Genomic DNA, 72,089 nt, shown 5'->3' with positions numbered 1-72,089 from the left:
ATGGACAATATTAGCCCTTGCTATTCAATCACTTAACTGCAAATATCGATTATTCATCAACAGTGCTAAGTCCATAAAGCCATATATCCATAACATCCATCATAATGTTTAAAATGAACTACAATAGCTCTTGCTATTACTAAATATTAATTGCCACAACAGAGGAGCAAAACTATGAATCAGGCTAGGATCAATTCAATGGTCATGCGGCCATCATCTGGATGTTCAATAAGACACCATAGGGTAAATATTTGTATTCAATAATGTTATTGGTCCCACCAATGTAAATATACCTCCTGCCAGGGATGTTTCCTATAGTATAGTTGTGTCAAATGATTCACCTTGTTATCAAATAGTCACATTTCCATCGGCCGGGTTAATGTCAAAAGAAAGTCCCTATAGGCACAAATCCATGTGGTCCAAAACTTTTTTTTAACCCAATTGGTTCCTAGAGGTGTAAAAAAATCACCTTAGATATCACACATCCAGAGGTCAGGTTAATGTCTTGAAAGAACCCTAATAAGGTACACTGTCATAATGTCCAAAGGTGTAACCCAAATCAATGTATAGAAACTATAGTTAGTATATATCCCTAAACATTCTCTTCTTGTGCCTCATATAAAATTAACACCAAACTCTTCCTGTTTGGAATCAGAAAAGGTAATACATACCACACAAAAAAAGAGAGGAATAACTGTCTAAATGATGCAAAACATAACCACCCTCATGACAAAGATTCAAAAATTCACGGTTCCAAGACGCAAAGAAATCCTCCCTACTGTCCACCTTTGTGGTGTTTCCTACCATATTGTCCTCTAGTATATATGATTCTGCCTAAACTAATACAATAAATCATAGACTCATTATGCATGGCAACTGCAAATATGTTATAAATCTTGCCCTAAACAATTAGGCACACTTGGTTGTCCAGTATGCATAACACCATTAGAACCCAACCTGTAGGGCTAACCCGAATGTGCTCCTGTGATCAAAAGTATGAAATTCCAACCAACATTCAAACTTGTCCACATTAATTACATATATCAATAATGTCAAGTTTCATGCACACAAAGTTTAGAAAACATATAAAAAATGGCCCAGAGCATAGATGACATGTAGTTATCTCAAAATCAAAAATAAAAAAGTATAATTATAGTCCAACTAGATGTCCAAAGCAATATTTATCAGTCATGCATAAAGTATAATTATAGTCCAACTAGATGTCCAAAGCAATATTTATCAGTCATGCATGAACGGCCTAAAAAAACAGATATATATACTCTTTGAAATGTGAATCTAGACCAAATTTGGTGTTTAGCAAGAATATTCTGCTGATTCCATTGTTAAATGACCATCAGATTAGTATCCAATACTCGTCCTGTTGTTAGGAACGAACTATATCCAGATCCAACAAAATGTGACCATTGTTCCACTTAATAGTCACAGTTAATACAGTTGCATATCACAGGGATAAAGCAAAATCAATTCCCCAGTGTTAATGGACTCAAAATATTTGGTACACTCAAAGCTGTTTAAATCATGCACACAATATGTAGTAGTTCCAAGGGCTGCACAATGGTATCAAGCACATGCTCTGTTATTAAAAATGAACAAAAAACAGTTCGAAAGAAGATGATGCCCAGTGTTCCCAGAGTGTAAACCCAATTATAACATCTCAAAGAACCAAACTAAGATCAAAATGGATTCCCCTAATGTTAGTGACCCTACATTGCTTTATACGCTCAAAATAGCACAAGCATTTGATCACACATACTACTCACGATATGATGGTACCAAAAAGTGGTGTTCAGACGTCCAGTATAATCAGACAAAAACTCTGTACATGTTCCAGCCACTAAAATTAAATGTTCACTTCTTAAATTGTAACAGAAAACGTGCTGGGATCCTCCAGAGTACAAAAGGCTATCCCCAGCCCTTCTGTTAACATAACTCAATGTCTGGTAACCGAAAAACAGTTCAAACATACAGAAAAAGCTTGAAAACTTGCTTGTAGTCACGCAGACAGCCAAATAAATGAAATGGGATATAGGAATCCACCAAACTAAGAGGAAAAAAGCCAAAGTAGTGTGCCTCACTAGTGATATAATTCCAAATAATTCCATATAAGGTTTAAGCTGTGCCTGATGCACAGCATGCCACAGGCCAACAGCAAGGGAAGGAAGGTAAGCTATAGATAAAGCAGCCCCTGCAAGTACGGCAACTGCATGGCTCAAAAAGACCTGATAGCAATACAAAACAAAGGGATCCATGAGGCCGTAGCATTCAATATTTATTCCAAAACTATCTCAAAAGCAAATAAAAAAAGAGACAAAACAGACTAGGTTTCCGCTATAAAAATTACAAAGCCTTCTTCAGTGCAGTTAAGACATGAAAACTTGTTCCCCTTTTTATATAGCCACTAGGTGAGGCTCTAATTTAATGAATTAATTAACATTTCTAATTATAGGCACTCATTAAGTCCTGGTGAAAACAAACCTCCCAGTTTGATAATCCATTTTCCTTACTATTTAAAATCTGATCCAACCTGCTTTGTTTGTCCTTTGTTCAATAATTCTGTCTATCACAGTAAAGTTAAAGGATGCATTCTTGTGTACATCAGTATGCTTATATAAAGCATTCATAAGCTTCTTGTGCCTGATGTCACTATAATGTTCAGAAATTCTGAATTTGAATGGTCTGAACGTTTTTCCCACATAAAACACAGAACAGGTACAGGTAGCCAAATAGATCACCCAATAAGTCAAGTTTAAAGATTTGAATGATAATAATTATCTCTGAGCAGTCACACATCAAAAATTGGATACAACAGAGTTGAAAGGACACCAGTGAACAGCAATAAACACTTAAGCTAATAAATAAATCTTCTGCTACAAGCATAGGAAAGTGAATAATACAATTCTTCACTTAGAATAAATAATTAAAAAAATACAAATACATATGTGAACAAAACAGAACTTGCACAAGGACCTGCAAAAAATAAGTATGTACATATATATATATATATATATATATATATATATATATATATATGTGTGTGTGTGTGTGTGTGTGTGTGTGTGTGTGTGTGTGTGTATGTATGAGTGTGTGTATGTGTATATGTACATATGCATATAATGTTCATAAAACACTGGGTATTAACGAATAGTCATTAACTACTTTAACTAAATAGATAACGTATGGCTTTACTCTGTAGCTTTCAAAAAACAGGTCACATTTTGAGAGTACTTGCAGGCATTTGATCAGAAGTTGAGCTCTGTTCCAAATGTTTACTTCAGAAGACAGATCCTGTAACTGGACTGCAATAAATTATAAATGAACAGCATGCCCATGCTAATATAATTTCCAAACATGATTTACTGTGCTTTTTCTTTTGATTCATATTTTGGAAGGTGCTTTCCTGCTTCCATAGTTACATGCCAAGGGAGAATGGTAAGATGTAGGAAACCAGTTCCAAATCATGGAATTGCCTAGCTCAGCATTTCCAGAATGCATTCGTACACACTTGTGACACAAGGATTGCTTTAATTTTTAAACTGCAGTACATTTTCACACTGAGAAATGCAGTTATATACTATTTGACATATTTTCTTTTCCATAGTACAATTTACTGAAAGACAATTCTACTTCTTAAACAATTATTTAATTTTTTTAATTTGATACATATTTAATATTCCTTAATTCACTTATAATGCATTTTAATTTGAAAGAATGGTAACATTTTGTAAGTTTATTCCAGTTTTCTGCACAGCTCTTATTAAAGGACACTGTAGAGACATATAGCAGATTGAAGGGTACAAAATAGATATAATTGGAGAAGATCAGGATAAACTAACAATGTTATGTGGAGAATATGTTAAAATACTGAAGAAATCAACTTGATGCTACATTTCTAGCCTATCATTAAGGATACCTTTTTAGCTATACTGAAATTGTAATTGAATTGTATTAAAACAGAAGTGATAGTTTTCATATAGTAGATTGTCACAGTAATAAGTGACTCAATGTTTCTTAGCGCATTAGTAATACATTTAGATATAAACATATGGCAAAACCTTTGGAGCTGGACAGCCCAGCCTCACCTCTTCTTTTTGCCTTTTTCCTACCTTATTATGCATCAACAATACAAACAAACCACTCATTGAAGGCAACTTGTATTATCCTACCTGTAATCTAGAGACCTGGATTTCAGGACAAACAAAACAAGACTTTGATTGGGACACAAGCAAATCTGACCTACAGCTGATCATAGATGGCTTATTTACCTCTTCTCTCCAGAAGAATAAAGCAACTGGTGCAGTTCTTAGAAAAACTATTTTATTTAGTCTTTACAGATAGATGAGTGTTCTTGCAGTCAAATCTTAATGGCTTTATAGTGAGGTCTGTTGGTAATAAGGGCTTTATGAGGGGAGGGGTCAGAATAGCCGGGTGTTTTACATGGTGGAGGTAAAATAAACAGCCCTAAATGGTTTCTGAGAAGAATAAGCTTTGTGGATGAATGAAACGGGCCGATCCGGAGCCACTGATTTCGAACTTGCATGTCCGTTGTGGTCGTGGATATCATAAGTAATAGAAGGAAAAAAAAATAAATAAAAGAAGAAGTATCCGTTTTTCGTTCATGAGGTGAATACTGAGGACAGATACGGAACTTCAACATCTACCGGCTTAAAACTAGTGCACGTTTTAAGTGAATTTTCTACTTTCCAACAGTACGACTTGTTGCCTAGTACAACGAAGGATTTCATTTTATTTGCTTTTTATAACGAAGTGTTCCTTCATTAGGATTACTCTGAGTGGGCCTATTTTTATAAAGGGGCACAGTATCGTGGGCTTATGCTGACATGTACATGAAGTGTAAACTCTGCCAGATTACTTTACTTGCAGTCAAGTGATACTCGGCGAGGCTAGAAGGTAATTTTATTTTAGATTTAGTTCGCATTTTGAAAGGAATGGGCCGAATTGCCGGTATTTGAAATCATACAACAGAAACCGTCAGCGAGAACAATAATCTACATTCCAGGCTTGGAAGGTGATGCTGAAATTTATAAGTGAGTTAAAGAGGAGAACGTAATCATCAGAAGAAGGCAGCAAGGGTTCGTGAGTGTCTAAGTGGTGCCATTGAAATTCGGTTTTATTCATGTTGCACACTATTGTGAGTGAGTAGGTACTTTTTGGGAATTATTAGACTACAGGCCTCGAATTTATCTCCATAAGCCGGTGAAAATTGATATTTTGTTTTGCCAGCATTGAGTGGGTCTGTTGTGAATTTTGCAAGTTTTGAGTGGGTCTGTTGTGAATTTTGCAAGTTTTAAACTGTATCCAGTGAGTTCGGATTGTCGTATTTCGCTCTCCGGAGTGTTTGATACCAGCTATATGGGACTTGTTTCGAATGGAACCGTTTCTTTCAATGTGAATTAAAATTGCTTTTGGAAGTGCTCGACTTTGGAGTATGGACTTCATATAACTACCAGTTGGGATTATCAGTTTTGTATCACGCATTTGAGTAATTTGCAAATTTAGTCAATTTGGTGTGATTTATATATAACACCCAATTGTTTTTGTTTTGCTGCACTGCTATTATATATGAGGGCCTATTTATTTAGTAAGGCTCTAATTTTGTCGACTTGTGCCTTTACAATCTTATGCTGACGTATGTTTGTGATATATATGTTTACACACACACACATATACACATATATATATGTGCTTATGGCCTTGAGTTGTACCCCTTATATTATCTCTTTAGTAAATACACTTATTTTTGGGTTTAACACTTTGAATTTTTGATATTCTGGCTAGCTACATTTTTATAGCTTTATCCAGGTTACTATTGAATACCATACTTTGAGTTCATTATGTGTTGAGATAGGATATATCTAAGGGCTGACACAATATTTTCTTCTCTTCCCAAGAAAGCCTGCCTTCAGTGCCCTCTACCCTTGCATCCTGCCTCTCTTCCCCCACACCTTTGTATCAACTTTACTTCCACCATCAGACTTACCTGTTGGTTAGCTCTCTCTTTACTGATTTTCTCCCTCCACATTTTACTCCTTTGTTTCTTGTGATTGTCTCCCTCCACAATTTAATCCTTTGTCTCTTTAAACTATCAAACTCCTTCCCTTCCTCTCCTCATCCCCTCCCACCCCACCCCTCTCTATACTCATATGACAACTTCCCCTCATCCTCCTCGATATAATTTTAGAACTCATCAACACAACATGTCTCTCAGTTATTCATCCCACCCAATTCAACTGCTACTCCTTCTCAGCCTCACTTATTTTTACTCTCTTACACAACCCTCTCTTATCAACCATTCTACCCACTTACATACCACCTTTCATCTCCATACAACAGAACCTCACTACAATAACCACATCTCTCCTAACCTGTACCCCCTCTGCAACAACCTATGTTTCCACTATAAAATTATCCTTCCTCATAAAGTCATCACACCCTCACTATTCTTCATATCCTCCTCTAATCTTACCACCCACTCTATTCAAACTAAACAACCCAAATACCTCTTCTTTCTAACCAAACTTCTAACTTCAATACTTTTATCTGGTGATATACACCCTAACCCAGGTCCAAACCATTCCTCAAACCATAAATCTATCCTATTCACTTCTCTTAATGCACAAAGCGTAGCAAACAAAATCCCTAACCTTCATGCATGGATATTCCATAACAAACCTGACATCTTAGCCATTTCTGAAACCTGGCTAAAACCCCACATTAAGGATGCCGAGATATTACCACCAAACTACTCAATCATTAGATTAGACAGACCCTTCAAAAAGGGTGGTGGAGTAGCTCTACTCTATCCATCCTCCCTATGCCTAACACCTTACAATAAAACCATTCCCCAGTTTTCTAATGCAGAACTACTGCTAGCTCATCTCCAACTAAATACACATAAATCCATTGCTATAGCCTCTCTCTACATTCCCCCTGGAGATAATATCCCAATACTTGAAAACATTCTCTCCTGGATATCAAGTAACATTAACAATGAAACTATAATCATGGGAGATACCAACATTAATTGGTCCTCCATACAGTCACCTATACACCCCCTCAATATCAACCTTTTCAAATACTCTCAATTAATCAACACAATAACTAGGCCATCCAAAGACTTCTCAAGTGGCAACATCTTAGACTGGATTCTAGTCTCCCATCCCCATAACTATACTGACAGTGGAACCCTTCCTGACCCCCTCAGTGATCATCTTCCCATCTTCACTACACGTCTTCCAACTCCCTTACAAGTTACTCACAATTACATAACTACCAGATTCCATAAAATTTCAACCCTATCGCTTTTCCAGTAACCTTAAATCTATTAATTGGACTTAAAAACCCTACCACTCGAAAATGCAGTATCCCACTTTAACACTACCTTCCTAAACATCCTAAATAATCATGCTCCCCTAATTACCAAAAGAATAAAAAGGAAAGCAGCCCCCTGGCTAACTAAAAATACAATTACTTCCATGCGACTTAGAGACAAAACATGGACACAATACAAGAAAAACAAATCTACTTCAAACCTCAATCAATACAAAATACACGTAACTCAGTGAAAAAACTTATCTCAATAGATCGGCAAAATTACTTTATCCACCTTCAAAACAGTCATAAAACTAACCCACGAAAATTCTGGACAAGTATAAATTCACTCTTAAAACCTGGTACTATAGAAAACCCAAACCCCAGCCCAGACTTACAGGACATAGATCTTGCTACCCAATTCAATTGTTTCTTCATAGACTCTATTTCTAAACTTACTTCCTCTTTTACACACAATAATTCACCTAATACCTCCTCTTCTGCCAACCAACATCCTCCTCCTACTCCTTTGTCTCATTCACCTTTACCTCAATCTCCTCCTCATACTCCTTTGTCCCATTCATCTCCACCTCAATCACACCCTTTCTCAATTAAACCTACTCCTACTGCTACCATAAGAAAACTCCTACAGAAATTAAAACCAGGTACCAATGCCCCTGACAACATTCCCTCATACTATCTCAGTATTGCTGCTGATGCCATTGCCCTCCCTATCAGCATCCTCATCAATCCCTCTATCCAAGAAGGTCTTGTTCCCGAATCCTGGAAGAAAGCCTATATTATTCCTCTACATAAAGGTGGAAATAATACTAACATCTCCAATTTCCGTCCTATAGCCATCCTCTCTCCCATTTCTAAAGTCTTGGAGAAATGCATCCACCTTCAACTCCTTCCCCACCTCTTGGACAACAATCAAATAACCCCCACCCAACATGGATTCAGACCCCATCATAGTACTATGACAGCCCTTCTATCTTTCCTCGAAACTGTTAACAAAGCTAGGGATTCTGGACTCATTGTATCTACCACTCTTCTTGATCTTTCCAAGGCCTTTGATACTATATCCCATAACCTACTTCTTACTAAACTATCTAATCTAAACCTTTCTCTCACTTCGCTCCACTGGTTTAACAGCTATCTCTCCAACAGACAACAAGCAGTCAAATGGAAAAAAGCCACTTCCTCCTTTCTAAATACCCCTACAGGTGTCCCACAAGGCTCCATCCTGGGCCCCCTTCTCTTTAATATTTTTATTAATGACTTTTATCACGCTATCCCTCAAGCTAATATTATTCAATATGCAGATGATTCTACAATCATCTGCACTGCCTCATCCATACCAGCTCTATTAAAGCTTACCCAGGAAGCCTTCTCCACCACTGAAAATTGGATGAAAGACAACCATCTAGCCCTTAATGCTACTAAAACTAAACTTATGATATTTACCCCATCAAAAATACTAACATCGATCTTAAATCATTCTCCATCTATAGCCATAATAACATTCCCCTTGAGCTTGTATCAGAAACCAAACTATTAGGAGTCCAAATCGATGACCAGTTTAAATTCCACTCCCATCTGCTAAAAAAACACACCAAAAACTTGGAATGCTCTACCGTCATTATCGCTTTCTTAGCCCAGCTACCAAAATTACACTCTCAACTGCATTTCTCTTACCCTCTCTCCTCTATGGTGCACCCCTTCTCACTAACCTCCAATCTTTCCTCAAAACTAAACTATCCTCTTGTTACAATAAAATTGCCAAATTTGCCACTTCTAACAAATCATCTATACACCATTGTGAACCACTCCACCAACTAAAATGGTTAGAACTACCTAACTACCTCTCATATACCCAACTCACATATGCTCACAAACTGATTTTTCAGCCATCCCTCTGCCCCTCTCTCTCTTCTACCTTTAATATGCACCACACACAAAGACAGCTAAGATCAAACAATCAAAACCTCATAGAAATACACAGACCCCACCACCCTCCTGGACAAAACCTCCTGTCCTTCTCTCTAGCACGCTCATGGAACTCCCTTCCTCCCTCTATTCGTACTATCACAAGCCTCCCATCCTTCAAAAAATCACTCCACTTTTATCTATCTTCTTCATGGCAATGCTCCTGCTCTCACCCTTCATAACCTATTATTTCATCTTGTAACTCTTTCAGCTCTGACTACTCTGACTATACGAACACCAGGCAGCATACTTTTTTGTTTTTTTTAATTTGGTGTAACTCTTACTGCCTTGTTTCAGCTTTTTTCTGCACGATTTATTACGTACATTTTACTATGTTTTACCTTAGCAAATGTATATATATTTCCCCTGTACTTGTTACTTTTCTCATGTTGAACCCCATGTAATGTATATGTATATCCTCATTCTCTGTTTAATATGTATGTGGAGCTTTTCTCCCCAGGACTCCATTGAAAACGGGTTCTTGAGCCCAATGGACTATCCTGGTTAAACAAATGCAAATAAATAATAAATAAATAAATAAATTTGAATATGTCAAAATGTGTGTGTTTTAATTGGTGGAGGTAAAACACACATCATTTTAATATGACGAAATGCCTACCAGTAGGGCGGGGTATCAATAGTTGCTAATCCTCCCTTATCCTCTTACAGTGCTTGTGTTATATATCAATATCAGTTAACCATATTCAGGATAAGTCCAACAATGACTCAGCCAGTTCAAGCAAAATAATTTTGACTTGTTTAAACAGAACCATGTGTTAATAATTTAACTGAACAAACTGTGCTGCTTTTGATACAAAGGATGCCCTAACATTTTATTATTTAAAAAACACTTTTGCCATATGGCTTCTTCAGATCCATTTGAGAAATCAGTATAGCAGTGTAAGTGCTTATGTGTCTACCTTTTTTATCATAAATTTTGTAGATTTCTGGACTGATTCACTTTGTTTTCAATAAAACAGACTGTGATTTAGATTTCTTAGTGTTAAAATACTTTTGATAGAAATGCAAGTATTGAGCCTAGGTTGTTTGCAAGCATTTAGTTTGATGATCCAATGGAGCTCCATCTTCTCTAAGATGGTGTTCCTGCTACCTTCGAAAGGCCCCATCTCTAGTTTATCCAGTACATGAAAGCTGAATCTTTCATGTCCAGAGTGTTCCAGGAGGTGCTTCACCAGTAGATTTTTGAACACTTTAAGTCTTATGTCTGATAAAAGTTGGGCCATTAGTTTGTTAATCACTTTGCCCACATTGAAACTTCTGTAAGAGCCACATTGGGCCCTATATATGACAAGTTGAGTGTTACAATCACACCTCCTGTGACTCCAGGAAGTCTTGCTGGAATTGGGGCATTAGAAATTATCAGAGTTATTCAGATATTTACAAATGACGCAGTGGAGTGGTCCACTTTTCAAGGTCCCATTGTTTTCTTCCATGGTTTTGCCTTTGTTCTTAACCCAGTCTCTTATATTCTTTACTCTTCTTTTTCCAGAGATATGCTGTTGGAAATGATGATCCAGTTGTCTGTAATCGCTTTGTGGATTTCTTTGCAAGCAGTGGTGAATGGTAAAGACATGCTCCTTTTTCTCTTTTTATCATTTTTGTCGGTATACATGTGCATAATTTCCCTAGTAGTCCTAGCTGGGGGCTCATTCAGGCTTGATTTTGTTGCTTCAGGGTTCTAATATGCTGCAGGATGTTGTGAAGGATTTTCCCTGTAGCCTCTGGTAAGAAAGTCCCTTCGTAAGTTCATTAGATTGGTGGAAAAATCTTTTATTTCTTTGAAAGTCTCACAATCCCCATTCTCTGGGGTTTCACAACATTCGTTTTGCTTTTTTGTGATTTGAGGGTGTTTGCTGCTGTTGTGTAGCAGCATTTTTATTCAAAAAGGGTTTCCTAAATAGATTGTTAGTTAGAGGACCCTTTGCCAGATTTTTAGTTATGGTGAGATCCAGAAAGCTAACTACTGCTTTGCTGTAGCTCCATGTACATTTTAGGAAGTTAGTGTATTGATTAATAAAGTAAAAAAAAAATCTTTCAAGGCAGATTCTTCTTCTTCCCATATGATACAAATGTCACCTATAAAGTGTAGATAAGATCTGATGGAATCCATATACCTACTTTGGAACACTGTCTTCTCTCATTTTCCAAGTGCTACATTAACCAAACTGTGTGCCATGACTGCATCTGTGGCTATGCTGTGGGACTGTGGGATGCTGTTATGGCTTTGTTCCTCAATGTGGTAGCTCCCTGATGTGGTTTGACTGCAACTGGGTCTCTCCTGGGTTAGTGCCTCTTGATAGATTGTGTTGGAGTGGGTGGGGAATTGTGTAGTTAAGTCTGTTCTGGATGGGGACTGAGCCCTTTGAAAATCCCGATTTGCCTCAGTAATGTTTTGTCCTCTTGTTTTCTTTCCTGTACAGCTGTGGTGGTCCTGTTGGTTCTCTCCCACAGTGTCCTTTCGTCTTGCATGCTCTCCTGTGTTGTGGTGGTTATGTGGGTATATCCTTCTACAAAATCTCCTGTTTGAGTGTTGAAGACCCCCTGGTACATCTTCTAGTGTTGTGTTCCAAAATCCTATTGGCTTCTTCATGATCTTTACTGTCTATGTCAATTTTTGGCTGTTTTCTTTTCCTTAGTTTTTTTGTTCAGAGTCCATGACCATTTTTCTTACATTCCAGAATTTCTCTGTAGACCCATGGTTATCTTTGCAGGCCTGTTCCCCAGGCATAATTTCTTTGGTGGTGGCATCCTGTTGGGCCTTATTGTGTCAAGTAAGATGGCCACTAATTTGAAGTTTGACTCTTCAAATGTTTTGTTCCATTGCTGTTAGTTCTTCAGAAGCATTGTTCCAGATGGGGACTCTCATAAGCCTGAATCCCCTAGGTAGAATTCCTTTCTTCTGGCAAGGTACCACCTGAAAAACCCTAGACATGAAAGATTCAGCTTTCATGTAGTGGATAAACTAGAGACAGAGCCACTTGAAGGAAAAAGGTGCTATATAACACACGCACTGTAAGAGGATAGGGGATAGGGGAGAATTATCCATTGTGGATACTCCATTCCATTGGTAGACATTTGGTCATATTCAAATGAGGTGTGTTTTACCTCCACCAATCAAAACACACCCCCAGTAGAGCTCAGTGTAAAACCATTAAGAGTTGATTGCAAGAACCAGTTGCCTTATTCCTCTGGAGACGAGGGCTAGACAAGCCATCTGAGGTCAGCTGTGGGTCAGATTTGTTTGTACCATGTGGGACATTCTTCCTCTGGACAAATAATCAAGGAGCCTCAGTGCTCATCACTGACAATGGTGAAGGACATTCACTAGGAACAAAAATGGATACACACAATATTTTCAGTTGCAGCTCTCTGCACCAAGCACAATTTCTTTTAGAAGCACACAGGGAACACACTCAGTCCTGGTACTGGGTTTTCCTCTCCAGGCCCAAAATAAGACTCCACCTTTCTCTCTGCAGAAATCAGTGCTCTGTGTCCCTGTTCCTAGTAGCTGATACACACACTCTTTCATATTTGATTTTCATACACACACACACACACACACACACACACACACACACACACACACACACACACATGGGAGAGGCTGGCACAGATTAACCACTCTACCACCTTCTACCCAGGCTATAAGATAGTTTCACCACCACCTGACAGCTACTCTATGGCTCTTAACAGGGTGTCCAATTATACTGAGTGAAATTGATACTAATACCAATGGTAATATTGACCAAACAGCAAGGTTTTCAGGAGTGTCCACAGTGTCACCAAATAAATATAAGTACTCTGAAAGGTTCAAACATTCTCTAAAAGACCAGCCACAAAGAAAAGTGTATGTATATATATATATATATATATATATATATATATATATATATATATATATATATCATACATAATAAAATAACATGAACATACTGAATATCTATTTTTATTAACATCAGAGTTTCAATCACAGGAAATATTAAAAATAACACAGATTGAAAGGTTCACATAGATACAGAAAAACAAACACTTAAATAATCTCACTATATTTTCCTGACTGATCTAAAGAATCAGTGCCCCCTAGTTCACTTACTAGAGCAAGGCAAGATGATGTGGGTGAATGGCCCTTCTTTGTCATGTTTCACAGACTGCTGAGAGCTGAGTGACATCTCTCATTAATATCTAAATATAATTTCAGTGCTGGCTATAGAATGACAACACATCTTGTCACCTGACTCTGGTTCCCACACTACCCCCTTTACTAGAAACTTGAGCCAAGATCTTGCACATATGTGTCATAATACACACAGATAGAGCTTTGCTAAGATGTGTTACAGCAACTGGAAGCTGTAAAACAATTTTAATACTCATATTCTCTACAGAGCTACTAAGGCTTCTCACAGATATTTTGTCTCTGGGTGCAGTCAGAACTATGAGATACAATCTTTATGGCCTAAACAAGGTAATTTAATTTCAGACTATTTTTTAAAGTTAGCTGGACTGAGATTAGCATTTTCTCTTCCAGTATCCTCTGTTACAATATATTCATTACAACAGTTGCAGTAAAGTCTGACCTACAGGTATATTTCTTTTTGTCCAGCAGGACCCACTGTTGGTACATTTTTAACACAAGCAGCTTTACAAATACATTTTCAACACAAGCATCTGTATAAATCAGTTTGATATACAAATGACATATAATTCTTCACAAAACTCCAGCTAGCTATGCTGGCATATGTTACACATCCACTGCCTTACTTCTGCATAGCTGGCAAAACTTCACATCATCACACCATAGTCTATAAGGGATTAATGAATGTCTGGCCTAGTATGTTCTTATACAAAGCAACATGAACCAACTAGCTGTGTTTAATCTATATCCGATATTCTGGCAACTCACAGTTCCATCCATTAACTGATCTGCCCATGGCTGCCATTAACAATCCGGTTCGATACATTTCTCTGTCTACCATGTCTCCCAAGCATGTATAATTTGAAAATATCTTCAATTATCTAGCTATGTCAAACAGCCTGAATTTGTTATTTAGGTCCATGAATCAGTGCATTGCCAAAAGACTCTGCAGCATAAGTAGGCATAATTTTTCATATTTCTTTAAATATCTTAATAAACAAGTCCCTAGGAATTTCTTTCTTTCTGTCATGTGAAACAGACATAATTTTTTATATTTATTTAACTATCTCAATAAACATACCCTCATAAAGACAGATAGCATTTACTGACTAAGTTACAATGTGGGCACTTCCTCCCTATTTCAGTCACTCATCAAACCTACTCTTTTAACCTGTTCAAACTCTGCATGCACAACCCCATCATGGTTTCTGTCTTATGCATATCGGTCACTTGTACATGCTATGTGGAGTGAGAAACTTTAGTCTTAGTTGTCAAGACATCATTAGCTATACCTTCTATGTCCCTTGTCCGCCAAACAGGACCCATCCCTCTTGGAGAAGCCTTTTACCATGACTACTGTGTTGCCTCCATCTTAACATACTTTAAGAACCTAAATGAGGGCGCTCCAGACAACCCTTTTGCCTTCACATATAGATCAGTCTTTTCTGCATTTCATTTTCTTTATTTCCACACAGGAACTTCATTATCTCAATTTTCATTAAATTTTATATATCTATCTATCTATACATCTACATATATATATATATATATATATATATATATATATATACATGGGTCTACTTTACATGATCGAAATACTGGTGGTAGACTGACTTTTAAAATGCTGAGACCGCAAAAGTGAAAACTCATAATGCTGACATTTTAAATGCCCAACATACACAAAACTGAAAGAATAGCATTCTGACTTACTTCCCAGTTACCGCAATTATAAAACTAACTACTCATACCACAGCAACAGTACACTATCATTTAAAAAAACAAACTATGTACCTAACCTCACCTACACTCCGCCCACCGAGCAATACACCCATAGCCAAAGAAAATCCCACTGAATAGTCATGATGGCATCTACAGCATCAGCATGAATATTCTTTGGAGATTCCTAAATTCCTCAAATACAATAGTTTATTTTCTACTTTAAAGTTTTTTCAGGGGGGCAGCCCCACTGCACCCTCCCCAAACTCCCTGCAAATTAAATATACCAACTCTGAGATCACACTACAGTGGTGAAATGAGCAGATTTCCTGTTCTGCTCAGCTGGCAAAGTTATCATATGAATCATTCAGTCTTCTGAATTTCTGTATAGTGAAGTTTCACTAATTTGAAACTTCGCTTTTGTGGTCTTGACATTTTAAAAGTCAGTCTACTGACATTTCGATCATGTCAAGTAGACCCATATACATATATATATATATATATATATATATATATATATATATTTACACACACACACACACACACACGTGTGTGTGTGTGTGTGTGTGTGTATGTATATATATATATATATATATATATATATATATATATATATATATAGTTCCCATTCAGAAGCCTGAAACATCATAAGCCTGAAAATCAAAATCCTGAAACCAAAAGCCTGAAAATTCAGAATCCTGAAAACTCAAAATCCTGAAAGCCCAAAATCCTGAAAGACCAAAATCCTGAAACTCAAAATCCTGAAAACACAAAATAGACATACTGATGTCATTGTGGCTTTGCTATTGTTAGCCCTGTGGTGTTAGGTCATGCGTTGGGGTCAGGTAAGTGTGCGGTTGGTTTTATTTTAGGGTTGGGGCGGTTTAAGTGAGTTAGGTTTAGGGTGCAGGTTAGGCATGTATGCAATAGTGACAAATATTGGGGTTAGGGGCGGTTTAAGTGAGTTAGGTTTAGGGCACGGGTCAGGTGAGTGTGCGATAGTGACGGACCTTAGGGTTAGGGTTAGGGTCAGGGTCAGTTGGTAGATATTAGTGTCTTTATAGTGACATATTAGCATTATTTGTGTTTTCAGGATTTTGAGTTTCAGGATTTTGGTCTTTCAGGATTTTGGGCTTTCAGGATTTTGAGTTTTCAGGATTCTGAATTTTCAGGCTTTTGGTTTCAGGATTTTGATTTTCAGGCTTATGATGTTTCAGGCTTCTGAATGGGAACCATATATATATATATATATATATATATATATATATATATATATATATATATAAATAAACAAAAAAAAAAAAAAAAATATATATATATATATATATATATATATATATATATATATATATATAAGGTCCCCTTCATATATTCAACTTACCATTTTGTCGATTTTTATATCACTGAAATGACAAAGTTGAAAGTTTAAAACATGAACACCCAGAACATCGTATTTTTCTCTCTGAGTAAGTAGTCATGTCCTGTTTATTGTGGTGACAAGGTTTAAGTCCCTAGAGTTTGCAGCTCAGAGGGATTGGGGTTTCTTTAGGTGTAGCATGTCCAACAGCTCTGGGTTTGACATAGCTTTATATGTTAGGCAGAGATCACCTCAGAGTAGACGATATGCTATGGAGTAAAGCTGGAGTTTTTTGAGGTGGTCAGTGTAGGACATTTGTTTGAGGCCAGTAATCCTCTTTGTGAGGTGCTTCTGTTGCCTTTCCAGCTGCTGCAGATGTCTTGTGAGGTACATTCCAAAAGGGGTGTTGTATTCTATAATGGGTATAATGAGTGTCGAGCAGAGGGGAAGAATGACCTCTTTTTTCCTGGATGAGAATCCTTTTATGATGAGGTGTGCCATGTAGAAGGACTTCCTGACTACTGTGGCGATGTGACTATCAAAGGAGAGACTACTATCGACCTGGGTCCCAAGGTCTCTTATCATGCATTCAGTGTTAAGTAGATTGCTGCCTATGTGGTAGTTCATGGGTACAGAGTTTTACCAAAGGGGATGACACTGCACTTTTTGTCATTGAGCTTGATGCCATGGCTCTGACACCAGGCATCTGTCTCAGCGAGGCCCTTCTGTAGGATGTCCGCATAATTTGGGGACTTGACTATGGCTCCTAGTTTGCAGTCATCTGCAAACTTCATTAGCCAGAGGCCTTCTGTGTTAGCCTGTACTTCAGAGAAGTAGATACCATACAGGAGAGGTCCCAGGATGGAACCCTGTGGTACTCCACTTGTCACTGCTTTGATGTCAGATTTGGAGTCTGCAACTTTTTTTTTGGTTTCTGTCAGTGAGCCAGTTGGCAACCCATCTTGTGACGTAGGGATTTATACCTTGTTTAGTGAGTTTAGCTATAATTCCAGAATGGGGGATAGTGTTGAAAGCCTTGCCGAGGTCAAGATAGGCTGTGTGAACCACCTTATCCTCATCTATGGCTTTGGTGACTGCCTCAAAGAAGTTGATCAGGTTCAGGAGGCATGATCTGCATTTCAGAAACTCGAACTCAGTGGGATCCAGAGTTTGGAGGTTACCAATGTCTTTGTTTATGAGTTCCATGATGATACGTTCCATGGCCTTGCAGACCAGGCTCGTCAGGCTAATAGGTCGATAGTTCCCGGGATCAGTGGTGGCTCTTCCTTTGTGGAGTGGGATAACTGTTGCTGTGCGCCATTCAGTGGGCATAAAGCCTGATGCAAGGCTATTATTGAACATGGTGCTTAAGTGGGGAGCCAGTTCGTGCTGAAGTTCATGTAAAACGCAGCCTGGGATGTTGTTTGGTCCCATGGATGCTGTGTTTCTGGCTTTAGAGCATAAGAGAGTATAAAAAAGAACTTTTGCTGGACTAAATATAAAAAAAGAACTTTTGATGGACTAAACTCTTGGTTACCGGTGTCTAAGTGTGATAAAGTAAGAGAAGGTAGAAATCTGTTTAATTGCTCTACTACCAGCAGAAAAGAAAATAAAAAAAAAAGGGGGAGAAACAGCAGCCTTGTTTCATTCAATTATGAAGTAAAAAAGTTGAGATGACCATTCCATTAATGCATATGTCCTACTACATGAAGCACAAAACCACAAATAAGTATATTAATTTTAGTCTTCAAAAAGTCTGAGCAAAACCCTTGTATCAGTAGGTTAGCCATTGTAGTTATTTTTGTCTTCCAACATATACCTCAGTAGATGCAGGCTTAACCACTTGTTGAATGAATCCTACCTGTCTCAGACTCACCAAATCCAACAGGAGTTTCACTCTAATTAGCAGCACAAGTGCAAGGATTTCTGTCTATACTATTGTTAATTAATAACGCAAGGTGATATTTCAATCAAATGTGAGATAATTCTCTGATTTTGTAAGTACTGCTATAAAACTCTCCAAGGCCTTATTAAAGTTATCCATTTCCAGGCCACCATTCCTCCATTCACAAGACTAAGAGGTACTCACCCACTTTTCCAAAGATTGTATTGTATAACTTTTGTGTTAGTCTGTGAGAAGAACTGGAATGATGGTAAACACACACACACATACACACACACACACACACACACACACACACACACACACACACACACACACACACACATATAAATGCATAAAAAGTAAATTAGCTGCATTATAGATTTATTAAATAAAAAATATGTGGAAATGATTAACATATAGCATTTTCTTCAAAAATCACATTATATTTGCTTTTTTTAGTAAATACGTAATGTTGTAAACATTGCACCACAAGTGTCCTACACAGAATTGAATACCTAGAATGTTATTCACATAAGGCTAACACTAATACCTGTGTCTAGTAATCAATTTTTTTTCACTGTAGTATATACACTATCTTACTACATTTTACTACCCCTAAAATCAAATCCAGTATTAGTACACAACATCAGTCTTATAATTTAATAAAGGAAGCACTTCTCATGTTGACTTACCTCACTTGAAAATTAAGTTATGCTGCTCAAGATTACATATACAAGTCTGACCCAACTTTTGTTTCTTCTGTTTTTATTCTTTCTTATCTCAAACTGTTCTTATTTTTTCTTATCTTAGTGTTATTACTGCCACTTTTGCATTTGAATGTATCTCAGTCCACTGTATAATATGCTATATATTAATATATATAACTACCACTAATTATAACCACTGTGAATTGTGCATAACAACAATTTTATAATGTATGAAGATTAGCTTTCTATTGTACACCTACTGTAATTCATCCTTCCTAATTTTTTTATAATCTTGTACTGTTAATAATGGAGCTTTTCTCCCTGGGCCTCTGCTGAAAATGGGCAGCCTACCCAGTCAGACTTTCCCAGTAAACAAAAATAAGATAAAATAAAATAAATAAATAAAATAAACATGCACAATGTAATGTATTTGTATTTGCTGATGTGACAATATACTTCACAAATGTTTGCAGAGTCTGTTTGGATGTTGCTGTTCTAGGTCACAAGATGACTCCCTTATCTGGATTCTGTTTTGCTGAAGCTTATACTTCTTCTTTGGACATTCTGCTGAAAACAAGTGTGATGATGTGTGATATTGCCAGCTATGGCAGGAGAAGTAGGGCAGTGGATGTATAACATATGCCAGGATAGCTAGCTGGAAATTTGTAAAGAATTATATGTCATTTGTATGTCAAACTGATTTTTACAGGTGCTTGTGTTGAAAATGTATTTGTAAAGTTGCTTGTGTTACAAAAATTACCATCAGTGGGTCCTGCTGGACAGAAAAATAAGTATACCTGTATTTCAGACTGTATGGCAACTATTGAAATAAATACATTGTAATAGATGATACTGGAAGAGAAGAGGTTAATCTCATTCCAGCTAACTTTGAAAAATAGCTTGAAATTAAATTATTTGGTATAAGCCATAAAGATTGTATATCACAGGTCTCAATGCAGCCAGAGACAGAAAGACTGTACTAGGAAGCCTTCTGTATTGTCTTTGACAATGAACTAATTGCTACTGTGGAAGGTTGGAAGTTTGAAATTGTTTTATGACTTGCAGCAGCTGCAACAGATCTTAGCAAAGCTATGTGTGTGTGTGTGCGCGCGTGTGTGTGTGTGTGTGTGTGTGTGTGTGTGTGTGTGTGTGTGTGTGTGTGTGTGTGTGTGTGTGTGTGTGTGTGTGTGTGTGTGTGTGTGTGTGTGCGTGTATTATTGCTAGGTTCTGGTTCAGTTGCTAGGAAAGGGGGTAGTATGGGAACCAGAGTCAGATGACTAGATGTTATGTGATGTCATTCTGTAATCCAGAACTAAAATGATGTTTTAATACCAGATGAGACAGAAGTCTCTGAGCAGTCTCTTATCTTGTCTTGCTCTAGTAAGCGAACTATGGAATAATAATTCTTTAGATCAGTCAGGAAAATATAGCGAGATTAGTCAAGTACTGTTTTTCTGTATCTGTATGAATCTGTTCATCTGTGTTATTTTAGTATTTCTTGTGCCTGATACTCTGGTGTTTATTGTAAATAGATATTTAGTATTTTCATGTTCTTTTATTATTTATTATTAAATATATTTAAGCTTTTCATTGTGGCTGGTCTTTTAGAGACTATTTTAACCTTTGAGCATACTTATATTTATTTGGTGACACTGTGTCCACCCCTGAAAGCCTTACTGCATTGGTCAAATACTACCATTTGTATCAATATTAATTTTACTCAGTATAATTGGGTACCTTGTAAGATGCTTACAGTAGCAGCTGTCTTTGGAGTTTTCTGGTGGTGGTGTAACCACCGTATAGTCTGGGCAGAGGGGCATAGCTGGTAAATTTTTGCTAGCCTTTCCCGTGTGTGTGTGTGTGTGTGTGTGTGTGTGTGTGTGTGTGTGTGTGTGTGTGTGCGTGCGTGCGTGTGTGTGTGTGTGTGTGTGTGTGTGTGTGTGTCTGTATGTGTGAAAATCAAATCTCAATGAGTGTGTGTATCGGCTACTTGGAGCAGGGAAACAGACCACTGCTTTCACAGAGAGAGAGAGAGAGAGAGAGAGAGAGAGAGAGAGAGAGAGAGAGAGAGAGAGAGAGAGAGAGTGGTGGAGGACTTAGCATGGAACACCCAGCTAAGGACTCAACTCTATAGCTCTGCCAGTGAGGAGTCTTCTTGGGGGCCTGGATAGGAAGTGGGAAACCCAGCCCCCAGACTGAGTATGTTCCCTGTGTGCTCTTAATGGAAATTGTGCTACTTGCAGAGCGCTGCATCTGGAAATACTGTGTGTATCTATTTCTGTTCCAAGTGAATGTCCCTCTCTAGTGCCAGTGGTGGGAATTCAGGCTCCTTAATTACTGGCCCAGAGGAGGGGACATCACACATTGGTGAGCAGTGGAGGGATATTAATTGAATTTCTGTAATGTGTAAGCAGTTGTCACTAAAGTTGTGTGTACTCTCAGAGCCAAATGAACATTTAGAGTTTCATTTTCACAATATTTTCCTTTCTTTCTTTCTCTTTCTTTCTTACTTTCTTTAGTTTAGTTTAGCCAGGGGGAGCAGGCAAAGATGTCAGCAGAGGATTATGTTAAGCTGGCAAAGAACCAGTTGGCCAAGGTGTGCAAAGCCAAAGGACTTCTGCATGCCGACCTGACTAAAGAGGAAATGATTTCAGCCTTATTCACAGCTGTAGCCCAGACCAGCAAGCAGAAGGATAACCAGACTGGTGATCAGGTTGCGCAGCCCTCAGAAGCATGACAGTTCCTTCCACAGAGGACTTAGAAATCCATCTGGAGTTAGAGTGACTTGAACTGGAGGCCAAACGTTTGGAATTAGAATCAGCATGGAGACTGCATGGTTTGGAGCCTGAAAAAAAGGAGAAAACGATGGAATTAGAATCAGCACAGAGACTGCAGCATTTGGAAGACAAAGAAAATGAGAGACTGTAGCTTTTGGAGGCCGAAGAAAATGAGAAGCAGCGTCAACTTGAAAGGGAGATGTGGACTCTTCACTAGGGTCATGGAGGTAATGGGGAAGGGAATAACCAAACACCAGAAGCAATACATTTCAGCAAATATCTTCCACAATTTATAGAGGGTGATACTTTTGATAGTTTTATTCATATATTTGAAAGAGTATTTAAACAGTATAATGCTAACCAAGGGCTCTGGTTATGGTTCCTGACCCCCTTATTCATGGTAAAGTTGTAACTGCTGTTTTTAAGTTGTCTGATACTGATTGTTTAAATTATAATAAAGTCAAACAATATTTATTAGAATGTTTTAAGTTAGCACCTGAAGCTTACAGGAAAAAAGTTTCATGAGCATAGATGCAAGACAGATGTATGTGATTATATTGCTGAGTTAAGTACTTATTTTCTCATTGAGTGTCAGGTCACTGCTTTTAAAAGGCTGGGAGACATTTTTTTGAGGGAATAAACCCTTAGCACCTTGACTGAGGACATGAGAATCTGGTTGGCAGACCAGGAGTGTAACTCTGTAGATGAGCTGGGGTAAAAAGGGGATCTCTACTTAGCAAGCAAGGCATCACTACACAAGAAGGGAATACCCAGTGCTGCACATAGATATAAGGGAACCCATGGTGGCAGCCTAAACCACCTCAACAGTGTCCATCAGTAACATGAGAAGCCACTAGTTCAGGTACACAGTCAGGGTCAAGAATTAGATGTTTTAAATGTAACCAATGAGGCCATGTATAATATAGACATCCACAGAAGAAAGGTGAGGAAGAAAAGGTGGGGGAGCCAGCAAGTGGGAATAACAGTATGCCTGTGGTAAGTTATCTGGAGACAACATAGGTACAACACTATCAGCAGAGCTTATATCCTATTTAGTAGATGGAAAACAGGCCACTGCTAAGAGAGAGACCCAGCCTCTGACATAACCATTGTGAAGCCTGCAGTAGTTAAGAGGAGCAGTACTTGCTAGGGCAGTCCACACCAGTCAGATATGTAGGAGGGATCCCATTCCAAATGCCTTTGGCCAGGGTGCACCTTGACTGGGGGGATGGAAAAGGAAGTGAGGAAGTAGATTTGTTTGAGGATATCCCCACAGATGTCTTGATAGGGAATGATTTTGATAATGCCCTACCTTGTGTGCTTGCAGTTACAAGCAATCAGACTTGGAGACAGGCATGTGGGTCAAGTAGCCTGAGGAAGACCCAGACAGACCTCACACCTGAAGCCAGGGCTAGTGAGGTGGCTATTTCAAGGAGGGAACTACCCTGTAGCAGTGAGCCTGAAGGTGAGCCACAGCTGCTGGTAGGTACTGATGTTCCCTTGGACAGAGTGACTGCAAGGGGAGAGGTGAGTGGTTGTACCCAGGCTGACAGTGAGGCACTGCTGTTAGAGGATACCAGGCTTCCTGTGGAAAGGAAGCTGGGAAGGGTCACAAAGATAGAGTTGAGAGAGGCTCACCTCTCAGACCCTACACTAAGAGGCTTGAGGGAGGTAGCTAGGGAGGCACCCAATTCTCAAGGAAAATGGGAGCCTGTATACTGGAACAATGGGCTACTGCATAGAGAGTAGACCCTTGAGGGAGGGCTAGATGGTGAAGTAATACAGCAGCTGGCATTGCCTAGAGCCTATCATCTGGCACTTCTAGCCATAGACCATGACATTCCTTTTGCAGGTCATATGGGCATAAAGTGTACCAAGAGACATATTATGCATAACTTTTATTGGCCTGGGATTGCAAACGATGTAACAGGGTACTGCACAACCTGTGAGCAGTGCCAAAAAGTAGGCAAAGCAGGAGACAAGGTCAAGGCTCCTTTGATGGCTTTGCCTGTGATTAAGGAGCCATTTCAGAGGATAGCTTTGGATATTGTGGGTCCTCTAAGTACCACAAGTTCCACAGGGAAGAAATGTATTCTGATGGTAGTATATTATGTCACTAGATACCCTGAGGCAGTGCCTCTGCATTGCACTGAGGCAGAGGAGGTGGCAAAGGCTTTGTCAGAAATTTTTAGCAGGGTAGGTTTTGCAAGAGAACTACTGACTGACAGAGGTGCCAATTTCCTGTCAGACCTGCTGGCTTGTCTGTGGGAGTGCTGTTGGATGAAGCACCTAAAGACCACCTCCTATCACCCCCAGACTAATGGTCTTGTGGCGAGGTTAAACTCTACACTAAAGACCATGCTATGGGCATTTGTAGACCAGTTTAAGAGAGAGAGAGAAACAGAGAGAGGGAGAGAGAGTATGACAAATATCCCATCTGCTGTTTGCATACAAAGAGGTACCTCAGGAATCCACAGGTTTTTCACCCTTTGAGTTGCTGTATGGGCATAGGGTGAGGAGTCCTTTAGATCTGATTCATGATGAGTGGAAGGGTGAGTGTGAGTCCCACAAGGAGTCTGTTATAGCATATGTCCTAAACCTCAGTACAAGGCTTAGGGAGCTCATGGACTTGGCCTTGGAGAACCTGGCAGAAGCATAACACCAGAAAAAAGGTTTGGTCTGACAGGAATGCTCTAGCTCGAGAGTATGCTGTAGAACAGCAGGTTATTGTGCTCATTCCTGTCAGGCAAAATAAGCTGCAGGCAGCTTGGGAGGGTCCCTTTGAAGTGGTAAAGAAGGTTAATGATACTAACTATATGGTAAACCTGCTAGGCAGGAGTCAGACACACCTTGTACCTTGTTAGCATGATGAAGCCTTACCATGATAGGCAGGCCCTTGTGCTGAGTGTTTGCAGTGGAAGGCAGGAGAAGTCTCATGGGGATCTGGTGACTTGATCTCCTCAGTGAGGCTTGAAGTGACACATCAGTGGAAGGGGTAGCAATGTCCCAGCAGCTATCCCCTACACACGTTTGTGAAATCTGAGCAGTGTTACAGGAGTTTGGGGGTATGTTCACTGGGAAACCTGGATGCACCCACCTGGTGCAGCACCATGTGGATATAGGACCCCAAAGGCCTATCGAGCAGACCCCTTACATGGTGCCTGAGTGAGTCAGACAGACTCTGAGGGAGGAGATACAGGAAATGTTTGGAATGGAGGAAATCCAGGAGTCCAACAGTTCTTGGGCCTCCCCAGTGGTGCTGGTACCAAAGAAGGATGGCAGCACCAGGTTCTGTGTGGACTAGAGAAAACTAAATAGTCACACAGAGTCAGATGCTTATAACACACAAAGGACAGATGAAGCCTTAATTCAGCTGAGTGGGGCTAAGTATCTGACCACTATTGATCTGACCAAAGGTTACTGGCAGGTGCTCTTGACTCCCACCACTAGAGAGAAGTCAGCCTTTGTGACTCCTTTTGGATTATATGAGCTCACAAATCTGCCTTTTGGGATGAAAAATGCCCCAGCAACCTTCCAGAAGCTGGTCGATTGTATCCTAGTAGGAACAGGAGACTATGCTCTTGCTTACCTGGATGATATTGCCATTTACAACCATTCCTGGCATGAGCACCTTCAGCATGTCATGGAGTTCCTGGGCAGACTGCAATGATCAAGGCTGACCATTAAGCCCAGTAAGTGGCAGGTGGGTATGACAGAGGTCTCCTACCTGGGACATAGAGTAGGGAGTGGTAAGATCAGGCCAGAACCTGCCAAAGTGGAAGCTATTCGAGCGTGTCCTGCCCCTGTTACCAAAAAGCAGATGAGGGCATTCTTGTGGACAGTGGGGTTCTACAGAAAGCTTGTTCCCAATTTTTAGTACAATAGTTGTTCCTCTCACAAACCTGACAAGGAAAAACATGCCAGATAAGTTAGTGTGGACCCCAGCCTGTTAGCAGGCATTCCAAAAGCTTAAAGAGGCTTTGGAACAAGTAATAAATCCAAATACAATGATACCAAAATGACCAAGACACAAAAAGATAAAACTGGCAGTCCAGCAACAGAGAATTTACCGCATTGTATCCTTTCCACACAATTTTATTCACCACCAAGTGCAAAATAATAAAAGTTAGTAGAGAAACTGCAGTAACTCCTGAGACCCTTACTCACTGGTCAAACACTACTATTTTTATTAATTTTAATTTATTTGGTATAATTGGGTACCCTTGTAAGATCCTTAGAGGAGTCAGCTTTGGAGTGTTCTGGTGGCAGTGTAACTACCTTATCGTCTGGGCAGAGGGACATAGCTGGCAAATCTGTGTCAGCTTTTCCCAGGTGCATGCATGTGAGTGTGTGTGTGTGTGTGTGTGTGTGTGTGTGTGTGTGTGTGTGTGTGTGTGTGTGTGTGTGTGTGTGAGAAAATCAAATCTCAATGCATGTGTGTCTGCTACTTGGAGTAGGGACACATAGCACTGGTTTCACAGAGAGAGTGGTGGAGGACTTGGCTTGGAACACTTGGCTGAGGACTCAGCTCTATAGCTATGGTATTGGAGAGTCCTATTGGGGTCCTGGATAGTGAGAGGGAAACATAGCCCCCGGACTGAGTGTGTTTCCTGTGTTCTCTTATGGGAAATTGTGCTTGGTGCAGAGAGATGCATCTGGAAATACTGTGTGTATCTATTTCTGTTACAAGTAAAAATCCTTCAATAGTGTTAGTGGTGAGGATTCAGGATCATTGATTATTGGTCCAGAAGTGGGGCATCACAACAGGAAAGGCATTTTTTGAATTTAAACAAAAGCCAGTCTGTTAGCTCATTAAAAGCCAGAGATAGATAGGGCACAGTGTATCATTGTAACTTATATAAGTTAATACGTTCACAACTTAGCTATGAATGGTTCATCCTGACAGTTTACTTAGTGGTCAAAAGTTTTGTACATTTTCATACTAACAGCTCTACTGCATATTTCAATACTGATGGCAATGGTGCAGGAATTAGAACCTGTAGCTGCTATCACAGATCCCATCTAAGAGCTTGTTAATATTAAAGGCTTTCATGAAGGTGTACTTGGTCCCTTGCACCTCAATAACAGTCACAGCCAACTACTACCTTTATCTGATCAGTGCTTCAGGATCTTTCTAGGAAAGCTTTTGCATATAGGAGTTGAAATTCCCCTTGCTGAAGCATTTGCACAGGATTGACAGGCATCTTCTACTAAGCTAAAGTTCAGCTTATCCTCCCACACTTTTGCAGTTTTGCCTCCTGTAATAGTGCTAAATTTGATACACATAGAAAAGCTAGGACCTCAGCTCTCTTTGTGGGAACACCTAGTTCCCTAATAATAAAAGACATAAACTTAATCCAGTTATTCAGGATCTCTCAGGGAATAATGTACTATACCTAAAATACAGGAATCAAAACTACTCTCCTAGCAGCAGTCCCTTATAATGGATTTAAGAAACTGGGTAAATGAAAATCTGCCCACCTGTTACCCTAGGGGTACTCCACCCAAGCTTGCAAGTCAGAAATGTAAAACAAATATCTAGAAGATTGTCACTTTGTTCACATGTACCCAGAAAGCTCTGATTCTACAGATGATGCAGACGTTTATGTGGCTCACAGCTTGTCAGTGCGAGGAAGAAAATAGTTGCTGCTGAGCATGTTTCCCTCTGACAAGTAAATAACAACATCCTGCTCCCCCCCCTTTGGATGTGGACTCCTTACCCCGCATAGTATTCTAAGCCTTCAGGTTCCAATAAGCCATGATATATCTGAAATGAAACAACCATGCTGCTGTGAACTCATCTCATGAAGGTATTCTTAAAACACCAGTGCCCACGTCACCCACTTTGTCCACCTGTAGAATGAAAAGCAGAGTTAAATTATGTTACACAGTATACAACTATCTTTATGTCTGGTTTATAAAAGACAACATGCAGAGATCTCCAGGCTTCACGATTTGTGGCCAAACAACTGCAGTGACGTTTCGCTCAGGAATCAGTTACCAATTCAGTGTATGCAGCTTGCTCTCATTTCCCCTTACAGAAAAAGAGCAGTAATGAGTATGTAACACAACGTAGGCACTGATATGTCTGACTTTACCAAAAGTACCATCCTGGACAAACTGGGCTTGCTCTCTCATGTGGCCATTCTCTTGTAGGTCCTCCACCAACACCGGAAAGTCATCTAATGGTCGTGATGACATTGTATGTGTATATGAGAAGAAGCCGCTGAACTCAAGCATGCTGTGTCCATATCATCTTTTTCTGCCAGTGACTCTAAAATGTCAAACCTTGTGAATAGATTTATTGGGAAAGGACCTCTGTTTTGAATGTATCTCTTTTTAAATGAGATCATATTTCCTGTTTTGTAGTTTCAGGAAGTGCAGAAAGCCATTGTCAGTGTCACGTATCTTGTCTCTGTGATCCCTCTTCTAAATGGATCATTTTGCCCTGATCCCTACTATTTCACAGAGATAGTGTCAATGGTGATCCACCTTGTGGTATATTTCCTTTGTTATGTCAAGTGCGTTTTTCTGTATTTCATCTTCCTGTCAATGTATGCTATAATTATGGCTCATTGCCTTGATTTTGTTCTTATAGTCATGAGCCACATGCTATGTTGATAGCACAGTGTGTTGGTTTGGGCATTTTCATTCACAGTGAACATTTTATTTATTTATTTCTTTCTTGCTATGTGTTAACAGTGCCCAAGGGAAAAGTGTGCAAGAAATATAAGAAGGCCATGACAAGGACTGGGAAGGAGATAAGAAAAATATTTCAAGACAATTTTGCAGGTCATTGTTTCCTAAAGAAGTTGCAATATACTCTCTGAGTTATGAAAATTAAGGACAAGCAATTCTACTCGTGTTAATACCAGTGAAAAAATATAGCACTCACATTTTATTTTTACTCTAAACTACCATAATTTATGGTATTTTAAGCAAAGATTCCTGTAGAAGGTAGTTTTATTCACCAAGAAATGCAAACAGACGCAGATGCAGTCAATGGCACACACTCTAATTTTAGCTAATACATACTTATATAACATGATTAATCACAAGAAAGTCACAAAGGTAAGATTATAAATACACCACTTAAAATTTCAAGATCAGAACAAATGTGTCTGCTTTGACTACATGCTAAATATAGAACCTAATGCTCAAAACATCTAAATAAGATGTCCATGAAACCCGAATACTGTCTGATTCACTCAGTACTGTTTTTTTAATCAGTATAAGACAGAGAACATTTGCACATTAATTTCCCCTTTTGGAGTAACCTGTAAAACAATATGAAATATATATATGTATGTAAGTTAGTTTATATATATATATATATATATATATATATATATATATATATATATATGTATGTATGTATATATATATATATATATATATATATATATATATATATATATATATATATATATATATATATACACTTTCATTCTTGGCAGTGTCACAGACTGACATCATGATTAACTATAGATATGAAAGTTTGAAGTGTAATAGCATGACTAATTATAGTAATCTAGAAAGTTTTAGATCAGTTTGCTGACTTATGTTTGTGCTTGTCCAGTGGTTTGCCCGTATCTGAAGTAGACTTGAGGTTTCTGTTGACTCCTGCTCATGAGCTTATGAATGAAATGTTCCTCCATTGAATTCCCCCATTTTCCAAGTTTCTTCCTCACTTTTGCATTGTACATGCTTAGTTTTCTACACTTGCCATATTAGGCTGGAAATGAATACCACAATTGCAGGTGAAAATAGCAGCACAGTTTTGTAATGCAATGATTTACTGTTGTTTCATAGTAAGTGGCATATGCTTGCCTTTTTTTTCTTTCTTTCATTCTTTTTTTAAGCATACGGTCTGCAAATACAAGTCTTGTGCATTATAAAGAAAGGGAAATATATGTTCATAACTACTAATAATACAACTCTGAAAGTGTGACAGGCTGAGGTAGGCAAGCAAGGGGCTAGCAAGCAAGAAAAAATGTGAGTCACATCGATTTTTGACAATGAAATATAAATGCTCCAAAAACAATTTTAAATTGCTGGTAATTTTCTTCCGGTTACATTACCACACAGGCAAGTAAGAAATCTAGTTTGCCTCAAGGACAGTGCAGAATTAAGCTCTGTATTTGTTCAGCTCCATACTGCAATGAATGCCACATTTACTGCTGCCATTTTCATGTGGTACAGGATAGTTTGGTCATCTGCTGATGGAGATGACAAAATAATGTCAGAAAACTAAAGCACTAATTCATTCACTGTCGAATGTATCCATCTTCCAAAAATATGCTCAGATGTTCATAGGTTCATAGCAGGTTATGAGGCTAGTGGCCCTAGAGTCTACCCATGTTAATCCCAAGTATTCCCATTTGTTCCCTTTGGGTAGTTTGCAGAACAAATTTATGAACAGACCAGGTCTGTGATCAACAGTGGCTACACCTGTCCATGAGGGACATGGGTGCCACCCAGGGGTGAATTTGTGGTCTCCCATCCAATTATCTAGGTTGATTTTGAATAGGATCAGTGAGGACCTCTGTTTTACATGAATATGAAGTCTACTGCAGAAAAGCAGCAGTCTCTGTGAGATATATCTGTCTGTCCAGAATGATCTGTTAATGTCACAGGCTAGGTTGAGATCTGAAGTGCTTTTGACTCTTGTGTCATTTGACTTGCGGATGTAAAGCATTTCCATTAGGTCAGTGTCAGATATTGCTGTATAGACCAGGCACAAGTCACCTCTCAGCAGCCTATAAAATACAGTGACAGAGCTTTCAGACTATCCATGTAGATCATGGTTTGAAGACCCTGTAATTTCTTAGTGAGAAACCACTGAGGCTTCTCCAGCTGCTGCAGGTGTCTGGTGAGGTACATGCAAAAGGGTGCAGTATATTCTATTAGTGGTCTCATGAGAGTTAAGTACAGTGGAGTTAGGACATCCTTTGACCTGAATGCTATGTTCTTGCTTATGAGGTGCGCTACATAAAAGGCTTTCCTGACCACTGTGGAAACTTGGTGGTCAAAGTTCACATTGCTATCAACCTGTGTTCCCAAGTCTCACACCACTGGGTTGGAACTCAGGGGGATGTTTTCAATATTGTAATTTTTAGGAAATTCTGTTTTGCCAAAGGTAATAATAATGCATTTTTTTGTATTTAGTTTTAGTCCATGGCTTTGGCACCAATCATTTGTTTGTGGTAGCTGTTCTTGTAATATGCTGACATCGCTGGGGGACTCAGTGATTGCTCCCAGTTTGCAATCATCAGTGAACTTGGTGAGCCAGAGGCTATCTACTTTGGCCTGAACATCTGAGAAATAGATGCTGAACAGTAAGGTGTCCAGCACAGACCCTTGTGGTACTCCACTGGTAATGGGTCTACTGGTGGAGGTGGAGTCACCAATTTTGACAGAGTGTGTTCTGTCAGTGAGCCAATTGGCTACCCATCTAGCAATGTAAGGGTTAATCCTCAGCTGGGAGTGTTTCTCAATGATGCCAGAGTGAGAGTTTGTGAAAAAAGCTTTGGCAAGGTTGAGATAGGCTGTGTGGACTGTTTTACCTTCATCCATGGCTTTGGTGACATTCTCAAAGAAGTCTACCAGATTTAATAAGCATGATCTACCATTAATGAAACCAAACTGGGTTGGGTCCAGCATTTGGAGGTCACCTATAGCCTTGTTGATAAGGTCCATCATAATTAATTCCATGGCTTTGCAGATGAGGCTGGTTAGATTTATGGGTCTGTAGTTCCCAGGGTCAGTTGATGGCCCCCTTTGTGCTGAGGAATTACTGTTGTTGTTGTTGCTCTCCATTCTGTAGGAACATAGACAGTTCTCAAGCTATGATTAAAGAGAATATCAAGTGGGTCCACTAGGTCTTGTTGTTTAGTAAACAACCTGGGATATTATCTGGTCCCAGTGAGGCAGTTTTTTGGCCTTGATGAGCACAGAGATGACCTGCTCTCTAGAGATACTAGGCAGAGGACTGGTGTCAGGTATGCTTCGGGATATGGTAGGTGGGGATATGGGGTGAAGTTTGCACTGAATCTGTTAGCTAGCAGGTTGGTGATATCTTCCAGTGTAGTATGAGTGATCCCTTCTACAACCAGTTCAGCACATAGCTTGGCATTCCCTTTTAGACTTCAGATGTATTTAAAGAATGCCTTAAGATTATCCTTGGCTAGGGATGCTATTTTAGTTTTGTAATTTGCTTTAGAAGACTTTACAAGATTTCTGATTTTCTTGTTCAGGCTTAGGAGGGAACTCTTCCTCTGCAGAGTGATATTACTCTTGCTTTTGGACAACAGTTTCTTCCTCTTGTTATATAATCTGTTTATATTTGAAGTATACCATGGTGGCTTGTTTTTACAGGAAGACCTGGTTTTGATCCAGTCAGAAACAGCAGAGTTTATTCAGTTGCTTAAGTGTTTGTACAGGGCATTTGCATACATTTCTGAAAAGTGATCATTGATGTCTGTGATTGTGGATGTTATGAAGCTTTTTATAAAATTTCTTAGTAGGCTGTAGTTAGCTTTGGTAAAGTATTTTATAATTTTTGTTCCTGTGAGGGTGTCAGTTCCAGTAGTTACTTCAAAGAAGACTGATTTGTGGTCTGACCTAACCAGGGAGGCCATCATACATGGGGAAGTACACTGATCTTCCATGATGGTAAGTTCTATGTCCAGAGCATTGGAGCCCTTAATGAGGGTGCAGACTATCTGTTTCGGAGTATTTGTGTTAACAAAGTCCAGGAACCTTTGGGTGAGCATATTTTTCCCCATGTATGTCCCCCAAGTCTATGGAAGGAATGTTGAAATCTCCCATGACCATACCTCCTAACCGTACCCAATTATTTGTTTTTTTACTGAGTTTTGGGGTCCAAATAATGGGGTGCCATGATTCCTGAGTGGCACTCCTTAATTTCCAGATTTCCTGGCTTTTTTATTTTAATTTTTTTTCTGGCTTTTTGAGCTGACATCATCATGCACGCGATGACGTCAGCTCCGTATAACAGCCTGCCAGCCTGTCGGAATTGAGCTCAATAATGTGCGTGCATTTCTGGCTGTGAGGGAATGGAACAAGGGTTCCTTAGCTGTTAATGGGCAGCTGCAGCCTTTTGAGAATGGAACAAGCTGCTGCAAGGCTATTAACAGGAATGGTGGTTCCGGGAAGCCATGGCAAATGGACGGACTGCAGAGGTATTTAGTTTTTATGATGAAAAGGAAGGAGCAAACCTTGGACTGCAGAGTTAGTTTTTTTTTTTTTATGATGAGATGATCTGCCTGCCTAATTAAGGTAGTTGTGCATGTTTCCCTACATAAGCCATTAAATTTAATGCCAGATTTCATCAAAATGACATTAAGCAGGTGTCCCAATACTTTCAATTTACCTTATAAACACAGCAACAAGGTGGCTTAGTCTATGTTCTTGCAGTTAGAGCTCCAGAGTTCAAACGTATCTTCCATCCAGTGCCTGTGTGATCTGGAGTTTGCATATTCTCCTTCTGTCTAGGCAAACTTTATTCTGATTTCCTCCCACACTCAAAAAACAAGTACATTTACACACTGCTGTGATGAAATTGCCCGAAACAAGAAATGCAAAGGAACACAACGTTAATCCCCGTTTTCCATAATATATCACCACTGATGGGATTTTTTTTTTTTAGCGAGTGATGGCAGTTATTCCTTTCCATGAGAGATTCCCCCTTCCTCCTCGGGTTAGCGTGACCCTGATGTTGGTATGTATAAGTTGGGGAGGTGCAAAAGAATTGGAATTTGATTTTTCACCACTCTGTGTTTCGGGGATTAGTTTCCTTCTTTTGCTTCCTTGGCATTCTGACATTCGAGGTTCTGGAATAGAACTAAAAAAAGTGGTGGATGATTGACTGGCTGTTGTGGTCTTGGTGATGGCTAAAACGGCTCATAAACCACTCACTTACCCGGTTAACAAACAGCAAAATAAATAAGAAGGACTGAACATATTGTGATACGAACACCTCCTCAGAATCAGCCATGGGCCCAAGAGCACATTTAGGAGCCTGAATAATGTCATAAAGGGCACAAATGTGTCTAAACCTTGTCTGTGTGTTTTGGGAGGAGGAGCAGCTCGTGACAATTCAACCCTGTTTTGCCGCTTGCAAGTTGCAACATGGAAGGTAGCACATAAAGTAATTTCAGTGTCAAACTGTATTTGTTTGCTTGTTTTAGGTATTTGTTAAGCTATAAATGTCCCTTTTCACAAGCAGGGCCTACTTAAGTGACTTGTTCATAGTCACATGTAGACAAATGAAAATGGAAATAATTAAACCCTGTACCCTGGATACAGGAAGCAACTAAATAAACAGCCCATAATGTTTAATTAACGATGTTTAGGCATAAAATATTTTTATATTTAGGCCTTGTGCTGCCACTTAAAACATTATGTAACTGTTGTTTTCGACCTATTATGAAATAATCCAGCACGATATATATATATATATATATATATATATATATATATATATATATATATATATATATATATATATGGTTCCCTATCAGAAGCCTGAAACACTATAAGCCTGAAAATCAAAATCTTGAAAACTAAAGCCTGAAAATTCAAAATCCTGAAACTCAAAATTCTGAAAACACAAATAAATGGTCATACTGACATCATTGTGGCTTTGCTATTGTTAGCCCTGTGATGTGACATATTAGCATTATTTGTGTTTTCAGAATTTTGAGTTTCAGGATTTTGGGTTTTCGGGATTTTGAATTTTCAGGCTTTAGTTTTCAGGATTTTGATTTTCAGGCTTATAGTGTTTCAGGTTTCTGATAGGGAACCATATATATATATAGTTTTGCATAATCTGCTGAAAAGCGGCAATGCCAAAGTGTTTTTTTATTACAAGTTACAATGGCTGTGGGATTTAGGCCCACTGCTGACTTTCACTCAGGAAATCAAACTCATAAAGTCATAAATGTATCTCAAATGATTCAAGTTTGTTCAACGTGGAGTTTTCTTGGTTTGCAACAAGACCCAGTTACACAAAGCAGCAGCAGGCAACAGGAGACCTACCACAGATTTTCAGTCCCAGGGGGGTCTTCAGCTCTAGAAACTGCTTTTTTCAACACTGACAACATGGACATATGATAAGGGCAATTTATTTGGGAGGGGGAGCTGGTAATGAAAAATTATCAATAAACTCTGTCAAGTAATTAATGCACAAACAAATAACTGCCTGTAGAGATTTAGATAAACCAGCCCTTCACCAGACTGAGAAATTATTTTAATAGTCCAAATCGAAATAGCTTTGCACTCATTTAAACCTGCATTTAAATCATAAACTACACCATTTTATATTTGTAAGCAGTACTATAAACAACCAGCCTTAATTTTGCATGAATTATTAGCTGGTGTAAGCAGTTACTACTATGTTAAAGTATGTTATATTAAATACATGCATAACAATCTGTTTAAAATACAGACATCATGTTAGTCTAATAGACAGCTAAATAAGTGGGAACATGAATGAAAACAAACAGTTGTATGTTTAGCACCTCCATTATTGCAAGGTCACTGCTAACAGTTTCTCTTATAATTTATACTATGTTATTAGCTGTATATGTTCATTATCCCAGCTTTTGGTGTAAGTTCAAATTTTCTACTTTAAACATCTCCTTAAAGTATTCCTTTAGTGAGCAATATGCAGCAACAAATTATTGCATTTATGTATACATCATTAACCTTCAGGGAAGGTATGCTTAGCCAGAAATGGGGAGGAAAGGTAAAAACTTGGAAGGACTTTCAGTATTTTTTGCAAAACTGCAAAATGTCATTGTCTTAAACAATAGCATCTGTCTGTGCTACTGCTTAACACACAACAGATATGTTTAATTCAACCTAAAGTAATACACTTGCATCTAATTAAGCAGATAAGTATGCATGTATGTTTCAAACCCTGTACCTTGGGTACAGGTAACAAGAGCCTAAAGTCCCTACCCACCACTCTTGCTTCTCCACTGTCTGCAGTGGAAAAATGTGTTTTATCTTGAATGCTGGAAAATGTACTGTACTTGTTTAAAAATATTTTTCTTATAATGCAGCACAAAACATAATAATGCTGATTTTCCGTTCCTGAATTTGGGTTAATGATATTTTTTGCTCTTTCCACTGAGGCACAAATGCCCTTGTGCATGATATTTTCTCACATCTGTGCCTCAGTGGAAAGAGCACAACATATCATTAACCCATATTCAGGAACAGAAAATCAGAATTATGTTCTGTGCTGCATTATAAGAAAAATATTTTTAAACAAGTTCAGCCCAAAGGTAATCTTTATCCACCACTGGCCAAATGCATTTTCTTTGAATGTGGTGTGGGTTTCAATGCTGTTTCAATGAATGTGAGTTTCAAGGGCAGAGAAGTTTTAATGCTAAGTCTATTTTCATTGTGAGACAGTATTGCTTTGTTTAGCAGATGTCTATTAGAGTTTGTGCATTGTGCTATAAAATGTAAAAATAAAATCCAAATAATCATTGTAGAAGTAAAGCAGTATGCACATTAGTGGCAAAATAGCCAGGTAATGGGACATTGTAATGGCTGCAGGGGGACTCTGGTGCCATATTTTAGTTGTCTGTTCTTCAGTTTGCATTTGAAAGTTGGCATCCCACAATTCCACGGGAGTGGGTGGAGTTACACAATTATATATGCAAATTGCATGTTAATCAGCGTACAGATTTGTACCTATTTTTCATGGGCCTTGTCCAGATTTTTGATGTTTCCAGGTTGAGAGGTATGCCTATGACTAAGGTATTGGGTTGTATGGTGAGGGATTCTAGAAATCTGATGTAGGTGGTGTGCTTATCCTGGTTTATGGTGGGGGACCTATTCCTAGCTATGATGTGGTATGGTACTTTGTTAATAGTTAATTGGACATAGAGTAGTTTGAGAGAGTCATCCTGTCTGACCAGTCTCAAAGTGTATTTGGTTTTAATGAAGATGGATACACCTCCACCTTTGGCACATTCATTTTGAGGTCTGAATGTGTCTGAATGTGTGGAAGGCATTGGAGCCTTGCAAGGCTGGGGTGCTCTCAGCGGCCTTGAACCATGTCTTGGTAACTGCACAGACATCAGCATCCTCTAATGTGAGGAGTGCTTACAGGGAGTGCAATTTCATGTTTAAACTCCTAGCATTAAGCAACATGACCCAAAATTTGTCTTGATTAGATTTTGTTATGTTGGAATTTTTTTTGTTTTGACATTGCATACATACCTGTGTTAAATGTGGGTCCTTTTATATAGGTAAAACAGAGAGAACACTAAAAAGAAGAATTTACGAACATACCTATGATATAATAAAAAAGAAAGAAACTAATGCTTTGTATAAGCATTCAAAGGTATGTGAGGGAAGTAAATTCTATTTTTTGTAGTAGAACATATAAAAAGTAATATTAGGGGGGGACCATGGGAGGACACCATAGGATATAAATAATTATGGTGGCAAGTGACACTTGAAGCAAATAAATCCCCAGGATTAAATTAACATGTATCATTACTACCCCTATTGAAATTAAAGGCAGCTAAAATGTGAATTTAAATGCAATATAGTATTTTATCAATAGGTGGTGCTGTTGTATTAGTAAATATGTACTCTTCTCTTTATGTGAAGTTTCTCTATACATACATATATAAAAAAAGAGAGACATGAATTTAGCCCCTTTAATAATTGTATTAAATTTTAGATGGTAATTTATGAATTTTAGTAGATATAAGTTAAAAGTTTTTTAATATGAATTGAATGAGAGTTTATTTAGTAAGAATTAAAAGGAATTTTAAATGTTTTTATTCATAGAAAGAACTAATAGCAATTTTAATATTAATGAGCCCATAAGATGCAAGTTGCTTTGTGTATTTGAATTTGTTCAATAATTTTGATTGGATTATGTTAATGTAAGATGTATATAAGTGATTTGTTGAATGTAAGATGTTATCTGATGAAGTCCAATGGATGGGATGAAAACGCGTATGAATTTGAAAGTGCGTTAATAAATAAGCGTTTTATTTATTGGTTTTGGCTCGTGGTGAAATTACAGTGTTTTCAGAGACCTTCTTGAGGGAATTTGCATATTTTTTGTGTTTCTGGTTTGTGGTGGAGAGTTTTTCGCAATTGCATACAAAAGGCACTGTGGGGGAGGCAAGAGCCTTTGCCAGTATACAAAAGTCGAGCGGGGACAGGTGAAGACCATCTCTAGCAAAGCAGTGAGGTCTGTCTACCATATCCTCCCAGGCTGACAGATACTGGATCCCCCTGGACTGACAGCAGAAGCTAAACCAATTGTTGAAGTCTATCATTTTTTGTTTATATTGTGGCATCTTCCTGGGTGAGGGAAGGTTACTGCTTAGGGCTAGGGGCATACCTATCTGGGACACTTAATCAAAGAGTTCCATTATGTCTCTCTTCATATAATCCAGAGAGGTACATCTTAAGTCATTCACTGCAACATGGACTATGACAGAGTCATAATGGTACTTGTTGTTACGTGACTTGAGTGCATACATGATTTGTCAGATCCCGGCACCTGAAAGGCAGCTGACTGTGACCTTCTCCTTGTGCAGTCTGGTGAGGAGGCTTCTGTGTGTGTGTCTCACTATGGAGTCATCTATGACCAAGACATTTGATGTGTAGGGGCTTATTTGTTGAGACACCGGTGTGTGTATTGATGTGTGTAGTAGTTTCTTTTTGCTTAGCGGTGAGTGTGTGTAGTGTGCATTTGGGAGGTCTCTGTTTTTTTGGTATGCTTTTAGTGAATACCTCCACATATGTGGGTTTATGCATCATGACATTATCTTGGGTAGGAGGTAAGGCTTGCGTGAGAGATGAAGCATGTGTACTGACAACCTGTTTGATGTCACATAAGAACCTTAGCATAGGCCTACAGCAGCAGTATCAACATGCTCTACTGGAGAAATCTCTGTTCACAATTATACTGCTTTGGTAATGCTGTTCATACTTTCTCTCATACACATACTATGAATGATAAATGCATGCAGTAGATGCAGTACTTTAAATGTAGAGCTGTTTGAAGGAATAGAATAATAAACTAGAGGCTATACCAGGATTAAATAAGGATTGTTTATTTAATGAAAGCTGTAAAACAGTGGTGCAATGGATCATGCTAGGTAAAAAAGTCAGGTGTCAGTAAGGGTTCTACTGCAACCATTCAAATCAGGGAGGCAACTGCCTTTTGGCTTGTACAGGTTACCATTCAGGTTCATTCAAGCAGCTGCCGCACCTCAACCAAACAAGTTATTCAAGTTTGAATGATGTAAGTGTGGCAGCTGTAGAGACAGAATGGGAGGGGGATTTTAAGGTAAGGTAGTAGGGGGGAATTTAAGGGGTAGGAAGCAAGAAGGGAGTTTTAGGGTTGAAGGTTATTGAGCGGTAAGCAAGTTTTAGGGTTAAGGTTAGGGAAAAGGACTGAAATTTTAGGGTCAGTGAGCAGGAGAGGAGTTTTAGGACTAGGGATTAGAAAGAGATTTTTAAGTTTAGGGAGTGGGAAGGAAGTATGAGATTATAGAAAAATCATGGAATTTTGATTCAAGCTGGTTGGAGGTTTTGGGTTATGCAGAGATCAGGGATTTTACGCTTAGGGAGGGGGAGTAGAGTTTTAGGGTTAGGGAATGCAAAACTGAGTTAGGGACTGGGTGCATGTTTTAGGGCTCTGATAAGGCTCTACAGTTTAATAATATCAGGTGTTGGTAGGGCTAAATAGTTAAATAAGATCAAGCTAGTGAGCATTAGATTAGTTAGCTTTTCGACCAAGTGACAGCGAGCTTATATCACTTTAGCAGTTGTAGACCCATTGTTAGGATCAGTCATGATAGACTGTGCATGATGCATTGCTCTTTAATGTGTCAAAGCAGATGGAATATAACATATATGATACAGACTTATCTGTAAAAGGAAAACTGTACTTCCAGCTTTGAATAGGTATTGATAGCATTATTGTCCTTTGTCTAATGAGACTTTTACTTAGTATTATGGCCTGCTTACATCTAATTATTGTGCACTCCTAGGATTTGAAAAACACCCGTCAAGACCACACTATAATATGAGAAGAGCTATGGTGCTATTTATTTAGTTGTTTATTTATTGCAGTTTGATAACCAGGTAAGTGGTCAGATTGACATAACCTTTTCAGTCACGACCCTGAGTCATTGGGCAGACATTGACAAAAATGTAGTAACGCGCTTACATTTTACAGGATCATTGCAGGTTTACACTGAGAAAAAAAAGAAAAACATCTGTACAATTGTTGTACAACACTGACGTTTACATTGCAGTAGAGAAAAATGATGTACAAAATATATGTATAGTTAGAGCTATGTATTAGAAGAACAAACAAAGGATACAGGTCCTACATCAGTTAGCCATTATCTGTGATTTAATTGCAGCATAAATCTTTGAACGTATCACTTTTGAGGTCACTTGAATTTTTCTAGGATTGCTTCTTGTCTGATACTTGCTGATATTTTCTTCAAAATGGTGAGGGTGAGTTTAGAGAAGATCCTTCCTCCTATTGTTGCTTTGAATCTAGCCCTTATTATAGTTTTAAGTCTTCTTTTAATGAGTAGTTTTGCTGCCTGATTTGAAGTTATTACATTTTCAGACACTTTAATTATTTAATTTAATTTTTCAGTCATTTTATGTGATAAATCTTTTACATATTTTTACAAAGTCAGCTGTAAGATTGTGTGTGGCACTTTAAAACATTATATCACCTCCATTCTTTTGTTATAAGATAATAGTTTCAAGTCTCATCAAAGTTTAAAGTGATCCAGTATGCAGTTTAATAGGCTAATAGTACTGAAGCATAAAGACACATTTTAGATTATTGTAACTTTTGAGTAAATTATTTTAGAAACATGGAAAGCGACATATTTGCAACAATGTTTCAAGTTTTTTTTTATACCTTTAAATAGCCGCCAGCCCTCTAAGATCCATACTAACAATGAGGTGCCATGCAAAAAGAAAACAAAGGTCAAATATCCCAAAGCATATAACACTAGAAATAACAGGATACACATTATACAGTTTTATCCTCACCTCTAACAAACTCATTGGCAGTTCTTGTAGTCTGGTGAAACAATAGACAAAAAGTGCCATGCAATGCATACATATGCAATGTGTAAATTGGCAATATCATGAAGAAACTGTAGAAAAATAAAGATCACTATTTAAACAATTCCAGTAGCAAACACATGAAGTCCATAGTTATGGAGTTTCTGCATTTGTGAAGGAAAGACACAAATCATTAAACAGGACTTTAAAAGTAGAGGGGCACCTAACCCTAAATTTGAATAATGCAATAACCAAAGATAAGCAGAGAGATTTATAGGCTCCCCAGCACTTGCAAACCTCAAGAAGATAGTCATCTATATAGCACTGTAGATGCCTGTTTCAAAGACACTTTTTAATGGCATATGGAGCATGCCAAATATCAATTTTTATGAGGCAATTCAAGAATTTAACATCAACAGAGCTAGGTGGTTCTCCCTGAGCAAGCTTTTGCTTCAGTGCCTGATGGGCAAGTTGTGTGATGTATGCAGTTCCATGGACAGAGGCTTCAACACCATTAACAAAACTAGAATTGAAGAAATTGTAACACGTTAGGCATTTTCTCAACCTATGGTAGTTCAAACATTATCATGTTATTTTGTTAAGAACAACTTACTAAAATTATTTTTCTGGACAGACTTTTAGCTTCCTGCTTTAACTCATTCATGCATACAGCACCGTTTTATAGTTCCATTTAACATCCATCTTGACATTCTTAGAGTTGGGCTTCCTTACCTAAGTGACTTACCAACTAATATTGAACATCATAAAAACAGACACCATGTAAGTAGTAAATGACAGTAAGATTGATAATCTAGGATGTCTTGCAGTGGAGATAGTAGTTATTGTTTGCCACTTGATATTCATATCATCATATTTATGTTCTTATTTTCATAACTGAGAGAGCCACATATCATTAAGAGATATTGTTTGAAATATCATGGTGGGAGACAGAAAAGTATCTCACTACTGTCCATATATAATATGTTAACTCAATTCTATAGGTAGAGCCTTTTTATACTATGTATTGGTTGGTTGTATTGTTTAAGCAACTGGATTGAGTTTCTGGTGTGTATATTTCACATGCTAGTAATTATGAAGATCTAGTTGCATATCAATATTTCCAAAACCAAGTTCAAACAAACTATTGCATGGGATCAGATGAAACTTTAGATAATGTTGTAGGAAATTGTCATTGATGTTTGCACTGTAATTTGCAAATCTTGAGAGATATATTCAGTGGTATTTAGGGTCATAGGAAGTTACTAGATATGTAGTCCAGGGGACCACTGAGGAGCCTAGCTCAAGTTCTCAATTGCCTCAGAGTGCTCTTTGTTTAAATGACTTGTTTCAGGTCATACAGTAGGCAAATGAAAGCAAACCCCTGTACCACATAAGGCAGCTCATTAGCATAGCTCCTCTGCACTAATTGCTATGCAAATAAGCATATTTGTTTCTGTTTATGTAAATATCTCAAAAACAAGTCCTCAGAAAAGGATTTCTTGCTGGTATGTGAAAGCTCAGATCTGGACAAATAAAAGCTGTCTGACTGTCTGATGTTTGTCTACGTTGTACAGTTTCCAAAACATGAAAAACTGTTTTTGAAACTTTAGAAAAAATATAATTCTGGGTTTGTGTGCATTATAATATGTGACAGTATAAATGTAATAACTGCTTGGGCACTGATGTTCATGTTAAAGAAGCCATTTTACTGATAACACTTTTGATTGTACATTTTAATAGCATTTACTGTTCTGAAGATTTTCACAATTGTTTATCTTGTGCTTTGTAAACTGATTTTTTTAAAAAGCATTCATGGCTAGAGGTGTGACACTTCACAGCTCAGATATGTTAATAAATTAGCATGTCTATTTCAGCTTCAATTTTATTCAGTCTTCTTTCAGTGGATACCATTTGAACTGATCAAGGCCAGTAGTTCTCATAAATATTTATTATAGGAAGTGTTCTTCACATAAATGCATTAATTATACTTTTAAATCTTTTTTTAAGTTTTTTGTCTTAGTGTGCTTTGAAATCAGGCTTCAAATATTCCACCTAACTGGACAAAGGAGCTTTACCAACAATTGTTACGGTACTGCAGGGAAGTTATGCTGAGCAGAGGATCAACTTTATACCATCAGCCAACTCCATTTCCCAACACAAACAACAAAGGAAAAATAATCTCTCTGTTACCTCCACACTTACTGAGTGTAACTGGCATAGATAAAGTTAAGAGAAGCAAGAAAATGTTTATTCTGGGCATGAGAAGTGAGTAAACCAATAGTGCAGTTTACTCTGACCTGACACAACTGGTAGTGTCCACAAATGCAGTCATTTTGATATGCAGTTTCATATAGGCAACCCTAAGGTATCCTCTAGACATTGTCATAATTCACCAGAAAAAATCCTGGCAACATCAACTTTTGCTGGCAAACATGGGACATGTTGTATCAAAGTCACTATAATGTCTATCACCACTGGCTTTAGAAAAGGTCTGAACAATCAGGAGATCCTTCTAATGCAATGCCTTCCTCTGGTTAACATGATCACGAGCCTATAATGAATGTCATACGAGTTGACTGTTACAGATCTGAGGATCATGATAGTTTACATTGTATAAGGTTTCATATTTGTTCTGTTGTTAGTTTCTCACCTCACAGTCTGCCCTTAGCTGAATGGACATTTCTTGACATTTCTACCTTACATCTGCACGAGTATTCATTTTGACATTTTGTCTTCAGTTTCTTGTTTTTTAAGGCCATCATCTATAATGAATCTATTCTCATTCACACAAGGAATTTTATTTGTGAAGGTGAGTTTAAGCAATTAACTTTCAAAAATAGTTCCAGTAGAAGGGTACATGGGATTTCTGTCACCCCTTAACTTACTACTTGACTGTTGCTTCCAGGGAATGTCTTTTGTATTACAGATTCTCAGGGCTTTACTGATGTTTAGCATGAAATGTTTCATTGTCTTATTGGCTTGTAGTTATAAAGGTATCACTTTTTGTGTTATGCCTTGAATGTCTGAAACCTGCAAATACTGGTGGCTGTTAAAAGGTGGGCCATTAATTTTTCTAACAGTCCCTGGCATACCAAAATATTGTGAAGGACTGGAGACACTATGCATGAAGATGTGGAAGATACTGGTTCTATGATGGCAAATCTTGAATAATCATCACTGACAAAATAACAAGTACTATGTAATGTATATAAACACACAGAAGTCAACACTTACATTTTTTCTTGGCCCTTCTCAATATTCTAACAGTAGATTTACTGAAAAGTATGTATCTTTCAACATTGTTATTTCTTGATTTAGCATTTAGACTTTTATTTCTGGCTTTGTCAAGATACCATTATTACTTTATGTGTAAACATCTGGGAATTATTTTTATCTATGTTCCGTCTCTCCTTAGCTCTTAATTACATGTGTTATATTCTAGACGTATGCACAGGGATTCAGAAATAATCCCTTCTGCTCATGTAAAGGACCTACTGTAAGGTTGTGTAAAACGTGATTTAGAGACATGTTTAGTCACACAGAGGAAGCCCTCCTTATCAGATAATTTGCATGTCTCTGAATCACCTGTGATTATGAGCAGTGCTAAACAGCACTTTTCAGCGGTAATTACTACTGGCAGTCCATGCATCACATTGCAGGCACCTCTTCCTTCATTCTACCACGCACACATGCAGTCATTCATGCATGTACACATATTAGTGAACATTGGCACACACACTTACAGATACTCCCTCAACATGGCACCCCCTTACACAAATGTACTGGTGTACACTCTCTCCCATTTACCAGTGCAATGCCTCACCCCCCACACATGTACACTGTCATTTGCCAATCAACTCCCATACAATGATCACCCAAACAGACACACACACAGAGACACAGACATACACACAAATACAGTTGGCACCATTCATACCCTTCCAGATATGCACACACACTGCTCCCCCCCACATACACATACATATATGTACATGCATCCTTCACTACTACTTCTTCACTGGGCTTCTCTAAATTTATGTGCAATGCACTCCATCCAATAGACTATAATCGGAACTGTAGCATTTTGAATGTGTTAATTAACAAGGCTGGCTTTGCTGTTTTTATACAGATGAGCATGTCTCTGAATTGCTTTTCTGTGTAAGTCACTTACCACAGGCTTTTCTGAGGGAGAGCACATGGCTAATTAATATTAACTGCTCCACCAGAATAGCTCATTTTCATGTAGGATGCCTGTCATGATGGCTCACAGCAGTCATTCCACCTTCTGTGAAAAATCACTGTGGTTGGCCTATCCCTGAATGAGAAAGTGTTACCAGGAGGGGTTAGCTAGTTGTGTTAGGGCTTATCAGACACCGTAACTCTTTCTGAATCACAGGATGCCCTTCTGTTTTATTTTAGTTGATTTTTTTTTTTTTTTATTAAAACTCTCATATTTATGTCTGTGCTTGTCATCCATTCATTTAGTCTTGCATACTGTTGTAACACAATTCTTCTTTTTTATTCACATGAATATTGACCATCACTCCATCTGCACTGTATTTTATAACTCTTTCAAGTTTTAGTTGCATTTAAATATTTTGCTTATGCACAATATTCCCTAATTTCATATATTCTCTTTTCACTATATTATTCAGTCTTTGCATATACTCTGTTTACTTCTTTTCATTTGTAGCCCTCTGTTTTCTTTACTAGTTTCAGCAGATCATGCAAAGACTAACAGTTTATCTTACATCACATTTTAATCTGTTATGACTTTTTTACCTTATTCTATCTAACTTGCAAGGCAGTATTTTTTGTACCAACATCTGCAAATTTCCTGTTTCTTTTTTTAAACACCTTTATGAAATTATCACTTAAGACATAAGCAAGCACACATTAACAGAAAAGAAAACAAATCATGTTAACATTTTTCCATTTATATACATTATACATCACATCTTTTCTTTCCCTGTAACTATTGTCAGGTCATTATTACATACATTGCTGAATTCCTGCCTGCCTTTAAACCTCACTCCTCCTCCTCCTCCAGAACATTATTCTGCATGTATTGCTCTCATGATTTCCATTTATTTATGTACAATTTGCTCCTTACTTTTTCTAAAGACCCCTCTTCCAGTTCTTTTCTCTTTTATAATATTCAATACTTCCGATACAGTTAGTTTAAACTTTGATTTTTATTTTCTATTAAGTACTTTTTTGGCTGTCAAAAAATTAAAAATAGTAAGGCTTTACTATGTCTAGGCAATTTAGATACTGTGCCCCAGCTCAAAAGAATCATTTCCTTAATTACAGCCATTACAGCCATTTGCGCAACATTTCTGCCAGAGTACTTTGTGGGGAATTTTTAATATATGCCAACTCACTGCACTCCCAAAACACGCAACTCCAACATTTGCTATCTCACTGAGGAAAAATTCTTGGAAGTCTGCTTGGAGTATAAAAGTATCTATGCAAACACTATCAAGCAAAGATCCTAAACCTTCTGGATTTCATTGCATATTTGGGAGCCAAACATACCCCACCACCCTGTTTGTTATCTTGTAAATTGCTTTTTCAGTCTCTCTTCCCAATCTTTTCTAACCTCTTCTGTTTGATTCCCCTAGTTATTGTGTAATATTTTATATACAATACTAATTATCCCTTTTTAACAGCAGCTTCTATTCTAGATTCAACTAAAAAAAAGTATTTGCTTTATATTTAGAGCCGTTGGCAAAGAAAATAAATGACTTGGAACTGCAAGAATATAATTGGCATGGAAATCAAGAAAGTTGGCTTTATTTACAGATGACATTATTTTGTATTTGATAAATCCAGAAAAGGAAAATTTAGTGTTGTGGAACATTCTCAGACAGTTTCAAGTATTTTCAAGATTTAAGACAATGCAGCAAATAGATACACACAGCTACCGCTAAGGTTAGTCGATTTCCAAAATGATACCACACAAGAGAAAGAAGAAAGAAACCGACTGTCACTGCCAAATGCATAAAATATGTCAAATTTAATAGACAAGTTCCATTGTAAGGTAAAAAACATAAAAACGATCAAAAGGATAAGCACTTTCAGGTTATCAGATATTTCATCAGATGCATAAAAAGTATTCATTGGCAATCATTTAAATAGGAAAAGCAGCCAATCACATACCATAGCATTCACACCCCCTAATTAGTATCCACAAATTTTCTTCCAATGAAAACCCAATAAAGACTAGCACAATATCCAATTCATCATTAAATATAATCTTTGATCCAATCAGATTCAGCAATGCTATAACCAATTATTATACCTTTAGGTTCCTAAATGCACAAACTCAACCGATAAAATCTACCGTGATAAGGATCCAATAAAATCACTATACAAAGTGCTTTAACTAATCAAAACAGACACACCAAAAGTCATGAAATATACACACCAGAAACTCAATCCAGTTGCTTAAACAATACAACCAACCAATACATAGTATAAAAAGGCTCTACCTATAGAATTGAGTTAACATATTTCATAAGAAAATCCAACCAAACAAATTCACTGCTCAATATGCTAATACCAGTGAATAATAATGAGACAAAACTAAAAAGTATATAAACAAGACCAAACTCACTTCTCTATATGCATAAATATGTAATCAACTCTTTGCTCACTAAATTTATTGAAAAAATATCGCTTTTTATAAAAAACAAACTGTAATCGATATTCCAAAAGCATATTTCATTGGAAATGCCTGAATATAAGAACTTGTGCAGCAAAAACTGATCAAATTCAAATCACTATTTGAAACACTATCAACTATTATAAAACACACATTGAGAAACCAACAAATGTACAAATAAAAAAACAATTAAATTATTCAAGCTCTACAGCCAATCATTAGAAACTATGTATATCAGAGATCATCCAATAAAAACTATTAAAAAACACTCCAACAGAATAGCTACCATCAGTGCTGAGCACCAATAAGAACTGACATACCAAGGAGCCATTGAATGTGCAGAAATAAAAAACTGCACCAATCAACTAATCAACATAAATCCTCTTAAGATCGCTTGTAAAAATATAGCATTTAACTAAATAAATGCAATTGCAATGAAATAAGATAGACCATAGAACTCGAGTATATAAATTCAGCTTAATCGTATAGGTAGACATCTCAAGATGTACACTACGTAGAAAATCAATAACAATCGTTCAGCCAAGGAAACCGCATAATAAATCTAATGAAAGTGTTTATATAGAACAACTTAACCACTAATATTTACCAGATTAAACCATCACTTTAAATGGTAAGACCAGCAAATCCCCAAGTCAAATGACCAGTTAATATGGCCAATCAACATACTCCATTGAAAAACCATAGCAGAGGCCATCCAATAAAAACTGTCAATCAGAGCTCCAGTGAGATAACTACTCAGCTCTCAACACCATTGAGAGCTGATTACAGCAAGCAACCAATAAATATGCGAAAATGGAAACTAATACCAGTCAGCTGAGCAAAATTTTTTTCAACATAGATCTTCTAAAAATGCATGTAAAACATGACATTCATCTGAATGAATATAAAGACGATAAATTCTCATGCACTAACACCAGTATGTGATTTAACAAATGATTTCCAAATTGATAATTCCAAAACCAACTGTAGGTGGTTGACACCTCACTTCCTGGGCAGTTTCCTTGCTTTTAAAATTGGTTTTAATGGAACATTAGCATTTAACCCGGCAACTTATCAGCTTGTAATAACATAATCCAGTGAGCTTCAGCTAGCTATGTTTTATTGATGAGATCACCACCCCTAATATCTTCTTGAACAACCTCTAATATCAAAAATTCAAATTCATGCCCTGCATAGGATAGAATATGCTTAATCAAGGTATTCCTTGTGTCTTGTGAGTGAATGTCACTAAGATGCTGGGAGATTCTTTCTTTCAACATTCTGTTAGTTTTCCCAATGTACAAACTGGTGCAAAATTTGTAGGTAGCTAAATAAACAACATTCCTTGTCTTGCAATCGGAATATAGCTGTAGTGAGAAAGTCTGAGCAAACACAGGATGTTTATACACCATGTTGTTGCAAATATATCTACAAATCTTACAAGAATGGCAAGGAAAAGTCCTACCCTCTTAGGTATAGTTTTAGTTTTCCTCTGTTCATAGAATAATCACTGCTTTACATTTCTGTTGTTTTTAAAATGAAAGGAGGAATAATCGCCAACAATTCCTCTCAAACCCACATCAGCAGTTAATATCTTCCAATTTCTTTTTATTATTTCACAGATTTGACAAACACTACTAGAGAAAGTTAAAGTCAGACCCACTCCTTGTGTTCCATAAACCTTGGGCTTCTGATGAAAATATGGACTCCTACTGAAAAAAAGGGTCTGCCAATTGTCATTCTCTTATCATCTACCTGCTGGGATATCATGTCTATTTCTTCAGACTTTTATTGCCTTATCTTAAAGTCCATCTTCAAACATTCCAAGGCTGATGAATAACTCTGATCTACAGTACATTGTGAAGTCAGGAGACATGTGAAAACTGTCCTTATAGGATATTTTTATATACATATCCTGGGTGCATACTTGTATGATGTAGCATTGTGTTCTTCCAACAGGTTTTCTGAAAAATGCTTGTCTAGATGTTGCCATCAGAATCTTTGTGCAGACCCTTTAACTCTCTTCTGACCTGTCATCTAAACATCAGAAGTGTAAACAATAAGATTCACAACCTACATGCCCTTTTAGCTACTTGTTCCCCAGACCTACTATGTCTCACAGAAACCTGGCTTAAACCAAGTACGAAAGACACACAGATAATCCCACCAGGGTATGATATACTAAGAGCAGACTGAATAACTCGTAAAGGTGGCGGTGTAGCCATACTCTACAAAAATACATTACAAATCTCCCTTGCCTCTCCACAACCCCTCCTAACAAACAATGCTGAAATTCTACTTGTAAAACTTCAACCAAACAAACATAAAAGCATAAATATAGCATGTATTTACATCCCCCCAGGCAACAATAATAACAAAACCTTAGAGGACTTTCTCCACTGGTTAACTCAAACTCACCCCCAGGAATCCATAGTGTTAGGTGACTTCAACATCGATTGGAATTCCTTCTCATCTAGCTCCCCATCTAGCAGCATAAATCTACATGGCTTTTCTCAGCTCATATCCACTCCTACCAGACTAGGTAAACCCCAAAACAAAGACAGCATCCTGGACTGGATCCTTACTAATAAAGATCCTGACCAGTACTCAGCAGGTACTCACCCAGAGGACATGAGTGATCACTTACTCACCTATGTTATGAAATTCAAGAAAATCAGCCCCCTTCTTATAACCATAAAAAAATTCAGGAACAATAATAAATTCAATGCCTCCATTTTTCAAACTGAACTTAAAGCCCACAACTGGACAATACTCAAGTCTCTTCCTCTTGAAGAGGCAGTTATCTACTTCAACACCACCTTCCTCAAGATTCTAGATTCCCATGCTCCAATACGGTCCATTAGAACTAAAACCAAAACCACACCATGGCTCTCTAAGGAAACAAAATCCAAAATCCTATCTAGAAACAAGATGTGGGTCACATGGCGTACCTCTAAAGACCCACACTCCCAACAAACCTTCCGGCAACTTAGAAATGAAACTAAAAGAATGATCTTAAATGATAAAAAAAACTTCTTCCTCCACCTCCAACACAAACACCTTAATAATCCACAAAAATTCTGGGCAGGCTTAAACAAGCTCCTGCACCCAGGCCAGGCAACCGCCCCCACTCCAACAACTCCAACAACAGTGCCCTGTAAACATTGCTAACACATTCAATAGTTTCTTCACAGAAACTATACAATCCCTGGCCACACAATTCAAACAAACAACCAGCCCACTCCACTACTCATGCCAACAGAATACTACAACTACATCAGATCATCTATTTACCTTCGATCCAGTGCCCATATCCTCTATAACATCTCTTCTTAAAAAACTAAAACCCACTAAGCTAGCAGCTGACCTTCTCCCAGCTGAGTTTCTGCAAAAAGCAGCTGAGGCCATTTCCTATCCCGTCTCCATAATCATAAACCGTACCTTGTCAGAAGCCTTCATCCCCTCCATATGGAAAATGTCCCACATTATTCCTCTCCATAAAGGTGGTAGCTCACTAGAGCTAACCAACTACAGACCTATAGCTATACTCTCACCCCTGGCCAAAATTATGGAAAAGTGTGTCCACAAACAACTGATGGAACACCTCACCAAAAATAAAATTCTAGCCAACTCCCAACATGGCTTCAGGCCAAATCACAGTACCACATCAGCCCTACTATCCTTTTCTAATACCATCAATAACTTCAGAAACAATAATAAACTATCATCTGCTCTTTTCTTAGACCTCTCCAAGGCCTTTGATATGGTGAACCACATTCAACTCCTCCATACATTAAAAAAACTATCACCCAGCAATTCCATGCTGAAATGGTTCCAATCCTACCTGTCCAATAGGCAACAGGCTGTTCTATGGCAGGACAAATTATCCACATGCCTACCTGTTACACTTGGAGTTCCCCAAGGATCTATTCTTGGCCTTCTTCTCTTCACCATCTTTGTTAATGACCTGCCCACAATCACCCCCCATGCCACATGCATTCAATATGCAGATGATTCGACTATCATCGGCACTGCCTCCAACCTGGCAGACCTCACTGCTTCAACCCAAGACACCTTCAACCTAATAGAAAAATGGTTCTCAAGTCGTCAACTAGTTCTCAACCCCAACAAAATAAAACTACTTACTTTCTCACCCACTAACAAGACTCTTCCCCCCACCTTCTCTATTACATCCTCCAATGGAATCACTATATCACCAGAAGCTCACACAAAGCTATTAGGTGTTACCATTGATAACTCCCTTAAATTTGACACCCATTTCAATCTAACCATCAAAACCGTCAATAAAAAGCTTGGCTCTCTCTATAAAGTAAAACACTTTCTCACTCCTCACGCTAAAATTACAATTGCCAGCACACACCTACTATCAACTCTTTTCTATGCCTCCCGTCTCTTTACAAACCTAAACAAGACAACCCTTAACAAACTTGCTTCTTGTTACAATCACTTAGCTAGATTTGCCACAAATTCCACCTTTAGAACGCACCACTGCACTAACTTGAAGCAAGTAGGGTGGTTAGAGTTTTCCAGCCAACTCCATTTCAACCAACTCAAAATGGCTCACCAGATACTGTATCACCCAGAGAAAACACCAGCTCTGAAAAACATCATTCACCCCTATATTAACCTGCAATCTTTACGCTCCTCCAATAAGATCTTAGCTCAAACTACCAAAGCCAATAATTCTGCTGGGGATTCTCTATTCTCAAACTTTGTAGGTAAAATGTGGGGCTCCCTACCGACCATGCTCACCTCAGAACCTTCACTCCTACAATTCAAAAAAAAGCTTAAACCCCATCTCAATACTCTCTGGCAATGTCCCTGTTCCAAACCTGATTAATCACTATCATTTACCCTTCTCTTACCTCACTATCCTTAACCGCTTTTTAACAAGGCGCCTTTGTAACTGACCTATGTTTTTTTTTTATATGCTGTTGTTATTTTTTTCCCAAGATGTGATGTATCTTTATATTGTATTTAGAACTCAACTATCTTCCTTTTTTGCATTAACAATGTTCATACGTCTGTTATGTACCTGGAGCTTTTCTCCCCGGGCCTCCGCTGAAAATGGACATGTATCCAGTCGGACTCTCCCGGTTAACAAATGTAAAATAAATAAATAAATAAATAGGTTAACATCCAGAAACTCAATATTCGTGGATGAATGGTTCATCGTGAACTTCAAGAATGTAGTTGTCTCTAATTAATCCTTGAAATTATGCAGTTGTTCAATATTCCCATCCCACAGGATGAAAGTGTCACCCACGAAATGTTTGTAATATTTGATGTATTGTGAATATCTGTTGTTATTTAATACATTATCTTCTTCCCATTTGGCTAAAACAAGATTGGTGTAGTTATTGGCACATGGTGTTCCCATAGCTACTCCCCATCATTGCCAATAAACAATATCTTGAAAGACAAAAACATTGTTGTTCAATATTATGTCTAACAACAAAGAGATCAATGTGATGGAGTTGGTGTCAAAGGCGCTCCTTGTGTGTAAAGTCATATGTATTATTTGTATTCTATGTTCATTAGGTATGACAGTAAAAAGGCTCTGTATGTCTAGAGTCACCATCAATTAATGCATGGAAGCACCTCTATTATGATGGTGACTCTAGACATACAGAGTCACCATCAATTAATGCATGGAAGCACCTCTATTATGATGATAAAGTGATTTCTGAAACTGCTTGGTGTCTCTTAAGACAGATGGTACATCTATCGATATAGTTTTTAATTTACCTTCCACATATATAGAGGCTGATTCTGTTAACCATCCATTACCAGCAACTATATGGTGCACTGGAGGGTTAAAACAATCTTTTTGTATCTTTGGGAGGCCACTGATCACAGAAATCTTGGATTCTCAACATATAAATATTCATAAAGTTCAGGCATAACCAGTGTGCTCATTAGCATATCATATAGTGCATCATGAACAGATTTAACAAGTTTGTTCACTTCTAATTTATTAATGATTTTATATGTATTTGTATCACTCAACATTGCCAAGATTTTATTGTGATAATCAGACTTATTCATCACGACTATTGATATCCCCTTATCTGAGGGACGTATACTTACATCCTCAGCATTCTGTAAACCTTCAACGCTTTTTTCTCAGTATAATTCAGATTATAAAAATATCCATTAATATGTCTATTCAGTATCTCAGAAAGCTCCACTTCACTCTCCTTAATGAAGGTTTCTAAGGTAGGAGATAATTGTGGAACCAATGTGCTAGTTTTTTTTAAAAATGCCTAGCTTTATTCATGGTATTACCAAACATTTGTTTTAACATAACATTCCTACCAGACATTTTAATATTCATCATGACATCATCAAAGCTGGAAGGAGTAGCTGGAATAAATGAAGCCCTTTGTTCAAGACAGAAAGGTGGGCATCATCAAGATTAAAGTCGGAAACGCTCACTACCAGAGTATTTGTATTCATTGTTTCCCATTCATTGAACCTCTCTCTTTTGATATCTTCCTTCTCTTCTGCCTTCTGCTGTGTGAACGTGCTGTTCCCTCATTCCATGATGGTTTCACTTGAACAGGGAGCTGGTAAAAAAACAATCCAGTTGAAATCTTATCCTTTTGTCTAGCGCCTAGGTCTACTGTCCTGTTACTGTTGGTGCTCGCATCTTGTGGATGTTGCATAGCACAAACTGATCCACAGGAATTATTCACATGTTCAACATCCTAAGAATGTGTTGCAGCAGAAGGTGATATAACTGAAGGTTCATTATGAACATCCTTAATGACAGCATGATTAATATTAGCAGCTCCAGTGGGTTTCAGCCCTCCACCATGAATGCTATGTCTGGACCATGTAAAAATATTTTCTTCTTCAAAGTCTGCAAAATCTCTCTCCAGTTTTTTAGTTTTAACTTGTAGTCTCAAATCATATGCCGATACATTGCTATAAAGATGATCAAGTCAGCTGGTGTACAAGCCTGCCTTAAAGTGATTCTCTATATCTCTTTGCAGAGCTTCCACTTTGTTGAACAGATCATCCTCCATTGGTTGAAAAAACTCCAATATTAACTTGATATACTCTATACTAGTTTGTATATTAAGAGCCTGCCATTTATTTAATAAGTCTGGGAAGGAGTTGCCATATGTAGGCATACACAAAATCCTCAGACCTCTAGGGATGATTTTATAGTGAAGGCAGGCCTCTAAATGTAAACATTTCCATTTCAGCCTTTTTAGTTTATATAAACTACCTTGTAACTCTTTAAAGGCTGCATTAAAATTGTCAATATCTATTGGCTCACTTACTGTAGAAGCATCGATTATGTCATTTGCTTGAATGTTTGAGTCAATTACATAAGTTAGATATGCCTGCTAAATTTGCATTATTAGATGTGGTTTCCTTATATACAATTATAGCCCAAACAACTGGTATAAAATACCTTAGAGAATATTTGAGTCAATATACTGATTTTTGACAATGATGTTGTTAATACAGTGTGTATTTTGATGGAGCTTGTATTGGAAAACAATTTTTTCATATTTGAAAATACATTTTTTCAACAAATTTCAGGCATAGTGATGGGATCTAGGGTAGCCCCTTGTTTTGCTAATTTAGTGATGGCAATGTGGGATAACAAGTTTTTTATTTCACATCTCCTAGCTGAAAACATTGTGTTCTATAAATGTTATATAGATGATTTGATTTTTTATGGAAAGGGGATGTTGATTCTTTTTACACATTTGTTCAATTTTTGAATAATTCCACTAATTGTTTGCAATTTACAGTGGGCAACATTGGTGATAACATTGATTTCTTGGACCTACATTTAACTATTAGTCAAGATGGTTTATATTTTGAAAGTTGTATTTTTAGAAAGTCCACCGTTGTTAACCAATACTTGCATTATGACAGTTTACATCCAGTTTTTATGAAACATGGAGTTGTCAAGGGACAGTTCATCAGACTTAGTCAGTTAACTAGTAGAGATGAGATCTTTCACAATGAAACAAAAAATTGATGGGATTTTTATACAAAGAGGTTATGACAAAGTCTGGTTGGGCAGTATATTAAATGAGGTCATTGGTCTTAGATTTAGTAAGGCTTGTCCTATTTTGAAACAAATTAATAATCTAGTTGCAGTTAATTCAGAAATGAATGTAATATCTAGTGATTATACTTTGGCTTTCCCTATTCCTATTACTAATGAGATGGTGTTTATTAGAAACACCATTTTGAATAATTGGAAAGTAGTGTTAGGTAACACTGATTTGAGTAAAATTGTTGGTAATTTTCCTTTGTTTACTTACAAAAGGATAGTCAATATAAAGACTATTCTAGAGAGAGGTACCTTTGACCATAACAGTGTCAAAACTAGTTTTAATTTGGGTACCTTTCCTTGTGGAACATGCAAACAATGTAGATATATTGCAGGGTCTAGTTCAGTGTTGTTTAAACACGTTAACAGGACATTTCAGTGTAAGGGACACTATACTTGCAAGACTACAAATGTGGTTTATGTTGCTATGTGCAGTTTGTGTGAACATTTCTACATAGGAAAGACAACAAGAGCATTAAACAAACGTATATATGAACACACATTAGCTATATGTAAAAAAGATATGTCAAATGCTTTCGCTAAACATTCCATGACTTGTTCTAGTTTCAAAAAGTTCTCATTTTTTATTTTAGAGAGAGTTAGTGATGATAAATTTAATGGGAACTTTAAAGTTCTTCTAGAATGTAAAGAAACTTTATGGCAGATTTTACTAAATGCAGATCAGCTTCCTGGATTAAATGATATGATTAATATAAAGTGCTTTTTACAAGCACAAAGACTGTAATTATTATTATTAATATTTACAATTTTACATGTTTAAGTGTTGATTTTTTATTTTTTCAGAAGACGTGATGTGCTTTTAACTTTTTGAATAACACATTAAGTGCTTTATGCATTTTATTGGTTTATTTGATCACATGTGACACAGCAGTTATTTATTTAAATGCTGGAAAATGTATGGATGTTATTTTCTGAAGAAGTTCTTGTTTATTAAATTGAACGAAAGCGCTAAATAAAGGTTGTGGCATTTTTCTTCAAATCCATATACTGACAGTGTTTTTACTTGTTTTTTCGTGTTTTTGTGGTTTATCCACTGACAATTATTTAAATAAGAAAAAAACAGCCAATCACATACCATAGCATTCACACCCCCAATTAGCATTCACAAATTTTCTTCCAGTGAAAAACCAATAAAGACTAGCACCATATCCAATTCATCATTAAATACAATCTTTGAACCAATCAAATTTAACAACACTATAAACAAATTATTATACCTTTAGGTTTCTAAATGCAAAAATTCAACTAATAAAATCTATCGTGATAAGGATCCAATAAAATCACTATACAAAGCACTTTAACCAATCAAAACAGGCATGTTGAACTTTTTTATACTGTGTATTGACTGATTGTATTGTTTAAGCAACTGGATTGAGTTTCTGGCATGTATATTTCATGGCTTTTGGTGCGCCTGTTTTGATTGATTAAAGTGCTTTTTATAGTGATTTTATTGAAGCCTTATCACAATAGATTTTATTAGTTGAGTTTTTGCATTTATTTATTTTCTTTTCAAAATATCTATGTTTTACAAAGAAAAAAGGCAAGTACAAAAAGCAGAAATGATGTGTAAACTAAACTAAACTCAGAATAGTTATATGAAAAATACTCACATAAGCTAAACAGGTGCACCAAAAGCCATGAAATATACATGCCAGAAACTCAATCCAGTTGCTTAAACAATACAATCAGTCAATACACAGTATAAAAAAGTTCAACATGCCTGTTTTGATTGGTTAAAGTGCTTTGTATAGTGATTTTATTGGATCCTTATCACAATAGATTTTATTAGTTGAGTTTTTGCATTTAGAAACCTAAAGGTATCATGACCAATAACAGGACAACATAACAACGGATTGATGAGGAATTGTTAGTATCCATATTACTGATAATAATTCAGCTGATAAAAAAGTGGTGAGAAAGCATTTTCTTAACTATTAATAGGCCGAATCCAGTTGGACCATGTACTGAGAAATAATTTGTTGGATCCCTGCTGGAGCAGCAGACGATCCCTAGAATAATCAGAGTCAGAAGGTAGCCAGGATGGTTTTAGTACTGCCTGAGAATAATTTTACATTAAGGAAGGTATCATTTAGAAAAATGAACAACGAGTAAGGAAAACAAAGTCGCATTGATGGTGGGAAGAGTAGTTCAGTAAAAATGGACAGGAAGAAAATTAACTCACTTCTGGACTAATGAAGTTTGACAGTAGGAAAGAATGAATATGTCTATGCAGTTAGACTAAGGTCCAGAAGAATTGTTTTTTCTCTGATAAAAAATTATGAGATGTGAAATTCTATTCTAAAGCTTCACAAGCTAGCCAGTGACTAGAGAAACCACGGGTTTGGAGAAGAATGGGGAAGGAGAAGGAAATGAAATAATCTGGTTAGATAATTAGCACCAGTGGCATCTTCAGTAAAAGGAATCATCAGCACTGTAAGTAGTCGCACCATAGTCAAAATTGGGCATAAATCAAAAGAGAAGACAGAATACACAGTGGTCCTGGTGTGTATAGAAAGGACTGACTGGCACTTTTTCATTTTAATAAAAAGAGAATAGGTCTTGTAGTGCAGTGAAGTACAGAAGGATCAGATGTATGTATAGATGTAAATTTGGTTTTAAGGAGTACCAGTCTGCATGAGAACAGAGTGTCTGCGGGGGGGGGGGGGTGGCTATATTTCAACTTATTATGTATAAAAAAAAGAAATCATTATTTTCTGGTTAATAACTTAACCATAAACGGGATATCAATGCTTTGTGTTTAGAGATAAATGATGTAAGGCGTTAAGCAGAGGAAATGACAACTTGTCATGTATTATAATCATTACAATAATGTATTTAGCTAGCAAGATCTTAAAGAAATGGTTATCTTCAGTTTTCTTACATTAACTTTTGTCTAAGCACAGCTCAGGGATTTCTGCCTTTGTCAGTTCAGCATTTTCTGCTGCTTAGTAGGAATTATTAGCCTAAGGGCTGAAATAACATTCTTAAAATGCTGATAGCCTGAGAAATTATTAGGAAGAAAAGTCACTGGAAAAGCACGTTAGCTCTGATGGGTTGTAGCACAGCAGTAGTCCCCCATTTGTCATTTGAGGCTGGTGGCCAATGTTTAGGAATGTGTATGGGTCATCCAAGTCAACATAATAAAAAGGATAATACATCACTGTAATGTTCTGTTTGCACTCTTGAGAATGGGAAACTACTACTGCTGATTGACTGTCCCCTAGTGGAGATGGACTGTAACTACAAAAGGGAGTAAAGAATGGGAAAGGATAGGCTGAATGCTTGGGGTGCATGCAGTTTGTCTTCATCAGGCAGACATTGGTAAAAACATTTTAAATTATACTTCAGAAAATTTTCAAAACAGTGCTATCAAGCCTGTCTTCTAAAGAACCATAAATAATAAACTAGTCAGCAAAAATGATTTATTTTCTCAGACATCTTAGTAGTTCTTCCATTACAATCATTTTTGTACAACTAGCAAATACACTCACAGAAGTGCACATGCACACATCCTTGCACACAACACACACAAAACACAGACATACAATCATATCTGCACACACACACACACACACACACACACACACACACACACACACACACACACACACACACACACACACACACACACACACACACACACACATCAATTAAACTGAAGAAAACTATAAACTACTTTGGTGGATTGTCTCAACATGTCACATCCTGATTATAATCATTTATGCCTTCGCTGGCATATTTTGTTTCATAGATGGACAACTTTGGAAAAAGTTTGAGTACAGCCATACCTCTTAACCTGTTAGAGCAAGAAATCTGGACAAATCCTGACAAAATGGGAGGACAAAGACCCAAAAATAGGGACAGATTTTAAATAATGTTGATGGAAACTTAGAAAGTTGCTAGAGTAACAGATCTTGTGTTAACATACATTTTCGGAAGGATCTGAAGTCTGAAACTCAAATGTATGTTATTATTTACTAAATTCAATCCTCAGATCATACCAGTGATTTGTTAGAAATCCAGAAAGTTTATGAGAAATAGACCAAAAATATGAGGCAAAAAATCTGGACATTCTGAGAAAATCTGGACAGTTAAGAGTTATGTGCACAGCCCATATCTCTCAACCTTTTAGCACAATAATTCTTGACATACTCAAACATAATAGGACAAAGGCCAACAATCTTGGACAGATTTTAAATATCACTCTTATAAAAAAAGTTAGAGTAACAGATTTTGCATTGTCATACATTTTATGAAGGATATGAAATCTGAAACTCAAATATGTCATTATTTAATGACTTCAGTCCTCAATGATTGCCAGAAAATCACATTTTTTTTTGAGAAACAGACCAAAAATATGAGCAAACCTCTGGGCATTCTGCAAATCTCTAGACATTTGGGAGGTATGGTTTAAGCTTTGTAAAGAAAATTCATTGAAAAGCTTTTGAAATTAATGGTATTTCTTATTCAAATGCATTTGATTAAAAGTGACACTGCTGAGCAGCAGTTAACGTTGCTGTGGTATGGTTACAGCTTAGTAAAGAAACTTCATTGAAAAGCTTTTGAAATGGATGGTATTTCTCATTCAAATGCATGTGATTAAAAGTGGCCCTGTTGTGCAGCAGTTAACATTGCTGTGGTGTCGTTATGGCTTAGTAAAGAAACTTCATTGAAAAAGTATCGAAAGGGTGGTATTTTTCATTCATATGCATGTGATTAAAAGTGGCATGGTTGTGCAGCAGTTAACATTGCTGCCTACAGAGAGCCCAGTTTGGTTCTTGGTTGAGGTATCTTTTCCATGGAGCCTGCATGTTCTTTTTGTGTAGGTGTGTTAATATTACTGACAGTTTTCTTCAACATATCTATGGTTTTATGTGATGTTATGTGGTAGTTTGTTTGTCAGTTTTGTAAATATTAATCTATATATGCACATTTTGCATATTTCATTATTACTAACATACAGCTAGCAGTACCTCTAGCAAAGTGCATTATACATGGACAATTAATCTGCATTTTTCTGTTTTTCACCAGTGCATTTCACATTATATCTCTCAATAACATGCAACTCATTTACGAAAATATGAGGGCTAACATATAAAGTGAAGTGCATAGTAAATTAACAACAGTTACCTCGCAGCAACCATTTCTGATTCAGAGACAGCCTTGCCATGGTGCTGCAACACAAACAGTGCAGTGGTCAACTGCAAATCACAGTGACCATCAACATTCCAATGACATATCATAGGTTTCCATCCAAATTCCAATGGCATATAGTAGATTGATTTGGCACTTTAACCTGACCATAAGTTTGAGTGCGTGTGCATGTGTGTGGGACAGAAGAGCAACTGCAGCAGGGCTAGGCCACCCTTTGGTGTGAAAATTGGCTTTTCTTGATAGTTGTTGTTGGTGTGACATGCTGAGTCCATATGCAAAAATGGGAAAAGGGGGTTGTGGATTGATGGATGGATGGATCGATGTACGGATGGATGTGCTCAGACTTCTTATTAACATCACACAAGTAACTATTCAGAAGTATATGTTTTAAAATCCAACAATTTATTTTCAACCTTTAAAAAGTTCAATGAGAAATCTAAATTGTTGTTTAAATTAACAGCATTTCAGCCTAATTACATTATTCAGACTTCAAATAGATGACTCAAACTATAACAGCACTCAAATCTAGATACACCTTCCATAATTTTACACTTGAAAGTCCAAATCATATGAAGTAAACATATACAAAATATGGTGTACACATACAGGTATTTTAATACTTCATTATTCACCTTTTCTCTAAAGGAGATACATTTATGAGCCTTGTTGATTAACATAGATGATTTATCTTGACTTCCCATGTCCATCGTTTCAGTCTAATTGTAATATTCAAAGTTTAATATCAAATCTAGTTACTGAGAAAAAAACAGTCTTTATTAGCTCCTGTGACTCATTTCCATCTAAATATATTCAAGCTTCATTTTATAGCTGTCAAGGTTAAACAATTAGCATCTAAAGTTTCTGAACGGCACTCATAATTCAAAACATATGCAGGTGCATCATTTACATTCATGACATTTATCTCAATATATATTATGAGCAATATGAAGGAATCCAAAGCTGACTTATATGCTTGCTCTGAATCCTTGTATCTTTATCATTTACCTGCAAGCACTGAGGGCAATGACAAACATGTATTATGGGGAATCAGATTCCCTTCTGTACAGAAATTTGTAGCACTAGTACCACAGGGATCTTGAAATGCACTTAACTCTCAAATACTGATGTTACTTAGATAATAAAAGTACCCGCATAGTTACGTTAACCAAATCTGTATACAGATAAGATAGTCAAGGAGAGATACTGTGGCACTAAATTGATCTATGAGGTTCATCATTTCATTATTGCTCTTCCTATTCAATGTCACATAGACAATGTGAGAGCCAAAATAAACTCTGTCCTCTTCTGGGCCAAAAAGATCTCCCCTTTTCTATCCAAAACAGCCACAGCAGCCTTTGGCAAAGGAGTTCTCCTTTCTCAACTTGAGTATGGACTCACAAAAAAAATAATTGCTACAACCCAGACTATCTCTTACAGCATCTGCCAGTTCATTACAAATTCAATGAACTTTAATCGTACTTTCACTTAGGAACAGGGTCCATTCATATCATAGTATTAGAAACCAAACGATCTGGAGAAATTAAAAAGCAATATTTATCTCTATGTGAGCATCAGTGTATCACCCTAAAAGAAACCAAATAGCCCCTGTTAAACAACGATCGAACCTACTTTTATGATTCCAACTCTACAGATTACTCTGACTTCACAAATTTACTCCCCTTGCAGCTAGACTTCAAGAGAAAAATCTTCATGCAACCTGAGATACTACTCACAAGCCACACCAACTCTCATTACCTCTAGAACCAAACTCCACAACAGTATACTTGCATTCTCTTCTCAGACACCTGTTTGTTGGTAAGCTCTCTTCAGTGCCATAAAGGAAATCAACACTTATTCGACATTCAAATGAAACTCAAAAAGCACTTTTCATAAAAGCCAAATGATCCTGCTGCAACACAGGACATATTACTTAACTTGTCTCCTTTCTGAGTCTGTTCTCCTCTCTCAGGATCCACTGAAGATTGACCAGTTTACAAATGAATGCATATATTATAGCAATAACCCAGAGCTGGGTGTAGGTAATATTGGATTTACCCATGGTTAGTGTGTTTTGGTCACGAGGGTGAAGCCTGAGTGACCAGACAAAGACAAGAGTGGGTAAATCCAGCATTGCCCACACCCAGTCATGGGTTATTGCTGTTATACAATGATATTAAGTAAGAAAAAAGTAAGTTATATAAATAAGTTGTATAACTGTGCTGTGCTGCTCTCCCATGTTTTTCCCCGGTATCCTGGGGCTTTCCTGATATACTACACATGCGTATGGGACTTTCATTCCCATGCTTACGCAGAACATCAGTGCTTTGTATAGGAAGCAGTAGAGAAAGGAAGATCTATGTTCCTTTGTTTTTTTTGTTTTTAATTAAAAAAAAAAGAAACTGGGAGACTTTCAATGTATGAGAAAGACACAGCAGCGAAAATAAAAGGATAATCAGGTATGTTTCTCTAGTTTTGCATAATGTACCTGATTATCCTATTATTTTTCTCTGTCCCATCTCTCTTGTTCATATCAAGTTTCCAGTTTTTATAAGTTTTTTTTAATGAAACAATGTGATCTCTGATATAGAATACAATAATGTCGAAAAAAAGTAAGATTTTCATAGGATATATCAACAGAAAAAAGTCTGGGTGACCAGACTTTTTTTCCATTGGTATATGCTTGATTTACAATGGACACACTGGTTGGACTGACTAATCAGCATGCTCGTTTTCGAATGTTAATGGACAGTCATTGTATAATATACATTACACTCTGCTTGATCGTCCATTGTACTGTACTTGTTCATTAGAATTTCTATACACATTTCTTTCTACATAACTAGTCAGAACTATTCTGTTATTGCTTACATTTCTGCATTTTTTGTTTGTGACATGTTTTGTATATCACCTAGGCTGAGCCTGGAACTGGTCAGTTTTGATCAATGCACTACCTGGATAAACAAGTATAAATAAACATAAATAAATAAATAAATGAAATAAGTTCAGTTGGCATGATCTACCTTTTACAAATTCAGATTTTTGCTTTCTTGTATGTTGTGCTGGTTTATTGTCCTCTTCTATTTTGTATATTGTAATTTCATTTTCTTTACATTGTGTTTTACTTGCATTCTTCTTTTATTTGCATATTCAAACTAGGAAAGAGACCACAGATGTGTCTCTTGTGAGTTACACAGAAATTAGAACTGACCAATTAAGGTTAATTAGTTGCAAACTGAGCTTGTAGCTAGGAACTAAACCTAATAATTTAAGAGGTAAAATAAAACATTACAAGGCTTTACTAGAAAAAGCTCACCCAGACTCTGCCACAACTTGCTGTGAGGGAAAGGTTAATTTGTTTTTGCTTTCTTGTATTTTGCGTTGCTTTATTGCCTTCTTCTGTTTTGTACACTATAATTCATTTTTTACACTGTGTTTTAATTGTATTCTGCTTTTAATTGCATATTTAAACTAGGAAAGAGACCACAGCTGTGTCTCTTGTGAGTTACCCAGAAATCAAGTTTTTTCCCACACTCCCACCCTGGTGCTATTGTGTTTTTAAACTTAACTGTCTTTCTAGTTACCTGTCCTTTGTGTTAATTTGACCACACATCTTCTTCCCTCTTCTCTTTCTTTGGCTATTGGGTGTGAACACAAAAGTATAATTTTGTGAACTCACTCCCCTTCAGCTATTATCCAAGTGCCTTCCGATGTATCTTGCACTTGTAAAATTAGTGGCTCTCCACTTAAATACCTAAAGCTTAAGTTCCCCCTCTTTCATATCTAACTGCTTAGTGCAAATTGCATCTCTTAGGGTATTCATCTATTTTCCATCTTACCGTTAAAATCGGCATCATCTAGTCCAAGACCACCAATTACTGGTGAGCCCACATTCTTCCTCTCAGTAGTCATCTTGGGATTAATGCTTCTGTTTTGCTCCTGGTGAAAGAAGAAGCATAGGGACATTATTTCCCGGGTACTGCTGATCATCAAAAAGCATAATAACAGCTTCATAAGTGCCAGTTTGGAATTTGTGCTTATAATTTGCTCCTGGTGAGAAAAGGAGCAGACTGCATAGATTCCTGACTCTTTATGGCTGGGAAGTGAGTGTTTGTGCTTGACCTTCCTTATTGGTCTGGTTGCTATTCAAGGCATCTACTAGGAAAAGGCTATAATAGCATATAGACCCTTACACCATCTGGGACAAGACTGTGGATCACCAAAGAGGCTGTGGCCTGCTTCTGATCTTGGGATTGATGCTACTATTTTGCTTCTGGTGAGAGAAGAAGTAAAGGAGCATTGAATTCCAGTAGCGTGAAGCTGTGGTTAGACCAGCACTAGAACTGGTCAGGCAGTAGCCATTCAAGTGACTGCCCTCATTTCATCATTCTTGACAAGCTAATTCTTTTTTTTCAGTAAGTTCTGCTTTACTTGCTTCTAACTTCAGAATATCTGCCTAAATACTTTATCCATAAATAAGACTCTACTTATTAGTTTCTCATCAACTGTTTTGCAGTGCCCTGTATTGCCACAGACACCTTGAGTTGGCATTTTTCTTGTAAAAGCACAATTGAAATGTCATAAATACCTGGCTGCACACAGGGCAACTAGTTTGCAGTGCAGCACTGCTCCCAGATTTATGAACTAGAGACTCCTGATATTACTTTATATTCTCACTCCAACTTTCTAATGAATAAAAAGGGTCTGTTGTCATGAATATGAACTTTCCCATTATTTCTGTTACCAGCTTGGTGGATATGGGCATCCTGAGGAAATGTATAAATTGCCTCATGTTAAACCCCAAAGGCCTTCTAGACAAAGTGCACATAAACACCCTCAGCAACCCGAAATGCACAGTTTCAAAACAACACCCACATCAACATATATAACCCCATTTCATGGAGTTTCTACATCTATGCCCATAAGGCAAAACACCACAGAATCCAACATTCTAGTCGTTGGACACTCCATTGTGAGACACACTGATGTCCCTGTCACCAGGCTGTGTAACAGGAAAGCCACTGTCAGTGCTTATCAGGGGCAAGGATCTGCCACATTATGCATGCACTCAGGTCATTGGACCACAAGTACCAGTATGACTCAGTCATAGGCCATGTGGATGTAAATGACCTGAGATGCACCTTCCTAGATTATATGATGAAAGAAATCATGGAGCTCTTAGAATATGTGTCCCAGGCTAGTATGACCCTAGCACTGAGCAGCATTTTACCTTCTCCAAGGATGATGCCACAATATGAACAAATGATAACTGACTTTAATAATTGGCTTAGCTTCTGGTGTCATTCTAAGGGGGTGCAATATTTGTCAGCATGGAAGGAGATAGTCAACAGACCACTCTGCTTTGCCATGGATGGTTTGCACCTCTCTCCTCTAGGCTTTCAAGTGTTAACTAAAACATTGTCCTCCCCCATAGTGCCTTTTTTAGGCAATGCCAAAATGAAAGTACTTCTGACATAACAAATCAAAACCAAGAAAGTCTAAAGGTGTTACTGCTTGGGTCTGTATTACAAGATCGAAACTTTAGGTAGTTGAATACCTAAAGCTCCGATCTGTAAATATCAAAACCTAAAAACCGCGAATGGCAACTTCCACACAAGGAAAGAATTCGCTTGGCTGTATAAAAAAAAAAAAACAAAACTTTTAAACCTAACTCAAGTGGGGGGGGGGGGCTTTGCCCCCCACACCCTCCTAACTAAATATACCAACTCTGAGATTGTTCTACATTGGAGAAAATGGCAAATTCCGCATAACAGCCAAGCAAATTTTTCCCTGACAAAAAATCATGGAAGTGGTCTTTCGCAGTTTTCAGCTTTTGCTATTTATGGATCAAGCTGTATGTATTCGAGTACCTAAAGTTTTGATCTTGTTATATAGATCCTACTGCTCAATGCTGATAGTCTTAACCAAAACTCAACTCCCTAGAAGCTCTCTTCACCCTAGAGAATGCTGATATCTGGGTAGTCACTGAGACATGGTTTAAAGCCATGGACAACACACTGGCAGTGCAAGGTTATAATGCCTTCCACACAATTACACCATCTCCTACACAGAGAGGGACTAAAGGTGGAGGTGTCTCAATTTACATCAAAAATAAATATACAAGGCTGGTCAAACAGGGCAATGCACTTGACTGTCTCCATATTCAAGTCACCATAGAAAAAAATAATCCCATTTCCTTGCAAGCTATAGATCCCCCTCTATTACACAGGAAACCCATACCATGTACTTAAACTTGTTGGACACACTTACATCCATCCTAATACCATATTCATGAGTGACTTTAATTATCCCACTATTAACTGGGAATCATATACTACACCAAGTATACAGGCACAGAGATTCCTGGATTTTGTAAATACAAACTCCCTGGAGTAGACTGTCAATATACCAACCAGGGGTGCAACCATACTGAATCCAGTCCTCACTACTATGGCAGAATGCTGGACATCCCCTGGTGTAATTTCTTCTCTGGTAAGGCCATACCAGAAAATGGTCTCCTTTGAAGTAAAAATAAAACCTGGAATGCTAGCTAACCCTGGGAATATTCAGGAACTACTCTAAGGCTAACTTTCTACTAAGTTGATAACCTGGCAAAAATGTCAAGTCTCCGTACACCCTGAGAACACTGCTGCCTATGCAGAACTATTCACAGAAACTCCATAGAAGCATGTTGATAGTTGCATAGAGGCAGCTGTACCCACCAGGAGGAGCTAACTCAAAAAACTATCCATCCTGGTGGAATCACAATATCAATAGGCTGCATAACAGGAATAAAACAAATCATGGCAAAAATTAGGAGGTGCAGTACCCAGCAAGATAAAAGCACTCTCTGCAAACTAAACAAGCAACTCAGAGGACAAATAAAGTCTACCAAAGCCAAATCTGAGGTAAATTTGGTCTCCCAAGCCAAGAACAACCACAAGGGATTCTTTAATTATGTCCACAATTTCAAAAGCAATGCACAATTGTGTTCAGAGTTAATTGTAAATTGAGCCACCTATACTGAGCCGGAAGATGTAGCAAACCTACTGGCTGACAAATTCATCTCCAGTGTTACCCCTTTCTACCCATCAACCTTGCTTCAGGAAATACCATCAAATATAACTCCCCCTACTATCACTAGGGAACAAGTCCTTAATGCTCTCTCTAAGGCTAAGAACACTGCATCAGTGGGCCCAAACAATATCTGAGGATGCCTTCTAAATATGGTATGAAACATGATTTATCAGGCACTCTGGAACTGATATTTAACTGTTGTAAAACAGCGGGAGAGTGGCAGGGCAATATGCTCAAGACACTGAAGGTAAAACAACGACACAAGCCACGTTCCACCAAACACGGCTCATACAGCAACCTCCAGTTCACTACAGTTAAAAATCCAGAAATAAATAATCCATTCGGTAGCGTAACATCTACTTTATTAACTGAGACAAAAGGCAAGCGCTTTCACCATAAAGGCTTCTTCAGGCCACACAAGCAAACTCATTTTACAGACATTTAAATAGTTTAAGCTCTATTGACATCACTTCTGCGTACCTAATTAAAATCATTGGGTAGTCATGACAACATATACACTAAGAAAACTCATGACATTTCACCAACAGTCCACTCATTATATTGCTAGGTTAAAAAATACCATCATATAAAAACATTCTGTTAAAATTAGAATTAGTAGATGCTTGCGCAAAACTATATATCAAAACATGTCAATAAAATACATACACAATATAACCTATTCACTAAACATAATAAAATAGGAAAAAAGCTGACTAACTCAATGTTTCTTATAAAACAGCAAGATACCTGAGTGAAACTCAACAGTCGCTAGCAACTGAAAGGACGCTCTTCTGGTCACTTCTAATACCTAAAATCATAGGACAGCAACCAACAGCACAGGTGAAACTAACCTATTTCCTAAGTCTCCTACTTTTCAATATAGGTTTAATTGAAACTCTATCATTCAACCCGGGCTGTCTGTTCGCTCTTAATCTAATGATCCACTCACTTTCAATCTGTTCTGTCCTGTTCCTAACATCACCCCTTCTAATATTGGTAAAGTTCCTTTGTATGACTTGAAAACTGATCCTATGTCCAGATGGATTCTCAGTGACATGCTTAGAAAGGGCATTCTTATCTGACTGAATCCTGATGTTATAGACATGCTCCTTAATCCTTTCTTTCAGTTTTCTATCGGTCTTTCCTACGTAAAGGGAGGACAAGCCGAACAAGTCGCAAGGTACACAAGATGTTGAGAGTCACAACTGGCTTGTACCTGAAACCGAAAACATCTGTTTGTAATTGGATGTATAAAAACCCCTGAGCCATCTATGTACTCACAGTAATTGCACCTATAGCATGGTCTCGTGCAAGTACTCTTAGTTGCAACAGATGCTCTATGTTGCAATCTATTCGGTCCACAAAGCATCCTATGCAAACTGATTCTATTCTTATAAGTAAATGTTGGTCTATCTCCTATTATCTTATGGATATTGGGATCTACTGTTAGTATATTCAAAAACTTCTGGTACGAATCCATCACCTGATTTACATCCTGGGTGTAATAAACACATACTCTTATACCAGCTTCCTCTGGTTTATCCTTTAATCCAACAGCATTAGCCCTTTCTAAGCATGCCACTGAGAATCCATCTGGACATAGGTTCAGTTTTCAAGTCATACAAAGGAACTTTACCAATATTAGAAGGGGTGATGTTAGGAATAGGACAGAACAGATTGAAAGTGAGTGGATCATTAGATTAAGAGCAAACAGACAGCCCGGGTTGAATGATAGAGTTTCAATTAAACCTATATTGAAAGGTAGGAGACTTAGGAAATAGGTTAGTTTCACCTGTGCTGTTGGTTGCTGTCCTATGTTTTTAGGTATTAGAAGTGACCAGAAGAGCGTCCTTTCAGTTGCTAGCGACTGTCGAGTTTCACTCAGGTATCTTGCTGTTTTATAAGAAACATTGAGTTAGTCAGCTTTTTTCCTATTTTATTATGTTTAGTGAATAGGTTTTATATTGTGTATGTATTTTATTGACATGTTTTGATATATAGTTTTGCGCAAGCATCTACTAATTCTAATTTTAACAGAATGTTTTTATATGATGGTATTTTTTAACCTAGCAATATAATGAGTGGACTGTTGGTGAAATGTCATGAGTTTTCTTAGTGTATATGTTGTCATGACTACCCAATGATTTTAATTAGGCACGCGGAAGTGATGTCAATAGAGCTTAAACTATTTAAATGTCTGTAAAATGAGTTTGCTTGTGTGGCCTGAAGAAGCCTTTATGGTGAAAGCGCTCGCCTTTTGTCCCAGTTAATAAAGTAGATGTTACGCTACCGAATGGATTATTTATTTCTGGATTTTTAACTGTAGTGAACTGGAGATTGCTGTATGAGCCGTGTTTGGTGGAACGTGGCTTGTGTCATTGTTTTACCATCAGTGTCTTGAGCATATTGCCCTGCCACTCTCCCGCTGTTTTACAATTGTTTTTATTGCTTGTTTGGGAGATCTATTCACAAAGCAGCCATTGTTGGACTGATACTTAACTGTACCCTCCAAAAAGGCTTTGTACTTCATGAATGGAGAACAGCAATAGTCATCCCTCTACACAAAGGTGGATGATCTACAGACCTAGAAAACTACAGACCCATAAGTCTCACCAGTCTCATATGCAAAGCCATGGAAAGAATCATCATGGAAATGATTAATAATGACATAGGAAACCTGCAGACACTGGACCAAACCAATTTGGTTTCATCAAGAGCAGGTCATGCCTACTCCAATTGGTGGATTTCTTTGAGAAGGCAATGAATGATGGCAAAATGGTTTGACACAATCTTCCACTCAGGCATTGCTGGCAAAGCTAAGAGGTTAGGTACAAACCCTTGTATAAACCAGTGGATAGTGAGTTGGCTCACTGGCAGCATCAGGAAGTTAGAAATGGGGAGTCCACTTCTACAAAGAGGTCAGTCACAAGCAGAATCCCTCAAGGATCAGTCCTGGGGCTGCTCCGTTTTGGCATTTACTTTTCTGAAGTCAAGGCCAATGTCAATGATTGAAGATGATTGCAAATTAGGAGCTGTCACTGAATTGCCCACTGACACAAATGTTCTCCAGGAGGGGCTGACACAGACAAACAACTGCTGCCAGAGCCATGGACTAAAACTATATGCCAAGAAATGCATAATAGTATCCTTTGGGAAGTCATTCACCCCTGGTAACTTTCATATTGACAACACACCCCTAAGAGTTGACCCAGTAGTCAGGGACTTGGACACATAGACAGCAGTCTGGCCTTTAACCATCATGTATATACAGTAATGAGGAAATCATTCTATGTTGTACAACTTATAAACAAAGGTATGGCATCTAGGGCCAAGGAAGTCATTGTTCCACTGTAACCGGCATTCATCAGACCTATCATTGAGTACAATGCCTCCTTTGGTATGTACTAACCAGGCATATCCAACAATTGGAATGTCCATAGAGGTTCCTTACTAGAAGAATACAGGGCATAAGTAACATGTCCTATACAGACTGCCTCAAGGCTCTATCCCTGTGCTCTGTCTCCTACAGGCTGCTGAGGGGAGATGTATGCCTGGCATACAAGGCATTGTCAGACCTCACTCTGATGGAGCTCCTGCATGTCCGCAAAACAAACAGAACCAGAATTACCCATTGTAAAGACTTAAACCTTGCCTGTGATATAAATAGGATCTGCTGGAGAGACAGGTATCTATCCCAGAGACTACTCCTTCTCTGGAACAGGCTTTCCATCCATGTGAAGCAGAGTTCCTCCTTTACCCAATTCAAGTGTAACTTGGACTATTGGATGGGGAACAAGAAATTCATCCCTGGTTTGGTACCCATGTCTCTAATGGACACAGGCATCCTGTAAATATTTCACATCCCACGCCCCTATTTACACTTATCAAGTGTATCCGAACTTGTCAGAGATTTGAGATGCATGGTTAGGCTTAAAAAGGCCCTTGTTGTCATTAGCCTAGTAAACACCTATGAACCTATGAACCAGATTGGCTTGGATCTAGGGGTTGTAGTTTCCCAACGTCCT

Source organism: Protopterus annectens, chromosome 4.part1 (assembly GCF_019279795.1).
Source record: "Protopterus annectens isolate FY-2018-M chromosome 4.part1, PAN1.0, whole genome shotgun sequence".
NCBI lineage: Eukaryota > Metazoa > Chordata > Ceratodontiformes > Protopteridae > Protopterus > Protopterus annectens.
This window is presented reverse-complemented; position numbering follows the sequence as displayed.